The sequence below is a fragment of the Papaver somniferum genome, chromosome 7, assembly GCF_003573695.1.
Source record: "Papaver somniferum cultivar HN1 chromosome 7, ASM357369v1, whole genome shotgun sequence".
NCBI classification, from domain to species: Eukaryota; Viridiplantae; Streptophyta; class Magnoliopsida; order Ranunculales; family Papaveraceae; genus Papaver; species Papaver somniferum.
Genome location: NC_039364.1, coordinates 212,479,145 through 212,551,233, shown reverse-complemented (window position 1 = coordinate 212,551,233; position 72,089 = coordinate 212,479,145). Strand labels below are relative to the sequence as shown.

Genomic DNA, 72,089 nt, shown 5'->3' with positions numbered 1-72,089 from the left:
ACAGAGGGAGAAAATGGCGCCCCTGGCTGAACTTGGTTAGCATTTGTACATCTAAGGTTCACTGCATTGTAAAGCATATCCTGTTAGATGTATTAATGCTAACCCAATTCGATCTAGGAAAACTAATACTATTATTCTTCAAGTAGAGGTAAGAATAGTCATGCCTTTTTGTATGTGGTAGCCATGGATGGAGGATCCTGATTCCTGAAGATGATGACATAAGATGAATTTGGACATTAGTCTTATAAAAGGTGACTTTTAATGAGGTCTGATACTATTGAGGATTTGGCCTGGACAATTGAGGTATATATATCATCTCTCTTAGCAAATTAAGGGGAATGTATATTTTCTGGATGTATACAATTCATTTCATTTTTTGGTATTGTCAATATGACTTGATTTGTGGTTTTGTGCAGTGGACATAATGAAGTCATTGAGAATATCAGTAAACAAACCGAAAGGTAGAATAGATTTTCCTATTCATATAAGCACACGACAGAAGTTAAGGGATTAAAGGCATTCGGTGGTCATGAAAGGCAGACTAACACAGTCCAATAGTTATGTGCCTGCTTTTACTCATGGGAAAGTAAGTAATCACTTTTTTTTCTTAATAAAATAACGATTTTGATTGTTTAGATAATAGTTACCTTTAGCAGCTCAATGCAGTTCTTGCGTAAGGAGAAGATCGAATAAAAAGAGATGCATCAGGGTAAGCCAAAACAACTATAAACTATAAAAACAAAGTTATGCTGCTCTTATTCTGAAGCATCCGATATTATAATTAATATATGTTGGGTGTTAACTCTTGCTCAATATGGAAAGAGTAATCCGTATATGCGGTTTTTTCATCATTAACCCAAGTTCCAAAATTATTGACGTGCAAGTGAATATTTGCTATCATGTTTTAAACTTTTTGAATATTTGCTATCATGTTTTAACATTTTGAATATGCTTCAATCGACAGGGTTACTTGAAGTTATCGACAGGGTTACTTGAAGTTAACTTGGAATTGTAATCTCCGTTCGCCTATGATGGATTCATGGGTGAAATTTGCAGGAGCATTCCATATGCTATAGCATTAAGGAGCATGTGCAGCAATGCTGAACCCCTTCGTTGGCAGAGCCGTTGGTCCGGACTTCTCCATTGAATTATCAGTGAGCTGAGTCTAGAGGCTAAAGTCGGGTTAGAAGGGGCACTTTTCCCCATCAGCTACTGATACTGGCAACAATATCTCTGAGGTGAGTTTTTCCTCTTTCTCTTCATGTTAATTGTGAACTTACATGATAAACCTTCCATTGAACTTACATAATAAACCTTTCATTGACAGTATATGTGTCTTTATGTGATTCTTTTGTAGCATCAATTGTATAAGAAATACAGATGAATTGCTGCCGTTCTTTAGCAGCGTCAAAAAATATGGGAAGTACCGAAAAAATACGTAGATGATTTGATTAACGTCACCAATAATGGAGATTGTCCTAATCTTTCTTAACCAGAAGTAATAATTTTTGGACATACGATTGAAGAGTATGAAAGTGCTCAAGGATGGTTACTACATTATTGGGCTTTCACAAGTAAATAAAGTTAATGAGGTAGTTGGAGTAGTTAGGAGCTTAATGTCTGAAAAATTGATCGCCAAAGAAATCATGCAAGTGAAAGTGAAGTAGCAAGTAGGATTGTTCATGTTCAGCCTGACGTTTCAGCATTACCCAAATTGGATATATGCTATTCTCAAACTTTCAATTGTTTGACAATTCAATTAAATTATTTTCTGCTTCATTTTATACATTCAATTTTTCTGTAGTATGATATGCTCATACATCGAGACAAAATTAAGTTATTCGGTTTGTTTCAGGGGAACTTGATAGGATGAGGTATTCTTGAATTTTGTAATGGAGGTCTGCCGGTGAGATTTGTATATTACTTCACAGAATCAGCAACGGAACTTGATTCACAGCATCAATGATGGAGACTGTCTAAGCTATTCCAGGATACTCTTCTTTCCTTTTAATCTAATTAAGCTCCTGCCTATTACAGATGAGTTATATTAATAGTACTTCATACAACTCTATGCCACTTTTGAGGATGATACAATCTATGCATACTTTTTTCACTGCGGTACTGTAGGCATGAATTTCGTTAAGGATTTTTACACAGATTTAATCTATGGCATCAGAAGGACGACGGGCTTTGTGGTTTGTCTATGTAATAAATTGAAGATACTGATTTTCTTATCCCACCAGGTTAAGGTTTAAGAGCAGCATTTTTCCCATAATTTCTTTTACAGTGTTTTTTTTTCTTTTCTTTTACAATATTAATAGGTCCATTCATGACAAGCTAAAACGTGGATGAGTCCAGGGGAAGTTATGACAACCTAAAATGCATATTCAAGCAGATGTGAAAGTGCAAGGCATTTTTCATCGCTCATGTCCCTTGCAGCCTTCCAGATCACAAACGTTCCGGTGGCAGCTAAAATAAAGTGATAAAGTGAGAGAGAATCAAAAGTCTGTGTTGGAGGTAAACTTTGTACAAGAGGATAAGTGGGAAGAAAGTAAAAGTGACAGAGGAAGTTGTGCTGGTAATAACTGGACCAGCAGGAGCTCCATCAGATTTGAATGATTCTAAAGTGGCAGTACTGAGGAGATAGAGCACAAGGGGGCACAGTAATTATAAAATTCAAGTTCGATTTTATATTAGAGAAATTTTTTTGTTAATTTTTAGATTTGATAAATGAGTTAAAGGCTAAAGCTTCTTATGCTATTTGAATTTATTGTGTAGTTGAGCATATAGAGATTTAGAAATTCAATCATAGATGTGGGCGAGGAATGTGATTGGGATTTGGTGGAGCACGAATATTTATCATGGATTGGATTGTATTATAGCTAATATATTGGCGAATTGGCGAGTCTTGAGAAAGACAAATGATTTATTTCTTAGTCCATATTTCATGTATTTCATCTCCTATCTATGCAACTTTTAATTTATTGATCAAAAAAATAAAAAATGTTGTCGGTTGGATATTTTTGTTGTTATGCATCTGTGTCTATGGTATCATCCGGTTTAGCAGCATTTTCCTTTGCATATTTTGTTCTGAACATTCTTATACCCTTTCTCATTGTCAAATACTGTAACATAATAGACAATTCTTTTTTACCTTGGCTGATTTGCAGATGCAGTTTTCTAGGACGGGTTCACTCTACAATTTCCGTTAAAGCGTTCACTCTAAACTTCATTCATATAGAGTTTTTAAGAGTTTCAAGTGCATGAATTCGTTGGATGTCATTGGCATGTAAAAGAGCTGACTGCCTGGCCTTGCCATTCAAATGTTACAAGTTCTTTTGGTAGTTATACGACTAAATTAGCTTTCGATGTTATAGAAGAACTCAAGAGACATGCAAGAAATATACGTTCATTCATTGCATTAACATTTACTTGGTATTCAACTAATTCATTAATTCTTCCATGTTTATGTTTCTTTCTTCGTACACACTATATATTTAGAAGAAGTTTAACACCCCCGCTGTATGAGTGGCTATTTCAACGTTCGATGTTGGTACATGGTAGTCACTTTACCTGCTTTTAGAACTTACCTAGGTATTTTTCTACACCTTAGATTTATCATAAAAAAAATTTCCGTATCGATTTCCCACATTACTAGGTGATTTTATATTGTAGGTGACAAAAGGGTTTGACTCATTATAAGCTATTAGTTGTAGCTCTTTGAAAGGGAAGGTGGTCTACTACTCTATAACTCATGGAGATATTATTTATCATCGTGAATTGATTCATTAATCGAATAAAGTTTGATGAAAGAAGAACCAAAACAAAGAGACGTAGAGAGAGACAACTCTCGCAGGACCCATTTCAGAAAACAACGTTGTTAGTAGACAGCCCCAGGGAGCCTAAAGTGTCACTCACCCCAATGTGATATGTGATTGCCGCTGCATTGGAGTTTCCAGTATTACACGATTCCATGGTTGCTCACGGTGGTTTAGTAGAGGAGCTCATGTAGAGTTTATATTATTTGTCCTTCTTTTCAATTTTTTTTTTAATGGTAATAGATTTTAGGAAAACGATCTAAGAATTTTTCCAAATCTCTAAGGCTGGGTGCTATGGCCATTCAAGATTCAAGATGGTGCCACGTCACTGTAAACCACCTCCCACCCCTGCGGTGGTTCAACATTCCCTCTAAAAGCGACTAATCATTGGGCGCTTCTGACAGAGCCAAATAATTGAGCGCTTGACCCAGTCAACTCGGTCAAAGTGCCAAATGTAGATGTATGAAAGAAATGATGTAATGTGATCTGATTTTATAAGAGGAGTAGTGGATATTAATATTAATAATAATGCGTTGATAAGGATAGTGACATTTCTATTTCCAACGGGTAATTCGTCCAAAAGGGTACCAAAACTAGGAAAGTATTCTTGCCACGCGAAGATAAATATTCCTTTACTGTGTAACCTGTTGAAACTTGATTATGCCTAGATACAGTAGAAAAGACAGTCATCGCTTGACAACGAGGTGATTAAACTTTTTATGAAGGATGAAGAGATCATGGAAGGAAAGACTAACAGTGATACTGAGAAAGAGCACGACATATTACGCAACAAAAGAAAGAGCAAACACTTCTTGCAGGACTTATGTGGGTCCTTAATCGAGTGCAAGATATTCAGATACTGAAGATGAATTAGAGAACTTCTTGCAGGATCTAAAGCAACAAAACAACAATGATTAAAACCAAATAATAAACTGAAATAAGATTGAAATGGTATTACATTTTTTAAGTTTTTGATGTTGCATGATCATGACCAGCTTAAGAACAACGTTAAGTGTCATTACAACAGTGAAATCGGACTATCATATGATAATAAGATGCTTGAGATTTATTTAAGGAATGAAGAGTTCATTGATGATAAGGATGATAAGCACGATAAAGCACTCAAGTAAATCAAGAAGGACGCAGTTGCATTTTTAGGAGATCGAGTCATTGAAAATGTGTGTAAACAACAAGCATGCATCGATCTTTTCCCACGTGTAAATATGAATAAAAAATTTACAGGTAGACATCAGTCCACGAAATAATGGAGAAGTGAAAAACAAAGCAGAAACATGAGCTAAGACAATTCAGACAACGTGTAGAATGGATATTCAAAACTGGCATAGACAAAATCTAGGCTAAAAAATGAATACAACTATGCAAGAATTACGGAATGCAAAAGAGAGAAGCTTGCAATTCATGCATGTGTCTAAGGCATAAATATTCACTTTTGCTAGGTTGCGTGGATACTTATACTAAGTGGATAGCATTCAAGTTTCACCGATGGTCACTTTAATTATCTTGGAATCAATAAATAGAAAAGCCACCAAGGAAAAAAAATTAAGAAACAATCATAAGTGATGCCTGAATATTGACAAAAACATATTAATGATATTTTTAAAATATTTTCACGGAACATGGCAAGTTAAAAACCCTGAATTATATACCAAAGACTTTGTGACGCATAACTCTAATAACAGGTTGAGCCGGGGCCGTAAGGGTCATTTCCTAACATAACATAGCATACCATATGCCTGCTCAGTTCTAAACTCAGGTGCATACTTCTGTTATTCTTGCATCCCCTTCATGGCCTCGCTGCTACAACGGCCGCGACATAACATAACTGCATTTAGTTAGTGTGCTTTTGTTTAATATTGTTGCCTTCGAGGCTTTTTAGATTAGACAACTACATACTAACCCAATTTCGTTATGATTTTATGAGTATTTCGCATTGCCATAATAATCCAAGCTTCCACGTGAATCTGAAAGACGAAATATTTTCCTGGATGCGATTACACTATCGTGGTTTGCAGAAAGAGCATGTATATGCAAAGGTCAGGCCACTGCGTAAAAGAGTAAAATTATAAATTGCATGATGATTCTTAGTACTTGATATTATATTGACTTTTTATGCTTTTGCTTGATGTCTCAATGATCTGTGGCTGCAGTTGCAATTTATAATTTATACTTGGTAGGGGTTTGGTATATTTCTTATATCCTACTTCGATGCAATCAGTGTTTATTCATCTTCTTCATTCAGTTTTTTTCTCTCTTATTGTTTCCCCATTATTTTGATGAAACCTTTACCCTTATAACTATGAATAGTTGTAGCAACTGCTTTATGTATCACAGTGGCACATTGTACCGAGCCTTGCTTATCAGTTTAGTAGTAGTGGTTACAGGCCAGGTTACTTGATTGTGTATTGGGGTGCATAATTTTAGTAATTTTGTAGGTTACCTGTCATGTGCTATGTTGTATGGATTGAAAAGAATATTCAAATGAGTAGAACATTTGTGACGTCTGTTAATGCCACTGCAACTGTTACCTATTGACAGTTATAGTAGCACAATTTACCACAGAACTTTATAGGTTTTTATTGCGTTCAAAATTATGGAAGAAAAAGGACCGTGGAAGAAAAGTTTCTTGAGTATTTCTAAAATGGTTTCTTCGAAGGGAGTATCAATCAAAAGCCTTAAGAACCATTTGTTTCCATGAAATTAGACCTTTATTCGTATGATGTTCCAAAAGGTTCGATTTAAACCTAGGGTGGGTAATTTTTATAATTTTCTTTGTTAATTTTATCGTGTTTACTGTTTTCAGAATTTCAAGATTACTCAACATGGTTATTTGTATAATTGCATTATGTCATTTTTATGGGATTGTTAGATCTTAAGGGTGGATGACATTATACTTTCAAAAACTATTTGTAGAACTTCCATCCTGCTAATCATTGTTAGTATCTCACTGTTAGAACATAATAATAAATGGGATAATTTCAATGGTGCTTTGTACATAGAATTCTTTTACATTAAAGGAAAAATACTTAATAACGAGTTTTATTTACACGCAATTTGTGGGTTGATTGTGAAGAAATTTTATATAACTATTCATTATTCAATCTGTGTGTCATAGTGAACTCATTTACAGTAGCAAGAAAATTATTTCAAGAACCACAAGGGCATGTTATGGTAAAAAATGGAACATTTGGAGAAGCAGTTAGTTTTTGATTAATTTGATCAGTCTTTTATGACTACTTTAAAAGGTATTAACCAAAAATTAAAGTTTGATAAGAAAAAGTTAAACATACCTAAATGTGTGCCGCTTCGAATAAATGGCAAAAGGTTGAACATTCACCCGCGAGGTGATGATACAGGGCTTGGTTGAGTACAAAAAGTGGTATTATAGTGCATGCAACAGATGTTGTAAAAAGGTTGAGTACAACGAAGATGAGGAACCTTGGTATAACAAGTGCAAAAATAATTTTGAAGAGGATAGTAAAAATGAATAATGTTTATATATATATATATATATATATATATAAATGGATGGAAAATACATCAAGACTTACTAATGACTTAGAATATATATAGGTACAAATTGAATTTGACTGTAAAAGATGACAAAGATATTGCAGTACTCACAATGATGGGAAAGACAACAAAAAAGTTGATGAAATGAACTACGAAAGAACATGTAGATAACCTGGAAAAATGCAATGGGGTAACGACATATTAATATGGAAAATTAACTCGATAGATGTACTGTGAACACATGCTCACCACATTATTTATTTCCAAATCCAGATTAACAAGGAAGAAGAGGCACACGGGTGGTTCAACCTAATCAAGGACCACACCTCTGTTTTCAAATTCGTAATATATAAGTACAATATAATTAACCAGTCTGAAAATTTTACGGTCCAAAAAGTGTTCAAGTCATAAGGAGAGTCAGAGGATCAGGATGCGCATACATAATACCATGTAGCTTTGCAAGCGTTTGTTACTAAAACACTTTTTTTTTTCAAATATGAAAGATCTATTTCTCTGTAGGGACCCCTCTTACATGTAAAGTTCGCTTTCTTTATAGGGTTCACGACACGAAAGGAATGTTACACATACTACCAAAGATAATGACAAGGAGACATCTAAGAGGGGTAGAAAATGTGCATTAAGTAATGACAAAGAAGCAATCAAGCAAAACAACCAAAACACACCAGCCAAAAATACTCGGCACATACTGAAAAAGAAAGTAAACTCTGATGATGAAGAGTAGGCGGCCAATAAATTTTTGAAAACTAATCTGAAAAAATAATGGATTGGTTTAGATATAGCTATTTCTTATAAAAGTATTACTCTTAGAAGATTCTATTAATCTTTCCAGTACTAGCTTCTACATTAAGATAACAGTTGCACTGTTTTAGAGTTGTTTAAAAATTAGGATGTTTTGGGTTATTGTTATATTGGAAAACTCAATAGATTGTAAATCTATGTTTCTCTTTTTTAAGGATTATTGATGTTATTCCCCGGGACCCTGAAGTGCAGTATTTACAATAATGATGTTTATGGAAAATCATGCATTTTTTTTTTGTTTTTTGGGTGTTGCTTATTACAAATTGCTGGGACAATCAGTTTCTTGACAATTTAGGATAGGAAAATATTCAAATGCCTACCACAGTGTTCGTAGTTCGAACAGATCTTAGACCACACTGTGGTAGAGTCTTTTGCTTAACAACTACGTCACACTAGTTCAGGTGTGATCCCAAAACTTTGTTTGGATACTCCATCTTATATCACATATAATATAAGGTAGGGTTGCAAAGTTAATATCTCAAATTGTTGGCGAACTTGAGATGTAGCAAGATATTCATTTCAATTTGCATGAGTAAGATCAAGTTACAGAGTCAATACTTCCAATAATAAATCATACTTACTGAGGTGGAAAAGCAATTTTCACAATAATCGGGTATAGTTTCTCAAGATGCTAGGAAATAGAAGATATGTGGTTGCATTAACCTAAATTCAACCAGGAACATGTGGAAAATCAACAACGAAATAGAGAATAGATGTTTGCAGCGCCAGTACCTATCACATATCTGTGATACTTATTTTATTTTTAAGTTCCAACACTTCCAGAACACAAAAATTGCATAATAAAGGTAAGGAGCTAATTAACAAGCAACACAACTTGATCAATTCAAATCTTATTTTTACCCAAAGACACAATTGAATTCCATCTAAAGTTGTTAATTAGGTCACTATTTATATTAATCTCAAGAGTTGCAACACAATATCTTGGTTTCGATGAACAATTGTTTCAGGAATTTGTCGAGTAACTGTTTACCGTCTGACTTTGTGATTGAAATTTGTTAAATTTCGATGATTAAAATCAAGTTACAAGGTTAGTACTTCCTGGTGCAAAATATGTTGAGGTGAAAAAGCAACGTTCACAACAATACACGTACATAACTAAAATATATCTACGGTTTTGTTGAGTTGGTGGCTAAAATATTAACGTTAAAGACCAACCGGACACACTAAATCCAAAATACCTTAAAAAATCAAACAAATTATACAGTTTCCTATAACTAAAGGATTTCCAAAATTAGTTTGAATCTCGTATATTCTCAAGCATACGAAGCACAACGCGATATCAAAAATAGGCTATATAAACCAACAGAATAACAAGGTTTATTGTTACATAAACTTGGAAAATAATAGAGTTTTGTATTACAATAGATGATATTGAGAATATAATAATAGATATGATTTTGGAGCAAGAGAAAAATATCTCCTCACGACAAAGCAGTTCAAGAGATGAAGAACATAACGTTATCAATGAACCAATATTAGGTACTGTAGATGGGGAAAAAAGATTTGCTGGTTTTTAAGGAATTGAGGAGACGACCGTACGGAGGAGACTCCTCGAACAGAGTGAAATGTTAAACCTCACACAGATGCACCGCTGCAAAGGGGGTGCTTTAGATTCGAGAGATCAATATGTAGTACTCCGGCCTAAATCAAGACAATGACCGTTCCAGAGTAAATTCGGTCACAAGAGAGGATGGGTTGATCTGTAGGAGGGAAGCAGGGAAATGTGTGGAATCAATGGTACTCAAAGATGGTGGGTGTATGAATTCTGAATATGATAAGCTCTGAATGATTGAAATTGCTCAATTAATAGTAGTTGCTCAATTGATGAGTTGATGATCTCGTGTTGTCGATGAGACGTGAGATTGATGATACTGTTGATGTTGATGATTCAATCATGATTCAGAGACTTATTTATATTGCTGGAATTTTAGACACCATGATCCCATGAAGTGTGACAGTTGATGGAATCAAGGAGTGGGGAAGTGGAGATCGTTTTTGAAATCAGTTGCTCAACGTGTGGAGACTTGGTCGATTTTCCACCCACTACCTCGTGAATTCCTTCAACTGATTGCACGACTTGCTCACATTTCATCGTGTATTTGAACACACGTGCCGTAGACCGCCAGACCAAAACTCTAAGTGATATCCCCCCAAGTGACACGATTGACATCTCGTGGTTTGTTAGTCAATTGATGACTTCGTTGTTTGATCGGACGATGAGTCCATGTAGTTGCTGAGTGTCGAACATGATGTTCTGAAACTCATGAATTAAACATGTCATGAGACAGAGGTATAATTCTTACGATGAAGTGAGCAAGTATTGCTCATTCGATGGATCGTTGAATATTGATTGTTGAACCAATATTCCTTGGTTTGAGCAAATATTTATCAACTGAGCAAGTGTTGTTCATCTTATGGGTTATTGGCAGCGTACCGAAAATATTAATTAGAATACTGGTCGTTGAACCGAGCATAATTAATAAAATTAATGACCACGAGGCCGTCGTAAAATTATTAAGGTTGGAATCTGGAATGTTGATCCTTGGATTCAGAAACCCTAATTTGATCAATTGATGATCAATTCATGGTTCGTCAGAAGTTTAACCATAGGACGAAGGAAGGAGCGACTATATGGGACCGTGGATCAACCATGTAGTGTCCATATGCTCACGTGAGCAAATACGAAGAACTCCTGAAGAGTTGACGATTTGTTGGTGGAAGAATGATTAAATGCTGGCTTAATCATTTATTCAAAATGCTCGTCTGAGCCTTAGGTGAGAAAACCTAATTAATTATGACGAGGCGAGGGACCGAACATGGAGTCATGAAACCGGCCTTGGTTTGTCACGTGACCGCCTGACGATCACTTCATGAAAATCCAAAGTGTTTGGAAGAGTTTTGGACCTAATACGAGCAATTGTGCAAATTAGGTCAAAACTGTGAAAATTGATGGGACCGGCTTCCGTGAGCCAAAGAGCCAATCTTGGTAGGTCAAGATAGCGTGCTCGTGTCCCCAAGGCGTCCACGTCTCAGTCCTGAGAATTTTGATATTTTCTGGCGTGCAATTGAGCATCCATTCGAGAAAATATGCCAAAATTAGGGTTTCGACGAAACTGAGGAAAACACCATGAGATGATGAAAAATAATTATAAAATAAGGAATGAAGAGGCGTGGGACTGCCTTGGTCAAGGTATGGTCGGCCGATCGTGACCACGGTCTCGTGGTGCCTTTTCCTTAATTTTATAATATTTTGATGATTTTATGAAAAAATCATGAATTTTGAGAAATTTGATGAATTTAGGGAGTTTCCATGAATTGAAGGAGTTTTCATGAGTTCATGGAAGAAAAATATTAAAATAATAAAAACACGGGCGTGTGGGACCATGGAGGCATGGCCGGCCGGCTATGGACCGGTCCCACGAGTTTTTCATAATTTTTTAATATTTTAGGTATTTTTGATGATTTGAGGGAATTTTTCCTAATTTGAGAGAAATACCATAAAATCAAGGAATTTGATGAATTCAAGGAAAAATAGGATAAATAATAATAAAATAATAAAGCAAAGGGCGTGTGGGACCGGCTAGGGTATGGCCGACCGGCTAGTGTCCCGGTCCCACAAGTTTTCATAATTTTATTTTATTATTATATGACGATTTGTGCAAAAAATACCATGAAATCAAGGAGTTTTTTCATGAAATTGGAGAAATAATAATAATAATAATAATAATAATAAAATAAGGAACCGTGGGGTGTGGGGCCGGCTGGGACCAAGGCATGGCGGGTTGGCCAATGGTCACGCCCCACACTCCTTTCTTTAATTTTATATTATTTTTTATGGATTTATGGAAGTACCAAGAAACCGGGGAGCTTCTTCGAGACGAAGGAGATTTGATCAGATGAGAGAATTTTCATCAAATCATGGAAAATAATAAAAATGTATTAAAAATATAAAACTGGCGTGGAACTGACCACGGCACGGTCGGTAGGTCGTGTGTCCGTGTTCCCAGCACCTTGGTCAATATTTTTAATTATTTATTATTTTCTTCCCTATTTTGCATAGGTTCATCGTTTCGTTGTATTTTGAAATACTCGTTCGTGCGGTGACTGTTAGTGTATCGTCGTTGAATACACCTTCACCATTTGAATCGGGGCTTACTTAGAGGTAGCTCAGACGCCCGGTTGTTGATTATTATTTACTAATTGTGGAATTCAGTGGAGAATAATTCACAAAATTGAGTAATAAGATGTTTATTATTAATTCATAGGATCAGCTGAGGATTCGACTACGAATTCAGAATAATAAAGTGAGCATTACCATTCCATGGGATCGTAGATTCTACCATAGAATCGGAGTAATTAAGATTTATATATTACCATTTATGAGACCAGTTGTGGATTCGATCATGAAATCGGAGTAATGAGATAATATAGTTATTGCTATTCTATGAGATCAAGCCGTGGATTCGATCATAGAATCAGAACAATTGTTTATTTCCATTCTGTGGGACCAGTCGCAGATTCGACCATGGAATATGAGCAATTGTTATTTCCATTCCATGGGACCAGTCGTGGATTCGACCATGGAATAGGAGCAATTATTATTGCCATTCCATGGAACCAGTCGTGAATTCGACCATGGAATAAGAGCAATTGTAATTAGGAATAATTAACTTTGTGACTATATACTAGCAGAGCAAGCTGTCTAGGAGCATTAATTATCCCGATATGAGCTTGTCGGTAAGTCATATCCTTTATATAGTCAGGGTAAACTCGTTGTTTGTTTCTGAAGCCGTCCATCTAGGAGCAAGCTGTCTAGGATCCGTCCATCTCGTGATACTATATAGAAATAATCACTGAAAGTGTTCATTATTCATGAGATATGCCGTTGTCCAGTCGTGAGACTACATATCTACATGTACTCTGAGAGAAAGTACTCTCCGTTGAGAATTCGATGAGAGACCTGTGTCTCAATACTCACGTCTGATTGCTGGATCAGAGCTTCGTATAATTATGAGTTTACGATTTTATCCCTTGTCGAAAATCCACCATCTACATTAAGTCCTCTGCTTATTGAGGAAAGTTTTGTTCCTCAGTCAGCATTAAATGGTGATTTTCTGTCCATAAATAATAATACCAGTAATTGAACTTAGTCGTAAGTTGAGACGTTACCGGATTTAGAGAGAATGAGCAAACCACGACTTGATGAAGGCTTTAATGTCATGATTGGAGCGTCATTTGATGAGCATAAATTGGTGTTGAACCGCTGGTTTGGACGACGAGTCCGTGGTCGGTTAGGATTCGCGGGTCGGGCCCATGAAAACAAATCCTTGTATTATGAATAGACGCTCGTTCGTTCGTTAGTTTAAGGAACAAACAAAATAGACCTGAGTCTAATGATATAAAATTCATCTATGAGATTTCACGAAAACCGGAATTTTATATTTTAAATATGTGAGATTTCACAAAGTGGAATAAACTCTCGTTTCAAAGGTGAATGCTCGCGTGAAGGAGCAAAATATATATATTTTTCAAATTCACGTGAGTTCCACGTTAAAATATATTTTATAAAATCAATGTTTTGATTTTGAACAATTGTTGAAAGTAGACAACCATACATGGTGAAAGAATATCTATATGTGAGTTTTCACAATCGTAGAATGGACGTCTGTCCAGATTTTGAGAAACCAGTGAATGTTCACATTGTAAAATTTACGTGGGTTGTTCACGGTTTTGTGAAAATCTTGTCAGAATTTTGCTCGTCTTAGCAGGTTTGAAGGAACGAGCAAGATTTGAAGTATTAACTCATGTGCTATTAGTGGAATCGTAAACAGGTAAGAGTTGAAAGTTACCATTTTTGCAGACGCTAATGTGAGCATCTTTATTCCATGATTCGTTGTTTTGCTGAATCCTACGCTTTGTATAAATGATGCGCTGAATGTTATGCATCTGTCACAGCCACTTTGCAAGAATGACTGACTCCCATTATGACACTTTCAAAGACGATGTTTCCAGGGATGACATCTCCGCGGGTGTAACTTCAAGAAATGGTACTTCTGGGACCTCTGAGTGATGGTGAGAGATCCTTCATACTGAGTTGTACTCCTAGTTATTTCATCAATTATACCACAGTATGATCATGTAGTGAGGTTTCAGATCAATGTAGACTCCTTGGAAATGGAAGAAAGTCTTCTGGGCGGAGCACACAGAAGTAAGGACTACAGGATGTTAGCAAATGACGTGCAGTCCCCAGCCGTTTCTTTGGTGAGTTGTTAGAGCTCCTTGTGTCATGACTTTTTCCTGGCCGTGCAATTAAGATCACGAGACCAAGGTTTTGTTATTTCTTTTCAGACCTTTTCTCCATCGATTGACGGTCTTCAACTTGGTCCCAGGCGAACAACTCAGGAATCCAGTACTGATGAAGAAGTCGATGTAAATATCTCTTTCGTGCAGGTGAACGCGACATCTCCTTGAATGAAATAATAATATTTTTGTTGATGAATCCAGGAAGAAATCATTGTAGATAAGAATCATGTTGATGAAGCGCACTCTTCTTTGGGAGATGGGAATATGGAGAATTCCCGAAATCCCGAACCGAATGGAGATAGCGGTGTTGTCAACGGAGATTCTCGCATCGTCGAGCCTTCAAATGATTTAGAGACTCCCTTAGTAAGTATATATCCTGTAATTTCTTCAAAGAAGTATGATATCGCTGATTCTTGAATGAATGAATGAAAATCCATGTGAATTTATGGATAACTTTGCCGAAATACGTCACCGGAAAATTTCATACTTCAGATTTTACTAGAAACGTTGTAGAATCTTCGTCCGAAGTCGGATTTTCGCGGTTTGCATATGTATCTTCAAGCCCAGGAAATTTTCAAGCTTTTCCAAAGAATCTCTTTGAAGTTTGAGCATTTTTAGGGCCTGAAAAAGGCGAAATAGTGAACTTCCAGGAGACCTTCAGAACTTTTTCAGATGACATGTTGCTCCATGTTTTAGCCACATCTCTTTGCTCGTTCATCGGATTGTCATGAAATTTTGAGAAGTTGTAGATAAGATCTATACGAAGAGAATGGTATATAAACCATCTTCAGATTCCTCGAAGATTGCTCCCAGTTCGTCTTTTAGTACATGGCAGAGTACAGTTTCTTCAGACGAGGTTACCGTAAAACGTATTTTCATGACTTTCATGCTATTTGCTCGTGCCTTGAGTGTATAATGATTAATCTTGATAATATTGGATTTCTTGTATGATTTATTTTATGATCTCATTTGGTTTCAAGCTTAAATGACTCTAACCTCATGTAATCTTCGTATTATGTGCCAAATATCGAAGTTGAGGATATTGAAACCAATGAGGATAACTCAAAATGCCCTGGAGTTATTGATGAAGAGACAACCATCTCTGCACTTCAAGGCCATGAGAAGGTTGTCATTGAAGTCTTGGAAAATCAGATTGTTGCTGCTTCAGTGATAGAAGAAACCGAAACACCAGTAGAGAATACTGAAGAAACTGTTGCCCTGGAGGGCTGCTCCAGTAATTGAGAACCGTATAGTGGTGCATGAATATCCAAGTCCAGGAGTTGCTTTTTATCCTCCGTTCGATGCTTCACTTCCGTATCATGAACTAGTTGGCGGATTTAGCGTTCCCATTGGATATGCAGGCTTGTACGAGAAAACGTGGAAGATGTATGGGCACATCGTCGTTACCAAGGATCCGGAGCATAGTTATTTCTTGACGAGGCAAGTAGAAGGCATATTGCGTGTTATAAATGATATCCGCATCACAACTGGAAATACTGTCACCCGAGATGTACTCTTTGATCGGGAGTACAACTTGAAGAAAGCTGAAGAACTTGGCTTCAATTTGAAGTGGCTTCGTCAAAAGATTGATGCTATAAGGAAAACGGTGGAAGGTGACACTTCTTTCACCACCAGTGATGCCGTGTTGAAGAAGATGGATGAAGAAAAGAAGAAATCTTATTTTGCTGACTTTCTTTAGTTTTCTTTCCATCATGTCTTGAACCTTGGACTTCTGAGAGATGTGAGGTTTTGTTCTGGTCTTGATTTCTTGATCGGTTTTGGATTGTGAAATCGATCGTCTTGACAAGTGGACCGTCGGTCCCCAGTATTTTGTTAAGTCTCTCCCTTTCGTTTTCCCTTCTTCTGATGAGACCTAGATAGAAAAATTGATGTAAAGACCTAGGTGGTCGAAGTTGGAGGTACCTTGATGAAGGACTTAGCGAAGAGACCTGGTGGACACCGATCGACTGTGGAAGTCATGAATCCCGTCTAAGAATTGTTGCTTGCATGTTGTACGCTCTAGAAGTTGTAGGGACCTCATACAAGGTCGGAATTGGATGCTTGACCCCAACTTTCGAAGCTAAGAGGCTGAGTTATCACATGAGAAAATAATCACTCAATTTGGAGTTGTAGAGGTCATCCAACGAAGCGTGCGCATTTGCAATTTGTAACCCCGTACAAATTTTTTAGATTCCGTAGACCTGACGGTAAAAGGCCATATATTTCATCTCGTATGTCCGATTGATGCGCCCTTTTGGTATGTTGTAGAATAAACATAGAAGAACATCTTTTGTTGAGGAAGTATTGTCCCATTCCTCACCCATTGGTACGTTTCTGTAAACCCATGGCCCGGAGCATGTCGTATCTCATTTGTAGAGGCGATGAGAACATCTTGGAGGAGACTTTGGAATGTTCCCACCAATCGTGCCAGCTTTGGGAAGACTTTCATGTGAGCATGTTATCAGGTCTACACATCTTGATATGAATCATTAGTTCTTGGAGAAGTCCGCTTCATGTGTAACACTTAAGAGAATGATTAGTTGATGAATCCCTGAGGATGTTGCTCCTGAGACCGTTGTTGGTGCTGAGACCATGAATGATTACGCTCCAGAGATCCTTGTCGATGCTGAGATCATGGACGGTGTTCCTTTAGAGATTATTTGATGCTGATGCCATGGTTGGAATTGCTCCAAAGACCGAAAAAGGCTAGATTCATGATTATAGATATAATCTTTGCTCCTCCATCCAGTGAGCCTTTTACATTCACGAACTAGTTGATGAGTTGAGCGTCCGTAAGATGAAGGTGTACTGAGAGTTCAACCTGAATGCTCTTGAAAGCATAACTTTACCACGAACTGGCTTTGTCAGTGAGTCGACATTGTTGCGGTAGACGGCATCAAGAGTTTTCATACTAGATGTGATTGGTGAAGAGAGAAAGTTCCTCAATCATGCAGGGGCTTGTGATGTAGCGAAAACCTGTTGATGAAGTTTCACGAAATCACCTCAGGTTTCCCAGTGTATATTGAGGAGTTGGTGTCATCCATGTATGAATGATGTTGCATATGCTTCAGAAGTCTTATCATGGGATAATGAAGACTTATCGTTTAGTTACACTTCGATGTGCTGGTGTTGAATCAATGTGTCATCGTCGAGATATTTGTGCTGAAGTTGTACTCTTTGATTGGGAGTACAATTTGATGGCTTCTTAGATGCTTGAGCGTTGAAGCGTATATTACTTAAGCATCGAATGTTTGATCATCTCGTCCCTGGAGTATCTTCCATTGATTCATCATCCCTTTCGTTGCGGTAGTGGGATTCGACACTTGTGCAGACATCAGAGCTTTCTGATTTTGTGGAACACATGGACTTGCAGGAGAAACACCCAAAGTGTTCTTTGCCATGTTTGGACATCATCTCGGTAATGAATTTTTCAGTGCTTGATTCGGAGGAGTGTCATATTCAACCACTTGGTAAAATACCAATGTGGTGATGCTACCATTCATAACGTCTTGCAGAGTTGCTAGCAGAATTGAGTCCCCATGCTAGGATAGCATGTGAGGAAATAAATGACATAGACGTGGGATGAGACTTTCCTGAGTGCGGAACCCCTTGATGGATGTATATGCATCTTTTGCAGGTTCTTTCTTCAACCTCGTCAAAGTTTGAAATTCCTCCAAGTACTCTGATGATGGAATGTCCGCCAAATCTTCTGGATCAGAACTTTCTTCGTTGGAGAGACGTGTAACCAAAGGCGCTTTGTAAGTACCCATCTTTTCAGCGTGGATCCACGCTCGTCTGAAGGACATGTCATATCCCGGATCTTCCTGATTATATGAAACTTGGTTTCTGTCCAGTGTTGAACTTATGTTCACTTTGAGAGTGATGTAGCCATAAGTATTCCAAGCGCTCCTTTAAGGTCTCTGATTGAGATGGGAGCATGAGTAGCTTCTTGTCGACTGATGCCTGCGGCTCTGAGGTTTTCAATGGAATGATGTTGATGGCGGTGCCGGCATCGATCAACGTTCTTCCAAATTTGTTTCTTCGACTGTGGAAAGCAATCCCCAGTCATACATCTCTTGGTTTGTGGCTGGAGGCTCAAGAAGTATTTCCGGAATGGACTTCTTGAAACGATGTGGTTCAGTGCTGTGAACATGTCTCTCTTTTGTGCCTTCGACAGATAGAGCAATTCACGTTCGACCAAGGATTGAACTGCCTCTTTGATAGGTTGTTCAGAGAGTGTAAATGTTATGATTGGGAGAGGATTCTAGTGTACTCCTCCAGTGCCCAGTTGAAGCTATTGTGGATCAACCTTCTCTTTGGTGACGTGCTTCAAAATATTGCAGTTACTTGTCGACTGATTGATAAATCTATGAAGGTGAAAGTACCTTGGATTCTTCATGTTGGCTCTCTATGATGAGCAACAGTTTGATTGCACCGTCTTGAACCCGGACTTCCAGTAACTCGATCACTCCCTCATGAGAAGTTTGAGTCTGTCCGATCATTTTCCCGTTCGTTGATGCTAGGTCGAGGTTTGTGCAAGATTGGTTAACCTTTTGTGATGCTTTTGTAGGAAGAGGTGTTGGATGTCGCATGTTTGAGCAGAAGCTTTCATTTTTCTTCCTTGAGCAACAACGTTCATGGAAGGTTGGACATCGTATTTTTTGTTGATCAGGCGTCGGCTGCTCTGAGGTTCCTCGAACTTGTAGACTTTGCTCAGTAAAGCAGGTGTAGTAGTCTCTGATCGTTTTGGCTGCTTCATGAAGTTCTGAGAAAGTGTGGAACCGGAGGTTTTCCAGCAAGTCTCTGTAGACCGGGATCATTTTGTTGACGCACAAGTCTACAAGTTGTTGCTATGTGACGTTTGGGTCGTGGAAGTCCAAGGCTTGAATTCTGAACCTTTTCACATAATCATCAGGATATTCGATGCTCCTTCGAAACATCCTTCCTAGATCAGAGAGAGTGACTTGCTCTGACACGAAGAAGTATTTTCTGTAGAAAGCATTAATCATCTCTCCCCAATCGGTGATACTTCCCGGTGCGATGTTGTTGTACCAGGTGTATGCTCTGCCTGTCAGAAACTTTGAAAATTCCTTCAGACGGACGACATGGTTGTGCTCGTGTTCGCCCAATATAAATATGTTCCCGAGCATTCCTTGTTCCGTCATACAAAGTGAAGGTTGGAGAGGTATAACCTTTTGGAAGAGGAATCTTTGTGTAGCAGCAGGGTACGGAGGATGGTGACGATGGACATGTGGGGTTTTGTCTTTTCCATGATTCTCCAGAAGGCGTTCCAAATCCTCCCGAGTGATGAAGTTTGATGAATCCTTCGCCGATGGATCGTCTGCAGCTTTGCGGACTTCATCATCATCTACTGTATGAATCAGAATTACCTCCGGATCAGCGTCTGAGGATTTTTCCTTCTCTTTTCCTTTTCCTTGGGTCTTCCTTGTATCAGTGAGAGATTTCTGTTGATTAAATAGCTCCTTCTGTGATGTAGCCATATCGGTTTGATTCTGTGCAAGAGTCTCTTGCATTTTGATGAGATCAACAATGGTAGGTGGTGGATTTCCTCTGACTTCCTCAGGGTGTCGGCCGAACAAAGGATGACCCTCCGCGTTGACGTGAGGAGGATTAACGTCACCACCGTCAGTGTTAGAGGCAGGAATCGTTTCCGGGATATCCTCGTTGTCGTTGTTGCTGTTGTTGCTAGGGCTAGCACCATTTGTATTAGAACCTGTAACTAATCCGGACCTAAGACCAGCCATTTTGTGAAATCGCGAGATTGCAACCGAGAGAATGATCTCCCACTGTGGTCGCCAATCTGTAGATGGGGAAAAACGATTTGCTGGTTTTTAAGGAATTGAGGAGAAGACCATACGGAGGAGACTCCTCGAACCGAGCGAAATGTTAAACCTCACACAGATGCACCGCTGCAAAGGGGGTGCTTTAGATTCGAGAGATCAATATGTAGTACTCCGGCCTAAATCAAGACAATGACCGCTCCAGAGTAAATTCGGTCACAAGAGAGGATGGGTTGATCTGTAGGAGGGAAGTTTGGAAATGTGTGGAATCAATGGTAATCAAAGATGGTGGGTGTATGAATTCTGAATATGATAAGCTCTGAATGATTGAAATTGCTCAATTGAGAGTAGTTGCTCAATTCATGAGTTGATGATCTCGTGTTGTCGATGAGACGTGAGATTGATGATATTGTTGATGCTGATGATTCAATCATGATTCAGACACTTATTTATATTGCTGGAATTTTAGACACCATGATCCCATGAAGTGTGACAATTGATGGAATCAAGGAGTGGGGAAGTGGAGATCGTGTTTGAAACCAGTTGCTCAACGTGTGGAGACTTGGTCGATTTTCCACCCACTACCTCGTGAATTCCTTCAACTGATTGCACGACTTGCTCACATTTCATCGTGTGTTTGAACACACGTGCCGTAGACCGCCAGACCAAAACCCTAAGTGATATTCCCCAAGTGACACGATTGACGTCTCGTGGTTTGTTAGTCAATTGATGACTTCGTGGTTTGATGGGACGATGAGTCCATGTAGTTGCTGAGTGTCGAACATGATGTTCTGAAACTCATGAATTGAACATGTCATGGAACAGAGGTATAATTCTTACGATGAAGTGAGCAAGTATTGCTCATTCGATGGATTGTTGAATATTGATTGTTGAACCAATATTCCTTGGTTTGAGCAAATATTTATCATCTGAGCAAGTGTTGCTCATGTGATGAATTGTTGAATATTTGATCGTCTGAGCATGTGTTGCTCATCTGATGGATTATTGGTAGCGCACCAAAAATATTAATTAGAATACTGGTCGTTGAACCGAGCATAATTAATAAAATTAATGACCACGAGGTCGTCGTAAAATTATTAAGGTTGGAATCTGGAATGATGATCCTTGGATTCAGAAACCCTAATTTGATCAATTGATGATCAATTCATGGTTCGTCAGAAGTTTAACCATAGGACTTAGGAGGGAGCGACTATATGGGACCGTGGATCAACCATGTAGTGTCCATATGCTCACGTGAGCAAATACGAAGAACTCCTGAAGAGTTGACGATTTGTTGGTGGAAGAATGATTAAATGCTGGCTTAATCATTTATTCAAAAATGCTCGTCTGAGCCTTAGGTGAGAAAACCTAATTAATTATGATGAGGCGAGGGACCGACCATGGAGTCATGAAACCGGCCCTGGGTTGTCACGTGACCGCCTGACGATCACTTCATGAAAATCCAAAGTGTTTGGAAGAGTTTTGGACCTGATACGAGCAATTGTGCAAATTAGGTCAAAACTGTGAAAATTGATGGGACCGGCTTCCGTGATCCAAAGAGCCAATCTTGGTCGGTCAAGATAGAGTGCTCGTGTCCCTAAGGTGTCCGCGTCTCAGTCCTGAGAATTTTAATATTTTCTGGCGTGCAATTGAGCATCCATTCGAGAAAATATGCCAAAATTAGGGTTTCGACGAAACTGAGGAAAACACCATGAGATGATGAAAAATAATTATAAAATAAGGAATGAGGAGGCGTGGGACTGCCGTGGTCAAGGCATGGTCGGCCGGTCGTGACCACGGTCCCGTGGTGCCTTTTTCTTAATTTTATAATATTTTGATGATTTTATGAAAAATTCATAAATTTTGAGAAATTTGATGAATTTAGGGAGTTTCCATGAATTGAAGGAGTTTTCATGAGTTCATGGAAGAAAAATATTAAAATAATAAAAACACGGGCGTGTGGGACCATGGAGGCATGGCCGGCCGGCTATGGACCGGTCCCACGAGTTTTTCATCATTTTTTAATATTTTTAGGTATTTTTTTTGATGATTTGAGGGAATTTTTCCTAATTTGAGAGAAATACCATAAAATCAAGGAATTTGATGAATTCAAGGAAAAATAGGATAAATAATAATAAAATAATAAAGCAAAGGGCGTGTGGGACCGGCTAGGGCATGGCCGGCCGGCTAGTGGCCCGGTCCCACAAGTTTTAATTATTTTATTTTATTATTATATGACGATTTGTGCAAAAAATACCATGAAATCAAGGAGTTTTTTCATGAAATTAGAGAAATAATAATAATAATAAAATAATAAGGAACCGTGGGGTATGGGGACGGCTGGGACCAAGGCATGGCCGGTTGGCCAATGGTCACGCCCCACACTCCTTTCCTTAATTTTATATTATTTGTTATGGATTTATGGAGGTACCAAGAAACCGAGGAGCTTCCTCGAGACGAAGGAGGTTTGATCAGATGAGAGAATTTTCATCAAATCATGGAAAATAATAAAAATGTATTAAAAATATAAAACTGGCGTGGAACTGACCACGGCACGGTCGGTAGGTCGTGTGTCCGTGTTCCCAGCACCTTGATCAATATTTTTAATTATTTATTATTTTCTTCCCTATTTTGCATAGTTTCATCGTTTCGTTGTATTTTGAAATACTCGTTCGTGCGGTGACTGTTAGTGTATCGTCGTTGAATACACTTTCACCATTTGAATCGGGGCTTACTTAGAGGTAGCTCAGATGCCCGGTTGTTCATTATTTATTACTAATTGTGGAATTCAGTGGAGAATAATTCACAAAACTGAGTAATAAGATGTTTATTATTAATTCATAGGATCAGCTGAGGATTCGACTAAGAATTCAGAATAATAAAGTGAGCATTACCATTCCATGGGATCGTGGATTCGACCATAGAATCAGATTAATTAAGATTTATCTATTACCATTTATGAGACCAGTTGTGGATTCGATCATGAAATCGGAGTAATGAGATAATATAGTTATTGCTATTCTATGAGATCAAGCCGTGGATTCGATCATAGAATCAGAACAATTGTTTATTGCCATTCTGTGGGACCAGTCGCAGATTCGACCATGGAATAGGAGCAATTGTTATTGCCATTTCATGGGACCAGTCGTGGATTCGACCATGGAATAGGATCAATTGTTATTGCCATTCCATGGGACCAGTCGTGGATTCGACCATGGAATAGGAGCAATTGTTATTTCCATTCCATGGGACCAGTCGTGGATTCGACCATGGAATAGGAGAAATTGTAATTAGGAATAATTAACCTTGTGGCTCTATACTAGCAGAGCAAGCTGTCTAGGAGCATTAATTATCCAGATATGAGCTTGTCGGTAAGTAATATCATTTATATAGTCAGGGTAAACTCGTTGTTTTTTCCTGAAGACGTTATCGCTCTATACTAGCAGAGCAAGATGTCTAGGAGCCGTCCATCTCGTGATACTATATAGAAATAATCACTGAAAGTGTTCATTATTCATGAGATATGCCGTTGTCCAGTCGTGAGACTAAATATCTACATGTACTCTGAGAGAAAGTACTCTCCGTTGAGAATTCGATGAGAGACCCGTGTCTCAATACTCACGTCTGATTGCTGGATCAGAGCTTCGTATAATTATGAGTTTACGATTTTAGCCCTTGTCGAAAATCCACCATCTATAGGTACAACACAATAAAATAAAACCCTACATATGGCACCCTTATTTCCTTAATGGAATCAATGGAATCCGATGATAAATATGAGTTGGAACGGTATATACATGGAGAACAGTATCAGTACGAGATCACGTTATAACAATATTATCCGATCGAGTCTTACGAATCTAAAAAATATTGGATTAAAAATCATTACAATATGATCATATATATGTACATGTAAAAAAGAAGACAAAAAAACAAGCTAACAAAGTATAGACAATATCAAAAATTATACAAAGACTGGAAAGACATCACGTTTAGCCAATTTTTAGAAATGGATGACATTCACGAACTCAACAATGCAAGAAAAAAATTCTACAACTCATCTGTTGTCATGTGACAGTAAAATCATGAAGCTTATTTACTTGAGAAAACGTTCAGAGAAGATTCGAAGTCTAATGAGGGGCCGAATACAAGAGAACTACAATGACATCTTTGCAACGATAAACAAATAAAAAATAATGTTTTCCATATATTATTTTGAGGACGAGAATACTAAAAGAAATTAACGAAGAAGTGATTTCATTCCTATGAAAACAAGTAACATAACAGATATATAGAGAACATGATAATATGAGTCTTTTCCCAAACCATCAAATACCCTAAAAAATCAACGTTCACAATAATACACATACACAACACAAATATAATTACAGGTTTCTCGAGTTGGTTGTTAAAATGTCAACGTTTAAGACCAACCAGACACACTAAATACAGAATACCTAAAAAACTACAAGAACGTAGCAAACAATCTACACAATTTCCTAAATTAGTTACAATTATGTATATACTCAAGCATACGAATCACAAGCCTGCATAAAAAATAGGCTATATAAACCAACAAAATAACATGGTCATTGTTACATAAACCCGGAAAATAAAATAGTTTTCGTGTTGAAATAGATGAAATGTGAGAACAATAATAGATATGATTTTGGAGAAAGAAAAAAATATCGCTCCACAACAAGATAGTTCAGACTTCGGATCAAAATATTCCAATAGATGAAGAAATATCGTTATGCATCAACCAATGTTAGGTACTACACAACAAAAAAGAAACTACAAGTGGCACCCTTATTTCCTTAATAGAAAACTGATATACTCCGATGGAAATATAAGTTGGTCCAACATATACATGGAGACAAATATCTATAGGAGATCACGATTTCACAGTATTATCCGATTGAGTTTTATGAATCTTGAAAATACTAGATTAAATATTATTACAATAAGATCATACATATGTACAACGAAAAGAGCAGATAATTACAAAGTTTAGACAATATAAAAAATTAGACAAAGACTAGAATGACATCACGTTTAACCAATTTTTAGAAGCGGATGATATTGAGGAAATCAACAATGCAAGAAAATATTATATAACTCTATTATTTCATGTGACAATAAAATGCTTGAAGATTATTTACTGGAGAAAACTTTCAGAAAAGATTCAAAGTCTAATGAGGACCGAATGCAAAAGAACTACGGAGACATCTTTGCAACGTTAAAAAAATAGACAATTTTTGTTTTCTAGATTTGTTTTGAAGAAGAAATTACTAAAATAAATAAACGGAGAAGTAATTTCATTCCTTGGAAAATAAGTAACAAAACAGATATATACAGAGCATGAACACATGGCACAAATATACTTACAGGTTTATTGAGTTGGTTGCTAAAATATTAAGGTTTAGGACTGAGCACACTAAGTCCAAAACACCTCAAAAATACAAAATATATCAAACAATCCACACAGTTTCCTAAAAATAAACGATTCCGAAATTAGTTAGGATTTCGTATATACTAAGCATAAGAATCACAAGCCTGCATCTAAAATAGGCTATTCAAACCAATAGAATAACAAGGTTTTACTATTAAATAAACCCAGAAAAGAACAGAGTTTTTGCATTACAATAGATGAAGTTTGAGATCAATAAACGATATGATTTTGGAGAATAATAGAAAGAGAAAAATATCTCTCCACAACAAGATTTCAAACTTCGGATCAAAATAGTTCAATAGATGAAGAACATATCCTTATCAATAAACCAATGTTATGTACGACAAAACATAAGAAACTCTACAGACCGGTTCCGTATTTCCTTAATAGAAAACAAATAGATTCCAAAAAAACATATGAGTTGGGGCGACATATACATGGAGAACAATACCAGTACGGGATTACGTTTCATAGTATTATCCTATTGAGTTTTATGAATCTAAAAAAGATTGGGTTACCTATAATTACAATAGGATCATATATATGTACATCGAAAATAAGGACAAAAACACGAGATAGCAAAGTTTAAACAATATAAAAAAATTAGACAAAGATTGGAATGACATCACGTTTATAATTAGCCAATTTTTTGAATTAGATGACACTGACGAAATCAACAATGCAGGAAAAAAATCTACAACTCATCTATCGTCATATGGCAGTAAAATTCTACAACTCATCTATTGTATGTGAAGCATTGTACTGGGGAAAATTTTCAGAGAAAATTCAGAGTCTAATGAGGGGACGGATGCAAAACAACTACTAAGAAATCTGCAACTTAAGAAAATAGGAAATTTTTGTTTTCCGGAGTTTTTTTTTTAAAGAAATAGATGGAGAAGTGATTTGATATTTCAAAAAACAAGTAACAGAACAAATATATAGAGGGCATGATATGAAGATTTTTTTCCAAACCATGCATCTAAAGAACATATCGTAGAATTTGGAAAATATTATTACAAGGATGAAGGAAAAGTAAAAAAAAAAAAGAGACAAGAATGTTAACATTCACCCACAACAAAAATATAGTGTAAACATGGATAGAATTTTGGATCAAGAAAGAACGAAAATACACAAAAAAGGTCTTATAGTATATAAAACTGAAAAAATAATATGGAAGTCGAGCGTCATTCAAATACATATAGGCTAAACGATTGGCAGAATTCAAATAGGATTAAAAGGTTATGTGATACTACATTTTACAATAATAAGTATGATTGTTTTCATATCGTTTTTTAATCAACATATATTACTGCTTTCTTATTTCGGTTGACGTAATATATGTACTAATGAAGAGTACATTAGGTATCAATATGTGAATATCTGGGGCTTTTAATCATAATTTTTGTTTGGAATTATTGAGTTACTCTGTTATGAGGGTTACCTTTTTTCGTTCCCAATTTTGTTAATGGATTCTTCGAATTTTTATATACTCAATGAGTGTTTTTGTTGGTTAGTTTCCCGTATGTTTTCGTATCGTTTTCTTAACATCAAGTCTTTTAACACCTGTTTGGTTGTGTTGGTTGAACGAATATGATTTATTTTTCAAAATCATTTCAAAATGAAGTGTTAACGTATACCAACCTTTTTTTCTTCCTTGAAGCATATTTACTAATCTTTGGGTGATAAGCAGAAACAATAGTACATTGTTTTTTCCTATCGGTATGTATTTTATGAAATAATTTTCATAAAATATATAGACCACATCATTATGGTCTTATAACATGCATTTTCATGATTGGGGAACATCATAAATTTATAAAGAGTGGTATCTTCAGTGAGTTAAAAATAACATGTGAAGATAATGGACAGTCTAAGTAATTTCGTCCTCTATTAAAAATTGACAGTTGGTTATTAATTGGAATATTGTTTAAGTTCCAAATTTAGCATGTTGATATACCAACTACTTTTATCTAATCTGGGAGCTTAGACGTATTGATGCATGAGTGTCACGTTGCTATAATCCCTGCACTAGCCAGATTAGGCTCACAGTCACATGTTAAGTAAATCACATTTATTTAGCTAAAAAAACTAACATATTGTATTTCCCACGTAAAACACCATCAATTTAATTTTTCATGGAGTTGACCCAATTTGAGCACTTCTGTTTTGTATCATTCTCTGAGTATGTTTAAATATGTTTTGTAGAGAAAAAAGGTCACCCCTTTTGTTGTTCTCTCATTGTTATTCACGTTATTACTAAGCTAAACTAATTTATAGTTAACAACATATGGATCCATCTGTTCTTTTGATTCTCTATTTCGTTGTACAATAACGATGATTGGTTTTGAAACTAATAAGGGATGAAATTAAATATTCATTATTTTGGATACATTAACTAGGTTGTAATATTTTTTAATTATATCGTTACAAAGAAATAAAGTACGTACACTTAAGTATCACTTTTTATGAAACGGGCGAAAGTATCACTTTTCCCGAAACGGAGCGAAAGTATAACTTTTTCCGAAACGGAGCGAAAGTATCACTTTCCCCGAAACGGAGCAGTATCACTTTTCCCGAAACAGAGTGAAAGTATCACTTTTCCTGAAACGGGATGTGAAAGTATCACTTTTTTTGAAACGGAAAATTAGTCGATCCATAAACCAAAATATGGTTGCATGATGTGTTATGCATCCTTTGTGGTGGTTTGAATTTTCGAGAATTGTGCCTAAAATGAAAGTATCATTTTTCTTGAAACGGATGGAATACATCGTTTTGTTAGTTGCAACGGAAAATTAGTTGATGCATAAACCAAAATTTTGCTACATAAAGTATTATGTATCCTTTGTGGTGGTTTGTATAATGGATATACATTTATTTTCTAAAATTGTGCCTAAAATGATAAATATCTCCGAATTTTTCGTAAAAATTCTAAATTTGATATTGTTGTTTGTACTCATTGTGTAGATTTTCTTTATAACCTTTCCAACGAGATAAAATTTGTAAAATTCAAGGCACGGATTTTTAGGTATGTTATATTAAAGTTTGCTTTCCAATTATACCCCTGAAAAGATAGGATACATAAGGAGTTATGGTAATTGGACTAAAAGGGAGGGACATTTTTGGTTTTTCGGCGCTAACCATTTCCAATCTTTTTGTGTCAATTGATGACTTAGATTTTACAAAAAAGTGGCCATATAAAGGTCCTCCCTCGGTTGGCCCAATTATAAAAAATTGGTAGATAATATATATATATATATAGTTCACTATCGAGAAGCATTGAAGATCCTCAATGATATTCCAAAAGTATCAATTTTTAGATTGATCATAGGTCTTCATATCAATAAATATTATAATTTTTTATAACTATTGTTATGTTAATTACTTATATTTTAGTAATGTAAGTTTTAAAACTAAGTTATATTGTTTATGTTCGACATTTATCCGCTTCCGTTTATAATTTTTTTAAATACGCAAATCTATTTGCATCCAATCCGCTCATCCGCTCACCCACTAGTGTCACATCCGGCGGATAATGGATTGAACACGGATGAAAATCTCAAATATTCTATTTAGATAGATTGGACAGGGGTGATATCAAATCCGCATCCACTCATCCGTTTCTCAACCCTAGCTTTCTTTAAGATGACAAAGAGGTTTCGCTACGTGAAAGAAAATACACTGGCAGGCCCACTTATCAAACTTGTATGGTCACAATTTTATTTATTCTGCGATAAGGTGGATTGTTGTGGTCTCTACCTCCAGCTTGATGATGTGTGGTAGCGGTGCATGAGACTGGTGTCGTAGGATGTATGGCGGTGTGTGTATGTGTGTTTATTATGGTCTAGTCATTTATATTTAAGCGAAATCTTTTCGTTTATAAGAATGTCATGAAGCTATTAGCCATTAATTAGAATCAAATAATGAAATTCATGAGTCGTGACAACACTCCAAGCAACACTAATAAGTTTAATAAAGATTTGAGGATGGCAAACAGACACTGCTGATATTTGATAGTTTGATAATACATAAATGTATGTTGAAAGAGTACATGTGATGTATTGTAGAAAGTGGTAAAAAGTGATTCGATTCTCAGACTTGTAAAGATTTTGATTTTAACTGAATTTCTAATTCTAAACAAAGAAAATTCATTTGAAAGTTCTTATCAAGATTGTAAAAAATACTGGGACTCGGGATTCCACCATTGACCAATAAAGTGATTCAATCTATTTAATATTCATGCAATTCTTTACGTTTAACGTGTTTCTAATATGTTGCAATGGTAGGTTTTCAGAATAACAATTGTAATTCGCAAGCATAGAACATAAACTATCTTAGGCTAGGCATGCTCTATCAAATTAAAGAATTCACAATTGCTTAATAAAAATACTTAAATCAATTTTTTATCAAAGCAAATAATCATAAAAGAAATTGCAAAAATCAATTAAAGTAGAAAAATAACACTTTTCATGAAACAATGGTGTCCTCCGTCGCCTCAACAAAGGGGTTTAGCTAATCATGCGCTCAAAATAATTGTTTATAGCTCAAAGTGTACAAGGAGGTGAAAATTTCTGATTTTTGTTAAAGAGAGAGCAAAAAGGGATCCGAGGAGAGCAAAAATCGTAGTAGACTCACTGCTTTGAACCGATTCAATATAATCCTCTAAATTGGACCAACAAACCCTTACTACATACACCCATGACCTACCCAAAATTTACACCCAATTTCACCACCGCCGTCAACAGGCAACACCATCCCCATGACCCAATGTTAAATCTTTGCGCCTCAACTCCTTCCATTTGAGGTCGTTCGTTTTTTTGTGCTCCTTCTCCATTTTCTTTTGATTACGACCATTTACGAACTTTTTATTCATAAAATCCATGAAACCCCAATGGACCGGAGAAGGAAGCGAAAAGCCAAAGTTATCATTATAACGTAGACAATAAAGTTGAAGTTATATTGATTATAGAAGAAGATGAAATTGAAGGGGAAGATGAACCTGTACGTATAGGTTAATACGTGTACTGGATTTTAAAGATTATAGATTGATTTTGGGTTCTCATACTTATTCGTCCTGCTTCGAACATTAACGTAGCAACCTTCGGTTTTATAAATTCGTAAAATTATAAGATACGGGTTTTGATTAAAATAAATTAAAAATAAAGATCGAAGTTAATATTCACGTGAAATAATGGATTTTTTTTTACTGTTGTGCAATTTAAGTTTGGAAACGAAGAATCTCTGGTTTTGTAACTCGTTTCTAAGAACGGTTCGATGATTTGGTTCAGAACATCTGTTGATGGTGGTGGTGGATAATAGGGGTTTATTGGCCCTAATTAGAGAATTATGTTGAATCGGTTCAAATTAGTGATTCAGCTACGATTTTTTGCTCTCCTCGGATCCGTTTTTGCTCTCCCTTTAACAAAAATCAAATTTCCAACTCAGGAAATCTGCAACGCTTTACGTGACGTTACAGAAGAATGTTACAAAGAAAACCTTAATAAGTTTTGCAAACCGAATATAAGTGTTGCGAATTTGAATTGAGCCGTCATAATTTTCTGACGACTGTAGCATAACAGTTCATTGGAGTCAAATGTTCTTCATGTTCAACGCAGCAGCAACAGAGAGAGTGATCCTGGAACTTGATTTTTCTAGATCTGTTCTCTTCTAAACTTCTCCCAACTCTCAATATACATTCTATGACTCCAAAGGACTCTATTTATACACCACATCATCATCAAATCTTCAAGTTTAATTCAGAATATTCTCATTCTCTTTCTCGGGAATAATTTCTTTTTTCTATCTCTCTTCCTTTAATTTTCACGCGTTATTATGATGCTAACACACTCCGAACACGTTGGTACACGTCCCAGAAGCAGTTAACCACTCAGCAGACTCACACAATCTTCCCGGAATTAGCTCAAAAAAATCCCAAGAATATTTCCGTGAAAATACTTTCCATGCTTTCTTCAATCCAATGATCTAGCCAGATCTAACAACCATACCTTCCATGTTTGGATCGAAACACCTGACTTTGTTGTATAAATACATGATTGTATATATAAATATAATGTGTGTATACATGTCCGCGTCCTAGTTTTTTTGAGAATTTTATAGTGTCCGCGTCCTGTCGTGTCCGCGTCTACGCGTTCGCGCCTGTGCAAACCAGATCCGCGTCAATAATAAAAATAAGGATTATTGTTATAGGGAAAGCCAAATTATTTAGGGGGAAAGCTGATTTTGGTCATAATCTCGTGACTTTTGATTAATGTGGGGGGGAATATAAAAGTTGTCTTCTTCTTCTTCTTCCATTTTTCACGTTTATGGATCACTAAGATGAATTTTCATCTCATGTCTCTCGTGTTTCATGAATGCATTTTGATAAGTGTAAGACCGATATGATATTTAGGCGTTCACCATCGAAAAAACAACCTCAATTCGGAATCTTACCTGAAAGTGTGACTGAAATGTGGGTTTCTTCCAAAAGTGTGACCAATTTGAAAACTCTTCTAAAAGTGTGACCATGACCGGTCAACCGACATATATGCCCTAGTCTTTTACGCAAATACCTGATTTTGTCCTGTCCGTACGTTTAATATCTACACATCCGATTTTTTTATTATTACTTTTTCTTTTTCGATTAGAATAGAGAAAATTACCACGTTTTTTTGTAACTATGACTAGGTATCACCGGGGCCTTACGGCCCCGGCTCAACCTCCCGTGATAGCTTTCAGTTTACATACATTAAAACAAACTCTATTCTAATCGAAAGAGAAAATAAGAAACTTGTGATGTTGTTATAATTTGGTGTCAAGTGTAATACATTAAAACATGCTACATCTTAGTTAATGTATCGAAATACTTTAAAAGATAAGCAAGCAATTTAGTTACTCAGTCACCTTTTAGCGCTTTTATTCCTAGATTTCATTCTTTTCCTAGTGAAATACCTTATTTTCTTTTCTTAATATAGGGGTTTTTCCTATTTTCTTAAACGATGTACATGTTTTTAATACATTAGTGATCGTCCAGAGGAATGTATACATTTTAGGTTATTAGTAGACAACTCAATTTTTTTGTCGTAGGGTGTTCCTGCAAAAAATCGTAAAATAAACTGATGATGCTGAAATGAAATGACTAAAAAATAGAGACAACACAGAAATTTTATAACTATCTTACTTTGATTTAACATAAGTACTCAATTGTAATTCAACATGAAAAAAAAAATTCTAGTAACCTACAGTTGACACTGGTTTTCTTCCAACTCTTCCTACTTGAAGTAACTTATCGTGCACAATTTCCTTCTATCTCTGCTTGCATTCAAGTTCAATACCAATTTAAACCCGAGAATCACCTTTTCTTTGGCGTTGTACTGCATCCATATGTTATTCAAACTTTAAATATGCATGAGGCAGTGCATACAATATCCAACTATAATCCAATATATACATGTTGCAGAATCAAAATAAAAAAGACTATATAGATATGATAAGAGATACAGTTACATACTTTGTTTCTAGAAAATCGAATAAAGGAACCTTTGCTGAGAAGTCAGGTTGTTACTACCATTGAGGATCTGTCAACAGTATCCATTACAGAAGAAATACCGGAAAGTGTTGAACATTATTTTTGGTAAGTTTCATACTTAATTACATTAGTAGGTAAGGCTATTTGGTGAGGGAGGAGGATTGCATCATCATAAGTGAAGCGAATCCTTGATTAAAGTAGATCAATCTAAAACCATCTTATATATATAGCAATGATGACTATCATAACACATGGTATATACAACCTATCAATATAAACGAAGTGTAACGATTGAGTAATCCATGATGACATAAACCAAAAATAATAAAAGATGATTTAAGATTTGTAATAAAACGAAGTTAAGAAATGGTGGATGTGTATATAGAAACATTAGTATACTATAGATATCTCAAGCTTTGTTCCAAACAAAGAGCTTAACATTATGTAGTTATGAAATGAACTAATCATATCATGTGACACATCTCACAACGTAATTATGATACAAAAAAAAATATCAAGTGTTGATTTGTTCTTGCAAATGATAAAAGAGGGGTGCAGAGAAAAGGAAGATAGTAAGAAAATGTATACCCGATTTTCAAGCTGTCGGTGATCTCGCAGAGGATTTGTGTTATATACAAAGCAAGATGGAGGTTTTCAGATCTCTTGTACTCCATCCAAGACATTTTCAATCAAATATAGTAGAAAGAAAAATAGCAATTGCATGAGTACCATAATACGAATTATATGCCTACATTGTTCTATAAAGTGTTTTTCATAAAATTGTACCTTGATGCTATTTAGTGTTCCAGCTACCAGTAACAAAACTAAATGGGAGAAACTTATTTCTTTGGAAAGAAATCTAGTTTCTTTCGTGGCTTTTGAATGCTATACTTGATGAGTGAATCTCTGAATAGCTAAAATAAAAGAACACCATTAGGCTCAGCTACCAAAGATAAGCCCATCAGCATCAGCAAGATTGTTAGGAGTAATAATAAGCACGTCAGTCCTTGGCGACCACCCATCTTTCCAAGAGAACCTCTTCTGGTACCTGTTACATAGATGAAAACTATTCAACAACACTATCAAGATTTTTACAAATGTGTTCTGCTACTTGTTTCCCTAGGGATGAAATCATTTCTCCATCCATTTTTATATAGCTGCAAACATTTCTTTGTAATTATTTTCATCTGGCGTTTCATTAGATTTTGAATCTTCTTCGAAATTTTTTCCCAGTAAATAAGGTTCAAGCATTTTACTGTCACTTGACAATAGATGAGTTGTAGAATTTTTTTCTGCATTATTGATTTCGTCGGTATGATCGAATTTTAAATTTCAGCTAATGACATTCTAGTCTTTGCTTAGTTTTTGATATTTTCTAAACTTTGTGAGCTCGTATTTTTATCGTTTCTTTTCGTTGTATACATATGTACGATCCTTTTATAATGACTAATATATTAATTTTTATAAACATGAAACTCAATCAGATATTACTGCGAAAACGTGATATCGTATTGAATATCCCTGTATATATCGTTCCAACTCATATTTTTCATGATCAGAATCCATAGGTTTTCTATTAAGGAAATACGGGCGTCATGTATAGGTTTCTTTTGTTGTGACATGTAACATTGTTTGATTGATAACGCTATGTTCTTTATTTATTGAACTATTTTGATCTGAAGTTTGAACTATCTTATTGTGGAGAGATATTTTTCTATTTCTATTTTTCTCTAAAACCATATCTTTTATTGTTCTCAAACTTCATCTATTATAATACGAAAACTCTGTTATTTTTCTGGTTTATATAACAACAAAACTTTTTATTTTGTTGGTTTATATAGCCTATTTTTGATAGCGACTTGTGAAATCTTCTTCTTAATCTCAAAATAGAAAAATACTCATTCAAGCTACCAAAAGCATGAAGACCATTTAGAAAAATATAAGTTAATTAAGCTTTGGTATATTGTTCTGCATCCAATTCTCAATGGTTTGTGTAAGGTTTCCAACCATTTTTCAATAAGGAAAATAAAATAAAATAATGTATAGTTGAGTACGTATAGGGGCACTCATAAATGCAAGTTAACTTGTTTCCTATGTTTAGTTTTAAGTATTACTGGGGAGCTAATTCATGGTTAATCTTTTCAGCTTGCAAACTCATAGGGCTAGCCATTCCAACATAAACTTACTTAAATTCGTCTTGGTGTATCTCCTTTTTCATGCTTATGCAATCATGAATAGTGCCCAATTAAGCTCATTTTTACATTTAAAAAAATAGTTTGGACATATTAAGAAATAGAAACTAACTATCATGTTTTTTTTTCTTCCTCATTCTTGATCTCGTCTTTCGTTGGTTGATTTTAGGAAGCATCCCCAAATTAATTCCACATATAAATTTCATTGTGCATTTTCATTACATGACTAAGTAAGTCTTCGAGATAATCAATTCCGGTTTATGCACAACTTTTTTAGCCTTCTCCAACTTAGTTTATGCATAAGTGATATCACGTTTCTTGATTTTGTATGCATTTTTAGTTGTTTACATTACGAAAACCCTTTCTTCGTGGACCCCCCAATACTTTCATGCAGGTTGAACATGTGATGACCGTATCTAGGAATTTCTTCTCTGATCTTAAGTAAACCTCGTTTTCTTCTATGTTAGCACTTGATTTTCAAAAACTCTTATTTACATACTTGAATAAGTGTTGTGCAACCATGTTTAATGTGCATAAAATAAAAAATTGGTTGGAAAAAAAGATAAAATTGAGTCTAGCGGAAGTAAAAAAAACACTAAATACATTTACATAACGAAGAATGAAGGTATCTTATAAATATATCCGAAAGACATTATATTCAACCCAGCTCAACCTCCCAATATCTTTGTATTTTTCTTTTTATTTATTCAATATTATTCAATTATGTATTAATTTCTAAAATTCAATCTAGTGAAAACCAAGTATATTATATATCCCATAAAAAAAAGTATATTTTATATATATTCAAATAAAAATTCAACTCATGAATAACAAAAAATGTATCACTATATACAACCCCGCTCAATCTCATGTTACCTTTTATTTATATATTCAAGTTATTAAATCATGTCAAGTATGCTACTTACATTCAAATAAAGATTGAACTCAAGGATAATGAGACTTATGGTAACAAAAAATGTATCCAACTACAAATTTGATTACATACAACTCAGTCTAAGATCTTATCTTTGCATGTTATCTTTTATTTATGGCAAGTAAAATCCCACCAGGACCATGACTAAGTGTGTTTGCTTACTAAAAGAACTCAACTTAGTTGATGAATGATTGTCCAAAATTACCTCAGAAAAGAAATAACACCCAACAATCTGACTGGTATAACTAAGATAATGGAAATCATCGAGTAGAATGTGATTTAGAATGTAAGATTATTAAGAGAAGACGAAATTTTCTGATATAAAGCCAAGACGAAATTTTCTGATATAAAAGCCAAAACCATATAAGATTGTTTATCTAGCAAACCTTTTGATGATGAGAAGAATATTGCAACTGATTGAAGTACTTAAAAGACAATTAATGTACCAACTCAATCAACGCCTGCCTACACCTTTGGACTCCCAGCAATCTTGGTGGCAATTTCTAACCTTAATTTCACATTTTAAGTAATCAAGAATTCTAAGAAGCATATAACGGTTTAAGCTTAGAGAAATCATCAGTTTTTGTAGGTTAAAAGTATACATAGAAATTTAAGATTCTTATTCACCAAATGTATTTAGCCTATTTTGATTTTTTATGCACACTCAGTCCTACGCCATCGTAGATTCCTAGGTTAAAAGTATACATAGAACAACACTTGGTCCAGTGGTAATTTACAACTCCCTGAGGTAATTTAAATTTACAGTCCGAAGGCCTTGGTTTCTCCCCCGAAAGGTCGAGCTTGGCAAACAGAAAGATCTAATATCATGGATCAACTATCTTCATCTCTTATTTGGAAGATTCTTGGGGATGACATCTTGATGCCCGTCTCCCTGCACATGGAATCATCCAAGATTAACCCACAAATTGTTGCACAAAACAATTGTAATTCTCAGCACACTGTTACCTGATAGTTATCCGGTTTTGACTGGTGTCCTTGGTGCTTTCATGCTGTTACTCCAACTTTGATTGTTGGTTTCCTCTTCCTTCCTCTCTTAACTTTTTCCTCTTTCTCCTTGATAGGTGGCACAACATTTTCTGCGTCTGGATCCTGTGGACATGACGAAATCCGTATCATACCGTACCTAATTAATGTTGTATTTTGTTATCTGCAACCGCATCGGAATCTTTCGATTCAAAATTATCTGACTTCGAAAAATTTTAGAACTGTGAATTTGCCAGATTGGTTGGTTATATTGCACTCCCTAATGACCAATTTGAAAATAAGAGTTTCATCTTGATCTTGTTAAATCAACTTTCTGCCTGCTCTGCTTAGTTGACCTCCAATTAGACAATATAACTTGGTGAACATGATTCCACCGTAGAACATCCATTCAATCATAACAATTATCCATGTTAACTTGTGCATACCTCGTTGCAGTGTACCTTGTAATTAACATGTTCATCAGCAGTGCATCTAATCTACTTTCCGCCGTTTTTTTCCGCAGTCTCTCCCATCACAGTAAATACAGCAGTTGATGTGGCATCCCTTGCGGCTAGGTTTAATTTGTGGATTACAATTGCCATTGCACTTCTTCAAAATCTTTTTTGCACTTGCTGCAGGAAGACTCATCATCATAATCAACTTTTTTAGTGCATTTCTTATGTACCATGTGGAACCACTATCCACCCTCCATCAAGCCCAGGATCGTTTCTAAGTAGGTGAACGTCTTGTCCAGTTATATATTGCAACGGTTAGTAGAATACCTGCAATTCCAATGGCTATCCCTTCAAAAACTGAATGAAACCAAAGTGCACCTATCAGAATTAAATGAAGAACTCTGTAACAAAACTTCATCTGGTTGAATATGCGCTGACGGCAGAATCGTGCTTCTTCAAGAACAAAACCTCAAGAGTATATCCAAGAGTTTATTATTCATCCATATGTTATGTTGGAGTCCCACTCCGAGAGAACAAAACCTCAAGAGTATAGCCAAGAGTTTATTATTCATCCAAATCTTATGTTGGAGTCCCACTCCGATAGAATCAAATAACGAAACCATTGGCAGTATACAGCGCTGCCTACTCACATATAATGCCATCTGTAGGAGTCGACCACAACTACATGGTTGAGAACCATGTTCTCTTCCGTTTGAGCTAAGACAACAGATACCATTTCATAAAATACTAAGGGTTGTGGTGTTCTCCAGAATACATCTGAACCCCTACAAAATTCCAAATAATGAAGAAAAGAAAAACATAAGAAATCAAATTCAGAGAGAAACATAAAAAAATTGAAAATTAAAAGAGAAGTGCATTTTGGTTTCTTGCACAGTGCGCCGCCCACATTTCAGAGACATATTCAATGCGTTTGGAGAAAGTTATTAAAACCATCATACAAACGCAACAAACTATTTATATCTATTTTCTTTTGGTATCAAGTTATAATTAAGAACGTTTCCCTTTTGGATCTAGGCAGCAAAGAAGGCAATATAGCTGGTTAATGTTATTATAGCAAGGGTCTGTCAATTCAATCACCAGATTGTAAAACAACTTAAAATAGTTTTTTAAAAAATTGATATTCAAATCTTTGAAACAAAAACATAATCAGCTTAACAACTTACTTAAATTCCAAGAGAAGAATCCAATCGAATACGAATATGTTTGGAGGAAAAATCACTTCGTCCATCGCCCATAAATCAGCTGTGAGACGTCCCAAATAAGCTACAGCAGGTGCTGAGATATATACCCAATCAAGTTTAGTATGAAGAGATGATTATAGCTTTTCAACAATGAATTGGAAATCAGAGCAGTTGAAAAACTTTAATTTCACATAACATAAATCACCAAATTCAGCAATCTCGTACAATAGATAAGTCTGCGCCATACACCCAATTAGAGATTGTTGCAATATACACAGTTACATAAACAATAATACAAATCTAAATTTGAAAAATCAAACAGAATTTAAAAAAAAACATAGAACCCTTTAGTGTTTAAAGTGCTCTGAAAGATGAGGAAAAGGATCCAGAAACTATGTAAAAAAACAAACTTGCATCGAACAGCCACAAATAACAAAGAATATGACCCACTCCATATTTAAAGGTTATGTAGTTTGAAAGCAGATGAAGATTTGAATAAGTTGAGTGGCCAGATTTAAAGGTTTTTCTTGCCATCAGAATTACCTCTAAGTGTTTGCCAAAAAAAAATTGTTTAGGATCCAGCTGCTACCTGTTCTTCTTCATAAGGCTTCAAGGCCTTGTGTAAATCTTCTAGGTGTGATCACATATAGCATATTTGGATGGTGGGAAGGGAATCCCAATCCCAGGAACCATATTCTCTAGAGAGGGTCCTAAACCCACCACCACCCATGTGTTTTGAATTCCCTTACTTTCTGGTAATCATATTCCTAACTACCATCTATGCCTTTTCGCCAAGCATGTTATACGCTTTTTCACCAAGCACGAACCTGAAATCGGAAAACGCCGTATATAATATATAGATATATCCTATTCAGCGATAGCGAGATAAAAGAAAATGAAAAATCAAGTAACTTAGCTAAAAGTGATCAAGGGCATTGTACAGTTCAGTGGTTCATTGATTTTTCGCATATTCACTGATTGTTGCATACACTTCGTAGGTCAGCATTTGTAAGGCAAAGTGTGATATCTCCAACGAATCTGCTCTGTACCACTCAGTAGTTATCTGCCACATCTTAACAATAACATCAACAACAACATAATGAAGGAGATCGGTGACTTAAAGAGTATGTAAATGACTATTTGTCCAATATTTGTGGAATTCATGCTTACCACATCTCATATAAGGTTGACTTCTTAGAAATGTAGGAGACAGATGATTTTTGGACACGCTGTTCCATCATAAGTAGATGGAACAAAGGTGCGTATTCTGCTTACAGATGCAACATAACCTTTTCAGTAACAATAAGTACCACATATATATATAGTTTAGGAGAAGATATCTAATTATGTCAACATCGAAGAAGCTTACACTGCAGTTTTAATGAGTCCTGCTTATTACCTAGTCAGTGCAGTTTTAATGAGACTTGTTTATTGCCTAGCCAGATAGGTCTAGATTAGCTTTCTGGTTTACAATACTCTGTGTATCCATGTCGTCATCATCATCAGATGGTCCACAAAATTCTTCTAGATAGTACGACGTAAAATTTTAAGCATGAATGGATATGTATACAACAGCAGATACATACAGTTAATGCCAAATGTGTAGGTCGACGAATATAAGAAAGTAAAAAGGCAAAGAATGGTTCAGTAATGAGGTTACGTTGGAATGGACATTGAACCAAAAGTGTCAACTGTTGAATCTGCAGGCTCCATCCAAGCCAATGTTGGTAATTACATTGCCGGATGCGATTACTGGATTCCTTGTTATATTATTCTTAGGTCGGTCTGTGAAGAGGAGAGAGTCCACAAAGATAATTTGTTCAGGTTCTTAACGGACTTTTGGAGACAGCGCTCTTGCACAAATTCATTGAATATCATTTTAGGGTAGGGAACCTGTAATAGAAACAAATCAATTATTAGCTTCCTTCACAGGGAAGATGTCCCATGGGAAGGAGACCTCTTGATACAGGCAAACGTTCTGTATCGTTCTGCCTGTTTTAGTGGTTTTTTAATTAATCTATCAATTCGTGCACCATACTTGGTATGGTATGCTTGTCTTTGGTATTTCGTTTAGTTCCACGAAGTTATACTGTCACATTTTCAATGTGAAATACTGACTAAAGAGATAGAAAAACCCATTAGGTTTCACTTCCATGCGACCCCAAAGACAATGATATTGAAACTCTTCAGCTATGCCATGTAAATTGGTGCCTTGTTATTCAACTTCTTTACTTGGATTCTATACTAAATACTTAAAAGAAGAAACCACGATAACTTTTATTGGTTTTGGTACCAAAAATGTTACTTCGAAGCCAGAGTGTGATTATGGTCCTAAATGTTCTAACAGTGTTGAATTGGGTTCGTGTTTGCTAGCATTAGCAGAAGGGGTAGCCGTCACAGAATTCTGGTAACCTATCCATTTACAAATATCATGAAAACAAAGACCACCAAATGTTCTGACAGTTCAAGCAACTACGAATTCTCTTCCAAAATATTCAATTTATTTGAACAGTAGATCCTAATAAATGACATACGAAAATAAACGATCCAAGATACCTAGGCAGTTGACTCAAAGTCTAATGATATTTTTAGTATATCGAAGAAAAAAATGAGGCAGTTGGTTACTAATCTAAATCTTGTGGTGGTTTTTGTTCGAGTCCCATACAGCTGCATAGTTCCCAACGTGTATAGGAAGAATTGAGAATCGAGTACACGGAAAAATAAACACAGCTTCAAACCATATAAATGCCAATACAATACAATTATTGTAATACCTGCTTGTCATTATTCCAGTACTGCAATTCACTCATAAGCTAATTGAGAAACCCAAAAGAGACAAAATCTTCATTGAATTCCTACGGAATAAAAGAAAACAAAAACACTTCAGTAGTAGAAAACATGGAGAAGTTTGACAGACAAAAATAGATATACATTCTTGTAGTTAATTTTATGCTTTAACAGTTAAATATGCACTAACAAAGAGAGATTTAAGAGTTCAGAAGTTCAAGAATGATATTAAACTTAGTAGTTGAAAAAGGGGAATCTTAATACTTCAAGGGTTTCCCTTGTCGGACATAACAAAGGTCCAAGTTAATGTGTATCTAGAAAAATACGTATCTGGAAGAATATCATAGTGGAGTATCATAATATTTTGGATATTAGGTTAATCGGGATATGTTACACAATTCTAAATGTACAAAACAAAAACAACCATTGTATTATAACTCCATTTCTGAGTTATAAAGGATATTCAAGGATATTCAAAATCAAAATTTCACAATTACCTGAAGAGGGTGGTTCAAGAATTTAAAACTTTGTTGCCGAGTAACCTAATCCAAAACTTTTTGCGAGATGGAGAGAGAGCTCCTATTCATGTTCTCTAACCAAGGTAGTGAAGAAAACAACATCAAAAACTAAAAACCCTAACCAAACCACACTAGAAAAATAATCAAAAGGCCTAATCAAATACAAATCTGAGAAGAGTTACGCGAGAAAGCTGCTAGAATCTAGATAAGATAAAGAAGATAATCTTCCCATTAATCTATCAATCTACAAACCAAAAAAATTACTAAAGCTAATAAATTTCACTAACTAATCGTTTTACTTTGGCCTGGTTTAAAATCTGAATAAAAATCAACAAACCTTAATGAAAAACGTCAGGGAAGCAAGGAAGAATCAAAATAAAAGAGACAGACAATCAAAAAAACAAGGTTCCTGCGTAAAAGCAAAAATTGATCGGAGAGGAACAGGTGAAAATTCTTCGGAACATCGTTCTTGTATCAAAAAAAAATAGACAGGTGAAAAGGATATTTTACGCGTTGAATTCAAACAGCCAGGAACCATAGGGATATATCGACAACCCAGAGCGTCACCTGCCTCCTATTCGGTTCACCCACAACCCTCTCTTTATGTCTCTCTGGTTTAGGTTCTCCATTGATCAATTTATGAAATAAAACACTAATAATTCTAATAAAAAAACCCTAGTTAAACCCATTTTCTTCGTCAGCATCAATCAAACAAAAACTCTAACTAAATCCAGAAAAATAAAATAGATTACCAAAAATAAACAAAAATCCTAATCCAAACTTACAAACCACTTCATGACGCTAAATTTCGGTTTGGAATTGAGGTATTGCGATTGATGCAATCAATTACTCGAAATAATCAGATGACAGACTTACAAACAAAAAAAAGATAAATTACAAAGTTTTTGACACACCTGACACAATATAATCAACACCGGGCTTCCATTGATAGCTTCTGATGAGTCAAATCCAATCATTACATCACAAAATCACTCAACAAGGTGAATCGAGAGGGAGAAAACAATTTTCTTGGGTTTTGCATAAGAGGTACCAGTGGCGAGGAAGGAAATATTAGCTATATGGCGCAAATAATTTTATTCGTTTTCACCTACTCGAATAATAACAATGCCATATGTGGGAGTCGAACCCACAACTACATGATCGAGAACCATGTGCTCTGCCATTTGAGCAAAGACAGCAAATATAGTGACACTTAAGCGCAAATTATTCATAGACATAAAGGGATAGTAAGAAGAGAGGTTACCTTCAGCTTACTCAGTAAACCTAAGCAGTCATCTACAGAAACGAAGTCTTGAGCAGCATTTCACTTTCGGCAAGTAGAGATTAGAGCTCCTGAAAGTTGATTAAACCCCCACTTAGGAACCTTGTTTTGCCAGGCAAATGTCAACAATTTAGACCCCTGTAAGTTCCAAGTAAGTAGCAAAATCTCAACAAAAGGTATTTTCTTATCATTAAACCAAAACAAAAAGAGAATAATATATGTTGAACTACCATCGTTTTAGACAGCTAATCTGAGTGTAAAGACAGGAGTAGGCTATAAAATACTCACCAAAGTGACACAACATTGATTCCCTGGCATGTCTAGATAATCAGGCTCAGAAAAACAAAACAAACCAAAAAATTTAATTAATAAGATAAGTTTGGTCGAGCTAACCAACTCAAGTGCAACCTAATTTACCCAAGCTCCTTGTTGCTGTCAAACAATAATCAGAAGGAGACTTCCAAGGCATAAAAGTAGCATCTCCAACATATTTCACAGAGCTCAATGGTGTTATCCTGTCTCATGGTGATATTATGATTGGGCCTTCCTCAATGATATTTCGAGCACAAAATAAATTGAATACAGAAATATTAGGATTACCTAAAACATCAACGTGTTATCCCAACAGCTTTGCTTCAATGGAATTACTCAGGGAAAGTTCATTAACCTATCAATGGAATGGTAAGCTCGGGAACTCAAAGATATAATCGAGAAAAGGGTTTGCATGCAGTTTTAGAAGAGATAATTCAGAAGAACGGTGGCAGTGAGAAAAGATATAGCATGTTTCTTTTTTTCGTCTAAGGAAACACGGTCAAATCGGGAACCCAGGGCATCCAATGTTCAAAAATATACCTCGCCCAAATCGACGGCCCCAAATTACTCTCGCTGCCAGTCTTTCCAGGACACAGGATCGCCCAATCCGACGATCATCCTTGTCCCAGAGACAACCACCACATTAAGTTGCATGCAATAACCAACATAAAATTTAGACAAAAACATGAAAACAATGTTTGAATATTTTCAAGAGGCACAAAATTAGCGAAGCATTTCTAAAATAGACGAAAACATTAATTGGATTCCTAAAACAGCGCCACACTTTCATTAGAAGGACCAAGGAAGTGCAAAGAGACATATGTGCAACATTTGTGTACATTAGTAAAGACATAAACTAAATCTATATGTATGGATTGACATTAGCAACTAAAGACAAATAGTTGTGGCATTAAGACGTTCAATAGGATACTTGTGACAGTTGCAAACCAAATTATAACACATTAAGCCTTCACAACCTGATAAGTTACATACGATGTTGAGTTCAATAAGTCTCACACCACCCTGAAAGTTCTTTTCATTTCAAATTCTGTCACGGGAGATAATTCAGATGTTATAGTCCCTGCAAAAGCGAACTCGATATCAGTTTTTTACCAAAGAAAATTGTAGGCACATCCATGTTTCTCTTCACTAATGTCTTCCATTTAGTAACTTCTTTCATTGTACTTTAGCTGCTTAGCATAGGCGGCAGTCCTGTCTATCCTATCCTGATAGACACATTTTTGTGTCTACGTTGTCCTTAATTTCATGTATTGTTGGTACTCGATTTTTGTACTTATTATGGTATTTTATGTGTTTATAGGTATTTTTGGAAATAAACATTCTTGGAAAAATCGGCTCGAAAAGTCGTCTAAAGCATCGGAAGGAACGTGTTATTCGCACTCTACTTTTGGATAAGGGGCGCCCAAATGATAAGGCGTACCCAAAGGATATTTGCACCCAAACAGCTAATCAGAGACACCCCTCATGGCATCTGCTATTCGCACCCCAGGACCGGATAGGGGGCACCCATCTTCTTCTTCACGGGAAAGATATTTGGCAGGAAAAGAATCTCAATTGTGTGAGATTTTGGTCATGATATTATGGGGATATTTGTGTCTTTAAGACATGATTATCTTCTTACCATGACAGTAAGATTTTGTACGTGTCTTGAATGGAAGGAAATCGTATACTTTTGGATATTTTCGAAAACAGGGAAGGAATTATTCACGGAATTAATTGAAGATATTCTCTTCATTATTTGGCTCAATTAAATGAGAAGATTTGGATATACCATACAACTCAGAAGACGTGTGAAAATGGAGAGGAAATATCCCCGTGAAATACTTTCATTAACTGCAAAGATCTTTTGGAGTAATTGAGATGATTGTCGACCTAAGATTGGCTTCACAGTATAAATAAGAGTGTCTTGGGTATCAGTGAGGGGATGGAGAGTTTGGGGATCGTTTAGAGCAAACCCGGTTTAATCATTATTTTCTCGCATTTCATCACTTGTAAACACTTTTGAGCAATGAAAAATTATTCTGAGTGTGTTTCCAATATGCGGAGCTAGACCCCAATCCTTGGGGCTATGGAGGAAGCCGTTGTTTCGGTAAAAGTGATACATTTCTATTTTTAATTAATTATAACAACTCTATTATGATTTTTGCTTTGAATTAAAACTTGATTATATGATTTTAATTAGTTAGGTGTATTTTCTCTTGATAGAATATGTTTACTTTAGGGTTTTGATATTTTATGCTTGGATTAACATCTATTCTTTTGAAAATCTACATGTCTAGGCAATACTATTAGAATCAATTTGAATGTTGAGTTGCATAATTATTGTTTTATTAAATCACTAATATTGACCAATGGTGGAATCCTAGCCCCGGTCTCTCCATAATTTTTACAACACTTTTTAATTGAGTTTGTTATTTTTATTTATAAAAATTAAGTCTAAAAAAATCTTCCTTCACAAGTCTCAACGAACCTTTTACTACAACATCATTGAAAATAACCATCAATTTTTGGCGCCGCCGACGCGGACTTGTCTTTAGGCTAGAGTTTTTAGATTTTTTTTCTTTTTTAAGTTTTTATTTGTTTTATTTTATTTGTTCTTCTTTACGTTTTTGGGTTTTTGTCTTTTCCTTACAGAATTTGGAATTGGAGCGAAAGAATATTTTGCCAAAGCTTTTGGTGAATACTTAAAGACTTTGAGTAAAAGGCAAAGCGAAAGAAGAAGATTTTTTTTTATTTAATAAAAAAAGAGAGGAAAAAAAGAGAGACATTTTTATTTTTTTAGATATTTTTTTTTTAGACTTTTCTTTTTCTTTTGCACTTTATTTTTTTTGGACTTTGGACATTCTTTTTTTTTTTAAACCCTACGGAAGGGTAGTATTAAATGTTAAACTGTTTGCAGAGAAGGACGCGATTGCGATATTGCCTCGGCCCCTCGGGTTCGTACATGACATAGGAGTCGTGGCCCGAGTCGACTTCAGCGGTTCATCCCCCGTCTGGAACGGGAGGTAAGTTTGTCGAAACACTCGCGAATCCCCTGTCAGCGAGTTACTGTCTTCCTTCGTGTGAATATATGTCGAGGAACTGAATGCGGCTGCTTTAATTTCCTAGTAAGGGCAAGGACTGGCCATACAAGATAAGGGTTCGGATTTCATCACCGTTCTCTTCTTGCCCGCCTTAGGAAAACGATACCAAACGCGAACCTAAGCTTAAAATACTGACTAGAACGAGACCTATAGGGTAACGAGCTTAATAGGAAAGTCGTTCGAAAAATATTGGTTACCCTTTTAAGCATACTTTGAAGTTCATGATGGTTTCTGTGAGTTGAATGCGTGACTGCGCCGCCTTGTAATGCGGTGAGGCCTTGGGTATCAAAGCTCCGCGCAGCTTCCCTCGCCTCCGTTCAACTTACTTTTACTCGGATTGATTCCAGAAGGGTTTGCTTAAATTGTAACGAATTCCCTTTCGAAGGATTAGAAGTTGGTCTAGAAACAATCTAAGTGGAGCCATCATGCTTTTTGTTTGCTAGAAATCAGTAGGTTTGTTGTGGTGAAGTCAGCCTTGTTTGTGTTTGCATAGAACTTCCCTTCCTTTTAGGACTTTTCTTTTTCTTTTGTTTTTCTAGTGTATGCCCGAGGTTATTAGAGAGCGGGCTTGGAAAAGAAACACTCTAGGTCGTTTGATTAGTGATAAACCTAGTAGTTCTTCTTGTGAAGGCGGGGAGCTCGAAGACTCTTCTTTTGAGAGCCCCGTTTTTGGAAACTTCAGTTTTGAGAATCTGTCTCTCTGTGAAGAAAGTACCCCTAGTACTTCAGCTGTGCCAGCGATGACAACTTTGTAAGATTACATGTTCTCAACTAGGACCAACCGAGCTTCGTGCATTAAATTGCCAGCCAATACAACTAATTTCGAGATAAAACCTAGTATTCTTCAGATGATCCCTATATTCTTAGGAAAAGATGATGAGAACCCTTATTTTCATATTGGGAACTTTGAGGAAATTTGTGGGACAGTTAGAATAAAATACCTTACTGATGAAGTTTTGAAACTTAAGATGTTCCCCTTTTCCTTGAGAGATAAAGCCAAGACCTGGCTGAAAAACCTACCATCTGAATCCATTGAAACATGGCAGGAACTTATTGCTGCTTTCTATATGAAATTCTACCCTAAGCATAAAACTACAACTGTTAGGCAGAAAATTAGTGCTAGTGTGCAACAAGAGGGAGAGTCTCTCTATAGGTTTTTAGAGAGATTCAATGATCTCCTATCCCGGTGTCCTCACCATGGATTTGATAAGATGAAACTTGTAAAGATTATTTATAATGGTTTAGACTATTCTACCAAAGCCATGGTCGAGTCTATGTGCGCTGGTGAGTTCACTAATAAAAATGCTGATGATGCTTTTACCTTCTTAGGAGCTATTGCTGAAAAATCCCAACAGTGGGAGTCTTGTGTTGAACCCCCTAAAAGACTCTTGGTCAATAGAAGTAGCACCAATGTGGTAGATACAAGCTTCGGATCAGATGTTAAGTTTTCTGCTTTGTCTAGAAGGTTAGAAGCTTTGGAATTGAATCAGCCTGAACATAGGTCTTTTGTTGAAACTGATGATAGGGTTAGAGACTCTCAAGTCTCTAGTTGTGGAGTAGAACCCAACAACTCGTTTTGGGAAGGTCATGTTAGTGAAGAGCAAGCCCATGCTGTCTATAACAATGTTAGGTTCGAGAACCGTCAGAAGTTTGACCCATACTCAGAGACCTACAACCCTGGTTGGAGAAACCATCCTAATTTTTCGTGGTCCAAGGGCCAGAATTAAGGTCAGCCTAGTAATACTCAGCCTCCCCCAGGTTTTGGTTATACTCAGAACCCTTCAGGTCAAACCCAGTTTCAGAACACTTCTGAGAAAAAGATCTCTACCTTAGAAGAAGCTCTTACTATGTTAGTAAAGAACCATGATATGTTATCATCTAACCACCTTAGCTTTCAACAAGAAACCATGCAGAACCATAAGGATATTTCCCAGACTCTTGCTAAATTAGAACTTCAAGTCGGCCAAATAGCTAAGTATTTAAGTGAGAGAGAAGAAGGTAAGTTTCCTAGTCAAACTCAAGCCGATCCTAGGGGGGTCCATCAAATATCTTTAGTTGGTGAGGAATCATCAAACCATGTGAACTCGATAAAAACCCTCATGAGCGGTAAAACAGTAGACAATAAGGTAGCCATGCCTAGTGAACATACTGTAGTTCCACCCTCTACTTCCCAAGAGGAACCCATAACTGAGAAAACTGAAACAATTTCTAAGGAGTCCCAAGAAATTCCTGATAGGACTATCTTTGTGCCTAGAGCCCCATATCCTCAGTTGTTAACCCCAACAAAGAAGGAGTCAACTTTCAACGAGATAATGGAAATATTTAAGCAGGTGAACATCAACATTCCTTTATTAGAAGCAATTAGGCAGATGCCTGCTTATGCCAAGTTCCTTAAAGATCTTTGTACAAGAAAGCGTAAGCTTAATGTTCATAAGAAAGCCTTTTTAGCTGGTCAAGTAAGTTCAATTCTTATAAACCAAACACCCCCTAAGTATAAGGACCCTGGATGCCCTACCATATCTTGTGCAATTGGTAACCACACTGTCGATAAGGCATTACTTGACTTAGGAGCTAGTGTTAACTTACTTCTGTATCATGTATACACCCAGCTAGGTCTTGGTAAGTTGAAACCGACCAAAATGACACTACAATTAGTTGATAGGTCTGTCAAAGTCTCTCGTGGTGTCATAGAGGATGTTCTGATTGAGGTTGATAAGTTTATTTATCCAGTGGATTTTGTTGTTTTAGACACCCAGCCCATTCAGGACCCAAGTGCTCAAATCCCGGTGATTTTAGTTCGCCCATTTTTAGCCACAGCTAACGCTGTCATCAACTGTAGAACCGGACTTATGAACATATCCTTTGGTAATATGACCACTGAACAAAACGTCTTTAATGTTACTAGACAACCTTCTGAGAATGATGAATTAGAAGAAGTGAATATGATTAGCACTTTAGTTCAGGATAATTGGCATGATACTCTATTGGGAGATTCTTTAGATGAATTTGAGGAAACCATTCTCTTAGACCAGATATGTGATCAATCTTTAGAAGAAGCCCTTGAGTATTTTAAAGACTCTACGGACCCTGAAATTCAGGCAATAGTGTTAGGTCTTTCTGAGAGTAATGATAACCATAAGATTGGGGGTGGAGAATTGGAATAATCTCTTGAGTATTTTAAGGACTCTGAAGATCCGGAAATTCAAGCAATAGTTAGAGGTTTGTCTGTGAGTAGTGAAAACCCTAAGTTTGGGGGTGGTGATGGTTCTTATGATTGTCATGTATCCCTAATTAGAGTCCCTAACTTGGGACTCGATCTTTGTGCATCTGAGATATCACTTGAGTCTATTCAGACTCCGCAACCCGATCCACTTGATACTGTCCAGGAGGTAACTCAGGTAATAGAGACCCGTTTTTCAGATGAATCTATTTATCAAGATACACATAAGAAGCTCAATTATGCTACCCAGATAAACCCAGTTGTCTTGACAGAAACCTTAGACGAGGATGTGCTCCTTCTTTTCATTTTTCTGAACCAATGTTGTTGTCTCATATTTGTGTTAGCTCTATTTGGTCTTGTGGACCCACAATTGTTTCGACTATTGGTATACGACTTTGGGAGGTGGAAATCCTTTTTGAGGTATTTGATGTCTAGCTAGAGACTTTAAATTTAGCATTTACTGGGAGGCACCCGCGCTCATGCGACACGGTAATATCCTTCCTCGTTTCTTTTCCTCAAGTGGTAACAGTTTCTCCTTGTTCATGCTTTTAATTTCATTTTTAGAACATTGAGGACAATGTTAGATTTAAGTTTGGGGGTGGGGAAGAAACTTTTTGTTAGCTGCAATAAATAAACTCCAGAGCCTAGAAATTTATGTTTATTAAGGATGGCACTAACCAATCTAAGTGGATGGAAGCATTTTGGTTGTAGGAGTTGAGGAACCAATCTGATTAGATGGAAACATCTAGAAGAGTCTATTCATAAAACACAGAGCTCAGGTGTTAGAAAAAAAGAAAACATGGTAGTTTCACCATATCCTCGTGATGGAAACATCGAAAGAATCCTGATCAGTTTTTTTTTTCTTTTTACCATTGCTAGGGTGAAATAGAGTGACTGAGATCAAAAAATAAATAATAATTGAGACAGACCACCATACCAACCTGAATAAATACAATAAAGTCGACCACTGGTACCCTTGTATATGCCCGAGTTGACTTAAGTTTAGGATATCGACCACTGGTTCCCTTGTATATGTCGGTTGTTGATATTAGTCCAGCCAGTATCTCATTCCATTAGGATAGGTTCACCTTAGTTAACATCTACGTTTTCTCTACATCCATCTTCTTAATCTATCCATGTGATTGGTTGAACTCGGTTTATGATGTCCAGAGACTATCTGAGTAGAGCTCTGTCACTTTATATGAATTTTAGTATGCTTGAGTGCAACCGTGTGTATAACAATTGGAATTTCTCATCAGGGTACTTTCCTCCTGTAGTCAATAAGTATGCAACCAAGGAGATTCTTTAGTGCCTTCCAAGGTAATGTGTAGATAGCTAGGGTCTGGAGTAAAGGTTTTGTGGGTACACCTCTGGTAAACCCTCGGAGACAACACTCCGCCGCTAGGGCCACCTAGCGGTTAACGGTTGCTGCACGTGCTAAGTGTAGTCATTTTATTTTCTAGATTAGTTTTGCTCGAGGACTAGCAAATAATAAGTTTGGGGGTATTTGATAGACACATTTTTGTGTCTACGTTGTCCTTAATTTCATGTATGTTGGTACTCTATTTTTGTACTTATTATGGTATTTTATGTGTTTATAGGTATTTTGGAAATAAAATTCTTGGAAAAATCGGCTCGAAAAGTCGTCTAAAGCACCGGAAGGAACGTGTTATTCGGACTCTCACTTTTGGATAAGGGACGCCCAAATGATAAGGGGTACCCAAAGGATATTTGCACCTAAGACAGCTAATTAGAGACACCCCTCATGGCATATGCTATTCGCACCCCAGGACGGATAGGGGGCCACCATTCTTCTTCACGGGAAAGATATTGGCGGGAAAAAAAAAGATCTCAACTGTGTGAGATTCTGGTCATGATATTATAGGGATATTTGTGTCTTTAAGACATGATTATATTCTTACCATGACAGTAAGATTTTGTACGTGTCTTGAATGGAAGGAAATCGTTACTTTTGGATATTTTCGAAAACAGGGAAGGTTATTCACGGAATTAATTGAAGATATTCTCTTCATTATTTGGCTCAATTAAATGAGAAGATTTGGATATACCATACAACGCAGAAGACGTGTGAAAATGGAGAGGAATATTTCCCGTGAAATACTTTCATTAACTGCAAAGATCTTTTGGAGTAATTGAGATGATTGTCGACCTAAGATGGCTTCACAGTATAAATAAGAATGTCTTGGGTATCAGTGAGGGGATGGAGTTTGGGGATCGTTTAGAGCAAACCCGTTTAATCATTATTTTCTCTCCCATTTCATCACTTGTAAAAACTTTTGAGCAATGAAAAATTATTCTGAGTGTGTTTCCAATATGCGGAGCTAGACCCAATCCTTAGGGCTATGGAGGAAGCTGTGTTTTCGGTAAAACTGATACTTTATTTTTTATTAATTATAACAACTCTATTATGATTTTTGCTTTGAATTAAAACTTGATTATATGATTTTAATTAGTTAGGTGTATTTTCTCTTGATAGAATATGTTTGCTTTAGGGTTTTGATATTCTATGCTTGGATTAACATCTATTCTTTTGAAAATCTACATGTCTAGGCAATACTATTAGAATCAATTTGAATGTTGAGTTGTATAATTATTGTTTTATTAAATTACTAATATCGATCAATGGTGAGATCCTAGCCCCGGTCTCTCCATAATTTTTACAACACTTTTTAATTGAGTTTGTTATTTTTATTTATAAAAATTAAGTCTAAAAAAATCTTCCTTCACAAGTCTCAACGAACCTTTTACTACAACATCATTGAAAATAACCATCATATCCCGATCACCTTTCACAAGAGGTTTACCAATATCCATTAATTAGAGTTGAATTGATGGCCATTAATTGGGTTTTTTGAGTTAATACATATTCAGCAAAAATTAGAAAAAAGCCATACTGAAATTAGCTTCCAAAGTATACGTACTTTCATATTTGAAATAAAGATATACTTAGAAATCAATACTTCGTGATCTATAAAAAATATTAGAGTTTGAGTTTATTTACCTTTATATTTTAAACTTCGCCACCGTTGTCATTGATGTGGCACTGATACATCTTTATCTTCTTCAAGTGATTGATTCTCTTGCTAAAGCCTGCAAAACCCTAGGATTTTTAGCCTTTGATCAATTAGATATACTAAATATACAACAAAACTGAATGAGAAATTCGAATTGAGAATCATAAAAGCTTACCCAGATAAAACCCTAGGATTTGCTTCTACTTTATATTTTATTATCTTCAACCGCAATTAATGATTCCAAAAACAATCACGAATAGCTACATCATGATCTCCACACCATTATCAACAATAGTACCTTCTTCAAACAAAAAAAATTATCAGAACACAAAATCAAGAAAACCGCCAAAACAAACTGATGGAATAAACTAAACGAATCTACCAGAATCATCGATTGTTGTTGTAGCCATGTTTTCAAAAAAGATAGCCCTACAATTTGAGTCTCTCTTCGTTTTTTCCGCCATAACTTTACGGCAAAAAGCATAATTTCTTTCCAAATTGATATAATTCATGAGAATAATTTAGTGATGTTGTTGCAGTACAAAAGAAAAAGCAACAATTTTAGGTTGATAGAGATCGAATTTCTTGTTATAGATTTACAACTTCTCTTTACGAAAAGAAACCTAAAGTATCAGCACTATCATCCCAATAGCTTTGCTTCAATGGAATTCCTCAAAGAAACAGTGTTGATGAAAAATTGCATGAGGTTTCAGAGAGAATTCATAAGAACGGAAGAGATGGCGGACGCAGAAGAACTTTTCCTTTTCCTCGATATGAAAAAAAAAAGACATTTCACTCTTAAGAACTGACTATTATGCATTCACTGCATAAGGGAAAACCTTGTATCCACTTATTGTGCATAACCTATGACAGTAAAATAGATGCAACAAACTTCATCGAAGGCAGACAGATTATCTGTTTAAATGACCCAAATAATATCAACTCTCCGAGGTATGAAATGAAAGTAAAGTCTTACAACTGTAGTAGGGAGACTTCCATGTTAAAACTTTAATAAGAACATGCAAACTTAAAGTAAAATGAAAATCAGTGATAATAAGAGAAAACTAACACCTTACCTAGACTGGTAGTTGGTAGCCATATATAGATGATTAATTTTCAAGATATTTAAAGCCAGACTGAACCTACAAAGAAAACAGTAACAGAGATGGGTGAGTCGCTGATACAATAGAAACAACAAATAACAAATGCACTCATCAAAAAAATATCAAAAGTCCAAGTTAATTACAGTACTTCAGAACAAAAGATGGAGAGCAAACTCGAAAACAAAGGGACAAAAAGTTAGGAGCCTAAAAACTTCTCAAACATTCATTCAATAAATCTATACAAAACAAAACAGACCCAAAAAAATCCTATACAGGACAAAACAGACCCAAAAAAGTTGCAAGCAACCAATCACGAAAAGAGTCAAAACCAATCTAAGCTGAGGATTGCAGCATCTACGTGTGTACTCAATATTTAGAGTTTGTAAGGAACTCTTTAGGCCGGACAAAAGAGATAGAATTATGAAAGCCACAAATAAGCTTTTACAATTAATCATACCAAATATAGATGTTATCCAAAGTGAGTATTCATCCAATCCAGAAATGATTCTTCTGAAGGAGCATCCAATTTCACTCCTCTAAACAGAACATCATGACAAACTCACAAATTCGCAGATCATTATGTCAACTTAAGACCTTTGGAATGGGAATATATTTCTATGAGAACACTCTCCTCTGTTAATATAATTCCTTAATTGACCCAACTATTCCGTATTCAAGTGATTCAGATACACGCCTAGAATGTTTGAATTTTTTGCGAAAACATAAGAAGCAAGTCCTAAATACATGCAGAAAAGCACAAAGAGAACACCATATTACCATGCTCATCCATAGATTATGTAAGAAAATGATACATGGTAGACAACTTGGGAATCATTGCAGAGAAGTTACAAAGAGAACTCCCCTCAACATTTCACTATTAGCAATTACATCATTAGGAAGAAAATGATTAGATGGATATTTACCTATATCTGTGTCATTCGCAGTGAAAACCGCCTCATCTTCCTGGCGAAAATACTTCTTGGTTGTGGAGGGTAGAAAGTATTGAGTATCAAGGAGATGTGCAAGTTGTGGCAAGACAACAAGGTATTAAAGACCCAATCAGGAGTGCTGAGCTTTAAAAAAAAATTAACTTCTTTGATATTCATTAACTCCAAAATTGCTTCACTACAAAATAAGGGTCGTGTGGGTACTTCGCGTGCAGTTATGAATAAAGATTTAAATTTTAGAACAATAAGCACGTAAACTTCTTCACACCTCACTACAATCACTGTCCGGGTTCAAAAATATACACACACAATTTAGAGATTATTAGAGATTATACAATATACACATGGTCAAGATTCATTAGCTGGTGGTAAGATAAATACTCATAGGGGATATCATTATAGAGGTAAGCAAATTCAATAATGCTTCACTTAAATTTATTGGATTTTCAATAATTTCATATAGGTTTATTCAAGTGAATCATCGTTGTTGAATACAAATATGCAGGTATAATATGGACTTAACTATCAACAACAACAAAAAAGAAGATATAAGATGGACCTGTAACATTAGGTTCAACTTTCAACAACATTCATAGATTCATTCTCAAGTGATGTGAGGGACAATCAATGTTTGGTAACACAAAGCCCCCAGAGTTGTACCATTAGTAATATAAATAAAACCCCAATTCATATTTCATATTAATAATTATTCAAAATCCATAATTAAAATTCAAGATTTAAAATCCCACAAATTTAGAAAGAATATGGAAGAAGAAATCAAAATACCTGATCGGCAAATCTCCATCACTCCCCCGCCTCATCTTATTCTTGATAATATTGACATTTAAAACCTAGGGTTCAAATTCCTTCCGTAACAAATTTTTAACGGCCAGAAGCCTAGAGCATAAAGAGCAAAAAGAATAACAGAGAAGAAAGAACTTATGATTTCTTTCTTCTGGAAGAGTAAAAGGATACATCCATCTTTACTCATCATCTCTTTGCTTCGAAGATATGAATTAAAACTCAACCTAATTTCTTTTAATAAATATGGGATTTTTTAGTGTCAAATTAACACCGAGACAAAAGGGGATAATTAGGGTCGGATATCAAAACACGATAGATGATTTTTTAGTGTAATGAAAGATAGCTTTCCTAAGTTAACTATGCGGATGAATACCCTTTCAAGGCTCCTCCAGATATTATACCAATTCAATAACATAAAGAGAGTTCAAAATATAAATTTAAGTTAATACCATCAAAAAAAAGGAACTGAAGGACCTTTTCATACTCTCTATAAATTTAATTGAAAACGGGAACTGAAAAACTATAATCAAGACAGTGATTGCTTAAAAGGTATTTCGTAGAAGCCTGAAATAATTGTACCTTGGATTTCTTCAAGGGAGTTGCATCATGGGAAAATATGCAGGAAGATCCATGATAGGAGAACAATTCACGCAGATATTAGACGACACTGAATAGAAGCATGTATGGAAAACCCCAAGATATAATCTTGGCCGAGAATCTATCGGACTTGACTTTACCCGGAAAAAAACCTGCAAGAAAAAACTGCAAAAACTTTAATCATTTCTCTTGCTAGTCAATTCTTTGAACATTTCAATCAAGCAGGGGCAATGTCAATGGATTAAAGAGAAAAATAAAATACATACAAAGGCGTCATCTAATAGTTTTATTTATTTTTCTTTTTTAAATGATATGTGGCATACCTATTACAGTAGAAAACCATATCAATGAACTGAAATTAATTCCAGTTATGGAATTAATCCATATCAAGGAATAATTCCATAACCGGCTATCTGTAACTCGATTAGTTTCATCATTGTATGCGGGTGTTTTGAAGCTCGCCATTTGAACATGTATTTCTGCAATATTTTATTCCAATAGTTTATTCAAATCCTAGTTGTTGCTAGTTTCTGCAAGAATTTAAAAAGAAAAAAGAAGCATCAAACAGATTAAGTTGTTATTCGTACTAATAAATATACTATGAGTGAAAAAAGTAAAATCAAAACAGTAAATTTCTATTTGAAAGGCGATGTTCACTGGAATTAGTATGAAAGCATATGGCAAAATATGATAACATCTAACACAATATCACACTATGGTCTCTGCTTCTATCAAGGTTAATGCGATGAGATCAGGCATAGTAATAGAGGAGAAGCAGCTTTATGATCTATACTGTCTCCCTTTAACTTTTTCCACGAAAACAATTATGACCATCCACCAAATCCCATGAAAAGTTCGAAGCAATTTATCAGTTTAAAGGAGCTTTATTTCGATCCAAAGACATGATTGACGAAGCAACTTTTGAAGCTAATCTGTACATTTTTCTTCTGTAGGGTTTAAGGTTTCCGCTCTAGTTTTTTTTTTTTTGTTGTAAGTACACTGAAAGAGTTGCAGAAGAAGTAGGGTTCTGGAAAGAATTTAGTGGAGGTAACGTTCTGCCGTACTTGTTAATGGATGCTATATCAGGTATCCACAACAGCGTCACAAGCATTAAATGCCATGTATGCCTGATAATTCAACAAACAATTACTCCTTAAATTACAATTCTATCAAATATGTAAAGTAGGAATGCATGGTAAAGTAGCAAAAGAAAACATATGGGCATTTGATATGAACCTCAAGGCCTAGACAATACGGTTGATATACCACTTGCAGTTGAGGAGAAAAATATCAATGATGAGAACTTCAAGTGTCATTTAAACTCCAATTGTAAATATGATTGTACTAAAACTAAAATCAGTTTGGTACTAATTGTGTTAAACCACCAAATATAAGTGTCATGACGTGGAGCGATTTCTACTGTGTTATGTAAATCCCTGACTGCTTGCTGTTTCAGCTAACAATTTTGTGCTATTGGGAGTGGTACCAACCTGTCCTTGAAGAAACAAAATTTTGACATTATCCTTCCCGCCGTGCATGGCGAACTCTGTGTCCAATGATGCTCCTTTAAAATCTACGAATTTCAATTTACATGCCTAAAAAGAGCACCCAAACAATTGCATTAGAGTTACATCAAAAAATACATTCTAAGAAGTACGACAAACTCATACATTTAAGAATTGCAGTACTAAAATATTTCCTTGTTCTTTTCCTGTAAAATTACAAACTCAGCAATTTAGCAAAAACCCACAGAAATTCTATTAAATTTAAGCAATACAGCATGAAAATCTTAAAGTCAGTGGAATATAGAACCGAAGGAAAGTGTCTTATGATTCTGAAGAAGTTGATTAGTCATCATCATAAGCATCTATAGCATAGGCTTCACCATCTAGAATTTTAGAGATAAGTAGAGGAAAAGAATGATGGTTAGACAAAACAATCTTTTTACCTAGTTCTAAAATCAATTTCACAAATCAGTTAAAAGAACAATACCTCATAAGATTCATTTGATGCATAAAGATTGGTTCAAACAACACTAATCTCGCTACAAACCAAACTCATTATCATGAAGCCATTGTACATCCAGGTCACTGCCGCAAACAACCACTAATCCAAATCAAAATAAACAACCACTAATCCAAATCAAAATTAACATAAAATATAAATCCGAGAAAATTGATGAACAAAGAATCAAGATTATTCAGATACCTCTCTACCAAATATTAATCCAAATCAATTATTTTATTTTGATGAATCCTACTCTTACCCTTTTATACACCAGCAAAATCAACAAAAAGTGGTAACCATGATCAAGATAAAGGACAACAATCACACATCATCATCTACTCATACCCATCTAAACTAAGAAGTTCAATTTACATGAAATTGATGAGTTAGAAAAACTAAAATTGAAAGAATGTGATGACTTTTTTAGCCAGACTCTTATTAGATTGAAGCAAAATAACACCCAATAAGCACCAAATAATTAGGTTAGGATTTGAACTTAATCATCTGTTTATTCCAGAATCAAAACAACAATGCATTATAACCCCCTAAAACAAAAATTAAAATCAATTAAAATTAAACAAAAAAATAAGATTAGAATTTCAGTTTGGGACTGTGAGGTAGTATCACTGATTTTCAAATTGAGACAAAAGTTCGAATTTGGTGAAACATGGAGATACTGAAAAAGGGTATCAACGATTTGAAGAAGGGTATCAATGATTTTTTAGCAGTAATTTAACACTGAAATAAAGGGTGAGAGATTTGGTTGAAAATTTACAGCCTGAAAGATGATTTTCCTCTCTGTTTCTTCCTCCGGTGGATGAGTCTCCACTATTGAGAATTTTATCCTGGCTTCGTAGAGGAGATGGATCCAAAGGGAGATGAAAGAGGCAGATCGATTCCTTTTATTGATCTGATGATGCTAGTAATAAGAACCAGTGCAACTATGCTAGTAATGTGCAATTAGGGTTTCCATTCGTAGATTTAAATGAAAGTAAAATAAGAACCACTGCAACTATGCGGATATGGGTGAAATATCTCGATTTTACACAATCTATCTGAAAAATTATTCAGAATATAGTGAAAGAACTTCGAATTTCGAAAGGTAAAAAGTATTCGACATCTGTGCTAAACATCGGAATGATTTCCATAAAACTGTGAGGTGATATATACGGTAACACTCGAGTTTCATAAGTGTGGCCCCCTTTCATTCACAACCGTCCAAGTCATAGCTCGATCAGGACGATAGAGACCGCCAGATGAGCCTCCCAGTTCAATCCAAATCAAAATAAACAACCACTAATCCAAATCAAAATTAATGTAAAATATAAATCTGAGAAAATTGATGAACAAAAAATCAAGATTATTCAGATACCTTGATAGACACATTTTTGTGTCTAATTTGATCTCAATATTATATATTGTTGGCACTCGATTTTGTACTAATTTTGTTATTTTATGTATTTGTAGGTATTTTTTTGGAAATAAATATTTTTGGAAAATTCGGCTCGAAAAGTTGATTTTGTCACCCGGAGGACAAGTGTTATTCGGACTCTCGCTTTTGGATAAGGGGTAACCTAATTACTAAGGGGCACCCCCCAGGTCACCCCAAGGCAGCTGCTATTCACACCCCGGTTCTGGTTAGGGGAAGGACATCTTCTTCCCAAATTCAAAAACCAAAAATTGGCGGGAAAAAAATATATCAACTGGCAGATGTTTGTTGGAATTTTTGAACGTGTTCTAGGGCGATTCAATGGCTGATTTTTGGTAGGAAGTTGTGTTATATCCTATCAAACACGTTTTGGGCTTTTGGTTCGATCAAATTTGGCCATAATTAGCTGGACAATTCACGGAAGCAAAACAGGGAAACACGGGTTGGACACGGGATTGGAGAAGATTTGAGCGTGTTCTGATCATGCATGAGGGCTCTAGCAACGTTGTGGGTCGTGTGTAAACACTTCTAGAGTGACCAGGATGGAAATCTATGCGTACCAGAGCAAGAATGGAAAGAAAATATTCCCAAGAATATTTTTCTTTACTGCCGAGTTAAAGAGAATTATATGGAGTGATGAGCGAGATTCGATGGGTCTGTTGGCTATAAATATGTTTCTATGGTTGCCTAGAAGGGTGGTCGAGAGTTTGGGGTCGAGAGGAGGAGTGTAGAATCCATAGGAATTGAGAGAAAAATTGACAGAGAAACTGCTGCTGCTGCTGCTCTGAAGAACAAGGAATCGGCCACGGTTTCTTCATCCGAATCGCAGCAGTTTCTTCATCTTCGCAACAGTTTCTTCAACCGATTTACAACAGCGTATTCAGCCACAGAACTTTATTTTCCGTCACCATTTGTTTCTCTGTAACAGTCCAACATCGTCTTCGCAACAGGAACTGCTGTTGCGATTTCTCTGTTGCATTGTTTACTCATTTGTAATCAACTTTGGAGCAATAATAATATATTTTGAGATGAATTACACCATGATGAGCTAAACCCAACATTGGGACAATGGAGGAGGCGATTTTCGTCATTCTGGTAAATTTAATTTATTCTTTTTATGACTTTTGCATTGATTTAAAATTGAAAAATGATTTTGATTAATTAGTTATCATTTTATTTGATGTTGCATGCTTGCTTAAATGTTTGATGTCCCATGCTTACGATTTATAACTAATATTCTGAGAATCTATATTGGCAAAATAAGAGTCCTTACATTTTATGTTTTGAGCGATAATTGTTAAGGATAAATAAAATGTACCATATGCATGAGAATTGGCCAAGTCCTTAGTCCCAGTAACTCTCTACCAATTTGTCAATATTTGTATATATATTTATTTTCTAAAAAAATTATCCTTCACAAGTCCGAGAGTTTGAACGATACCCCTTACCACTACCACTACAACCCACGAATAATCTTTAATCATACCTCTCTACCAAACATTAATCCAAATTAATTACTTTATTTTGATGAATCCTACTCTTACCCTTTTATCCACCTGCAAAATCAACAAAAAGTGGTAACCCTGATCAAGATAAAGGACAACAATCACACATCATCATCTACTTATACCCATCTAAACTAAGAAGTTCAATTTACATGAAATTGAGGAGTTAGAAAAACTAAAATTGAAAGAATGTGATGACTTTTTTAGCCAGACTCTTATTAGATTGAAGCAAAATAACACCCAATAAGCACCAAATAATTAGGTTAGGATTTGAACTTAATCATCTGTTTATTCCAGAATCAAAATAACAATGCATTATAACCCTCTAAAACAAAAATTAAAATCAATTAAAATTAAACAAAAAATAGGATTAGAATTTCAGTTTGGGACTGTGAGGTAGTATCACTGATTTTCAAATTGAGACAAAAGTTCGAATTTGGTGAAACATGGAGATACTGAAAAAGGGTATCAATGATTTTTTAGCAGTAATTCAACACCGAAATAAAGGGTGAGAGATTTGGTTGAAAATTTACAGCCTGAAAGATGATTTTCCCCTCTGTTTCTTTCTTCGGTGGATGAGTCTCCACTATTGAGAATTTTATCCTGGCTTCGTACAGGAGATGGATCCAAAGGGATATGAAAGAGGCAGATCGATTCGTTTTAATGATCTGATGATGCTAGTAATAAGAACCAGTGCAACTATGCTAGTAAGGTGCAATTAAGATTTCCATTAGTAGATTTAAATAAAAGTAAAATAAGAACCACTGCAACTATGCGGATATGGGTGAAAGATCTCGATTTTACATAATCAATCTGAAAAATTATTCAGAATATAGTGAAAGAACTTCGAATTCGAAAGGTAAAAAGTATTCGACATCTATGGTAAACATCGGAATGATTTTCATAAAACTGTGAGGTGATATATACGGTAAAACTCGAGTTTCATAAGTGTGGCCCCCTTTCATTCACATCCATCCAAGTCATAGCTCGATCAAGACGATAGGGACCGCCGGATGAGCCTCCCGGTTCAATCCTGTCCGTCTAATGACTCTCAAATCTCAAAGTCAAACAACACCTTTTTTTATTACAGTGATAATAATAATTATTATTATTTTTATTAAATATTACTTTTTATTTTTAAATATGAGACGAAACTCAATTTATATACTCAAATATATTAAATTATATGTTAAGTAAATATAATTTTAATGAAAAGCCATAATTAAGATTTTTTAATTAGAATAATAATAATACTAAAATAATATTATTAAGGTAATACTAAAAAACATATATGTATATTAATCATTAAAATAATATAATTGTTAGAAATCAAATATTGTTGAATTAAGAAAATAAAAATAAAAAACAAAATGCCAATATGGTCAACCGGAAGAGTTGAAAGGATGGAGTTTGAAATTCCATCGGGGGAGGTGTTATTTGATTTTCCACTATAATGTAGTTTCAACTACCTAGAATTGGAACTCACTCCATGCCAAACACTCAATATTCGAATTCCACCCTTGACTACATCAGTTGACCGAACTCCACCCTCAACTCCCTCCATGCCAAACGCACCGAGTTTTTGATCTGAAAAAGTTCAACTTTGATTGAATTTCGCTATTCAAATCTGCAGCCCTCCACGATATAGTATCTCCTCAATGCCCTGCATATCTGTAAAGAAAGCCGATGTCTCATTATGTAGGACAGTGCATGAATAAAAGTGAGTATTGAAGACCATTTTAGCAATGTCATCAAATGTTATTTACAACTCATTTACAAAAATAAAAATAAAAAAAATAACAAAAGCCAATTATTAACCTCTCCTCTCTCTTTGCTCCTGCGATAACCGAAAAAACCAAATCCAAACTTGCCGCCAGCTCAGATCTGCTCACATGGGAGGAAATTTGGGCCAATCACCACCAAAAGTCCTCCTATTTCCTCTCTAAATCATGCTTTGTCATCTTTGTATTCTTGTTAGATATGATAGATTTTTCGATTGGTATCTTATCCGTCATTTTCCTTTCTCTTTTATCGTTTCTTGTTAAGGGTTGGATTTATCTTTCCTAATCGAATTTCGGTAACAGATTTAGGTTTTAGTAATTGAGTTTGGGTTTTGCTTTAATTTTGAGTTTGTTCAAAAAGTTTAATAATTTTTCTCAAGATCTTGTTTTCCCTTTGGAGAAGAATCATCTTCATCAGCAGCAAGAACAACTTCAATCTTAGCAATAGAAACAAAGATGGCAACAAGACCAGGATCATATATAACTTCATCAAATTCAGATCTTACTAAGACTCGAATGCCGATTCAACCCAATTCAGACGTCTAAAGATCGATTTAGAACTCCATTGTTACTCAAGACATTGTTACATTGTTTCCAACTTTAGATACTGCTACTTTGTTTCATTAGGAAACTTTAGATTTTGCTACTTTGTTTCATTAGGAAACTCTTACTTTGATAACCTGAGGTCATGTAAGTTATGCTTACATGTTCTTGAAGATAGTGGTTGGATCTGATCCAGTCACTGCTTTGTGCAGTGATACACTTTAGTTTTGTTTCAAAACTAATTTGGCCCTTATGGAATTCTGATATGGAATTTATGTTTGTAATGTCAGGATTGTTAGTTAAGAATTGGTGGAGATATATTAGTTTGATTTTGAAAAATCTTTGTAATGTTTCCGATTTTCATTATCGGCTTTGTTAATACATTGTATGAGGTTCACCTCTTTTATCAAAAAAACCCATTTACAACAAGGAGACTCTTTGGGTGATAAGCTTGTACGACAATCTAATTCTTGTCCTTGGACCTTACATGGTTACCCCTTTATAGGTATCTTCAATGTCATTGATTATGTTGTTATTATTTTTATTTTTTGGACCCTCATTTTCACGATTTATAAAGGGAATACCATTATTAGCGTGGTGATATTAGTATATTTGTGAATTCATTAATCATATATTATTTAGAAAAATACGGTTCAGCCCAAAATCTCATCCAAATAGACTAGTTAGTCTTGACCCATTCAACTAGGTATAAATTAGTCCTTTATTTATTTGAAATATTGAAAGTACATAAATAACCTTCTTGATTTACATTTTAGTTCAAATGTTTACAGTTTAGCCTAGAGTGACTGATGAGTGCTAAAAAGTGCATATTTATATATATTTTTCTTGGCATTTAACTCATCTTTTGTGCTCTAATTCTCCATTTTAACCCATATTCTGTATTTTCATTGTTTTCAAGAATAAATATTTTTGTTAATTAATTTTGCATTTTTAGGTACCAAATAAAGTTTGGATGAATTGCGGAGCGGAAAAGAGCAGAAAAGTGATGGAAGCCAAGAGGAATCACACAAGGAAGCCGCGAAGAATGTTGTGCACAAGACCAAAAGGCTAGAAGTGGGCTTGAAGAGGAAGAATTGTTCTTAGAAAAGATATGGGTTTGGCATACCCAAGGCCCAAAACTCTCACCCAAATCCATTTCCTATATCCATACTCGTTTCTCTTTCTAGCCATCACATTGGATCATCTCAGCATCCTACGGTCGCAGCATAGTCAGTACATCAAAGTCTGAAGCTCCTGTCTAACACTACAACACCTAACTCCATCTTGAGCCGTCAGTTTCGTTGTACTTCCGCATCCAACGTTCGCTCCTCGCTTCCTTCTGTCTCGCCGTTAGATCGATCCATCATCTTCGCATCCAACGTCTCATCCTCGATGTTCATCAACAATTGCTAAACCCGCTCAACACCCGAGTACCAAATACCCTATACCCAAAACAAACGCACCCCAATCCATTTTCCATCGACTTCTTCTCTTTCTCCCTCACCCTCTGCAACACCACCATACCCTGCCGCACCACCATCATCACCACCACCTTCCTCAACTGCCAAAACCACCACCAAAAGCCATCATGGCTATTACCTAACGAAACCCCATCTATTTCCCCTTCTTTCTAGCCAGCTATCAAACCAATTTCTCTCTTAGGGTTTCAGAGACAGGAAAGAAGAGAAATTGATAAAATAGCTCGAGCTAGAGGAGCAGTTGGAACAGGAGATGGAGAAGGAAGAGCAGAGGAAGGATGGGTCGAAGACATGGGAACGAATCATCCCATCAAATTAGGTAAATCAGTAACCCTAATTTCTGCTGTTTTTGGGGATTTGGGGAAAACTTGTGTAGAACCCTAATTGAAGCTTGTAACTATAAATATGATGTGTGGGTGTGTGTTAGAAGAGATGCCTGGGCTAGCCAGTGCTTCACCCAAGAGGACTGGAATAGCCAGTGCCTCAAGGGTTAGTTCTTAGTTTAAATTGTTTTGTAAATTTCAGTTCATTTTAGAATTTAATTTCAGTTCAAGTTTAGTTCAATGTTTTAAACAATTTCAATTCCATTGTCATTTAATTTCATTATGTTCTAAATTAATCTGCTAGGGTTTAGATGAAACCCTTAATCACATGTTAAGATAATTCAAGTTCATATTATTGTTCTTATAATGCTTCATAACTTTAGGGATGCTAGTTAGCTACATTGATCAAATGAACCTGTGATAAGCTGTACCGTAAGAAGACAGTTTATGCTAGGGGGGAATTAGTGAAGTTGGTTGATAAGTTATCCATTTGAGATCCCACCATAGAATAAGAACTGTGCTTAATTGAGAAAGGAATGAGAGTTAGCTAATTGAACCAAATTAGCCTGTGATAGGTTGTGCTGTAAGAAGACAGCCTATGCTAGGGGTGAGTTAGGAAGATTAACTGATAAATCATTCTTTGTAGTTTTCTCTGGAAAGGAACAAGAACATAATTTGAATAAATATTGCCTTAGCATAGGATTAAGAAGGTGGATTCAAGACCCTAGTAGTGTTACCACAACTGTTTACTTTGATCTTCTTTGCTTCTTTTATTCAATGCACTCTTTCCATCACTGCCACTGTTTTACTTTGTTTCTTTGGCTCTTTACTTCACTCCCTTGCACTTAGAGAGTAGCTTAGGAGAATTTCAATATACACCCTAGTCCCTGTGGATTCGACCTGTATTTGCACACTCACTACAACAGACCCTGTGCACTTGCAGGTATCATTTCTGTGACTCTTTTAGAGAGCCACCAAGTTTTTGGCGCCGTTGCCGGGGACTGGTGCTGTGTAGTAAAAAAAAAAAATTGTGCTCTTGCTTTTCTGTTTTCAAACTTAGCTGTAACTTAGCTTGTTTAGTGTAACTTAGTATAACTGTTTTAGCTTCTTTAGCTGTAACTTAGCATGCAACTGTAGTTTTGCATCTCCTGCATGATCATCTGCATTTAGCTGTAATCATTGCATCTTCATCTTCATATTTGCATCATCTTGCATTTTTGCATCTTGCACTGCATATTCATTATTTCATTCTTCCCTTGCTTTTGCCTCACTTTTCTTCAAAGAGACTGATCATCTCTGTTGAGTGCAGGTACCATTGGGCTTGCCACCTTGCTGCTGGCCTGTTGCTGCCTGACTTGCTGTTGTTGCTGGCTGCATGGTGCTGCTGTTTTGCATATTGTTCTCACCCGCTGCTGCTGAGCGCTGTGTAGCCCTGCTGCTACTTGTTGTTGTTGTACTGCTGCCTGCTAGGATGCCCTGGTGCAGTTGGAGTGAACCTGGTACAGCTAGCCATTCTTGCTGGTGCTGCCTTCTCCAAGCTGCCTGGTGCTGTTGGGTTGACCCAACTGGGTTTCTGTTGTAAAGCCAAAGGAAAGCCAAAGCCCAACTGGGCCTCTCCAACAAAAGTTTAGGAAGATCCAAAGCCCAACTGGGCTTGTGCAACTTAAGAAAAGGGATAAAAGCCCAACTGGGCTTCCCTCCAAGAAGGTAAGCCTAAACCCAAACCCAAATTTTTTGGGCTTGTAATTTTTTTGGTTTGTATTGTTATTCTCTTTTGGGCTTGTAATTGTAATTATCTTTTTGGGCATGTAATAATTATTTTAATTTTATTTCTTTTATTTATTTTTTTTATTTGGGATTGTAATAATTTTAGTTTTATTTTTATTTTCTTTTTTTTGTGGGTTTGTAATAATTAGTTTTATTTTTATTTCTTTCTTTATTTGGGCTTGTAATTTAGTTGTTTGTTAGGCTTGTAGTTTCTTTTAAACTAAAATTGGGCTTCAAAACCCAACAAAAAAAAAAAAAAATTGCTCCTAATTTCAAAAACCAAATTTTTGCTCCCAAAATTAAAACCAAAATTGCTCCCAATTAAACCAAATTTTTATCATCTCCCTTTAAAAAAAAAAAAAAAATCAAATTATGGGCTTGCTTTTTTCTCAAAGTATGGGCCTTACTTTTTTGTGATTTGTGTGATTATTTCATAAAACAAAGACATGTCTGGATTTTGGTCTGCCTCTGGGAATAAATCTATTAGAGATGCTTACGGGCAAGATTCACCTTATGAGCCTCCCACAGACCATGATGTCAATAGTTATAGGGATTATAATTATGGACCTTTTCAAGGTCATGAGCCTCAATATGCAAACCCGTATAACTATTCACCCATGTATCAACCTAGCCAACCTAATATGCATGTTTGTACCTTTTGTGGTGGTTTAGACCACCCTGATGAATATTGCTATGTTTTGCATGAATTTAGGAAATCTAGGGGATACCATGAAAATCCAAATTATGAAATGCCCAAAATTGTGAGGCTGGTAGTCATTGGGACCATAATCAACCTTTCGAAGGTTGCGATCAATATTTTGTAAACCCTAATGACCATGCACACATGTACCATTCACCACAATTTGAACATGAAGAATTTTGTACTCCCATGAATTTAGACTCCACCGTAGAAGCTCTCAGACTCGGTGAGCAAAATTCTGTAGAACTATATCACGCATTCAGGCGAAGTTAGATCAGATTTTGCTTCAACTACAAAAGGAGGAAATTCATGAGGAAATGCATGTTGTCCCTAATGAAGTGTCCAGTCCCATTCATCTAAATGATATTGAATATGAACCTGATTTAGAGGAACATGAATCGACTAAGGACACCACCACTTTTAATGAGGACCAATATGCATGTTACCATGATGATGATTATGATGATAATGATATGTTAGAAGAACATGTTTTTGCTGAAAATATTGTGGAACCTTTTGGTTCAATAACATATGGCTTCTCAACCTCAACCTTCATGAATGTTGTTTCTTCTGATACTCATTGTAATTCATATGATTTTGATTCTAATATGGGGCTTGTACAATTCTTCTGTGAAGATGAACATGACATAGGAATAATTGAATCTTCTGTAGACACTAATTTTATTATGCATGAGGACAAATTTGATGTGTCTGATTCCTTGCCTAAGTCACAAAATGTTATTTCTTCCGGTGATGATTTGAGTACTTCGAACAATCATGATACTGATTTAGGTCTTGATGTTTTGTTCGATGAATGTGAGCATGTTTTACCTGTTTCTGATTTAGGGAAAGTATGTGTTGGTACTATTGATCGTACCCATGAAAATAATTTAGATGCACCCACTTTCTTACCTAAATCTCAAATTGAGATTATTCCACCCAACCTAGATTTGGTTTGCAACAAAAATTCTAAACCAACTTTTCTGAAAATTCCCAATCTAGGATTGGAACTGTGTGCATCTCAAGTCCTCTTGGACTATTTTGCTTCAAAATATAACACTTTTAAAGAGCCACAGTTGGAATGCATTTCTTTGCCCATCCCGAAAACAGTCCATTATGAGTTAGACCTTTTGAATCATGAACCCCTAAAATTAAAAGATTTTGTGCTTAAAAGTAAACCTGTTGAACAATTTAGGTTTAGGGGTGATTCATTCGGGTTTTCACTCTCACTCCCATTTAAGTCCAATTTTAGTGTTTTGAAACTTTCTATGTTTCAACACTTTGTCTTTTGGGTTGATCCTCAACTCTTTAGACTTTATGTATATAGTGAATTTTTTGTACATAATCCGGTAGGTAGTTTTTAGTTTCTTTTTCTTTATATCTTACTACCCCATGGCGATCGCGGCTGAATACGTTGGATTCTAACCATGAATAATGAAGTTCGTTTATTTCTTTCGTCAAATCGGGTATTCTCCTTCCTTTCTCTCAAAACTCAACATGTTTTTCCGATATGTCCAAGTTATGAATATGTTTATCTTTAGAAACATTGAGGACAATGTTTAGTTTAGGTTTAGGGGTGAAAAGTAGGTACCACGATATCATGCTATAATTGAAAACATAACTCCTTCTTTTTGAAAAAATTGAAAAATTGAAAAAAAAAAAAAATTAAAAAAAATCATAAAAATGGAGCTCATTTACCTTGAAATGTTGACTTTTGTGCATGTATGTAAACATAAGGATTCTTAGTCTAGATATTTAGGCACCATGATTCTAGCACAATTCACATGTGATAAGAAACTTGCACACGCACAATCTACCAATACATGTATAGCCTCGATCTTCAAGGTGTTTGATAGGAAGTTAGATTGCCAATCACTTTAGAATACTGAATGAGATTTGACTAGCTTGTTCTTTGGTTGGCTGGGATAGAAGTTGGAGGATACGTTAAGAAAAGCAACCATAGAATTTGACCGGATGCATTCGATAAGGGCCACCTCTTGCTAAGAGTCATGTAATTATGTTTTTCTTTTTGTTCATGTATCAAAAGTGTCACTATGTTGTAGAGATCAAAGTTATTTTGAATTCTTCAAAATAAAAATAAAAATAAATCAGAAAAATTCAGAAAAATCAAAAAAATATCAAAAAAAATAAATATCAAAAAAAATAAATAAAAAATATCAAGTATTTATTTATTCCATGTTTTGTCATGTTAAAGATAATAGTTCTCTCTTGTTCCAAAAATAAAAGAGAGTAATCAATGTAAATAAGAGTCATGTAAAGAGTCATCTTTTTGTTGTAAATAGTCTTGTAATAAGCAAGGAGGGTGTAGCCATCGATGTATAACGCGGGTAAACTGAAATATCACCAACTCATTGGGTGAACATTCACAATTCTCGTAAAGCCGGACAGCTAGCTTGGCTTAGAATTCGGTTCTTAGCCTAAAAACTATCTCTTGGTGATTAGTAGTCATAACTTCAGGTCATTCTAGAAACATGTGTAGATACACTTTACACTCTCATCACGTGTCTTTAGTTGTTATCAGTTCTAGGATTGTGCCTTTGATAGCTAGATTGACATCTCCATTTTGCTGTGAGCTTCTACTGTCTTGCACATGTCACATTTCATGGAATCTGAGCTTATATTTTGGCCTAGAACTTTGTAGGTACGTTCTAAGCAAACCTTCACGAGACTTCACTCGTCCACTAGGGACACTTAGTGGTTTAAAAGGCTTAGTGCATACGCTAAATGCATTCGAGAGACCAGCAACAGTGGTATAGTTAGGATTTCCTTAGTTTTGTTTTACTTGAGGACAAGTAAAATTCAGGTTTGGGGGTATTTGATGAGTGCTAAAAAGTGCATATTTATATATATTTTTCTTGGCATTTAACTCATCTTTTTTGCTCTAATTCTCCATTTTAACCCATATTCTGTATTTTCATTGTTTTCAAGAATAAATATTTTTGTTAATTAATTTTGCATTTTTAGGTACCAAATAAAGTTTGGATGAATTGCGGAGCGGAAAAGAGCAGAAAAGTGATGGAAGCCAAGAGGAATCACACAAGGAAGCCGCGAAGAATGTTGTGCACAAGACCAAAAGGCTAGAAGTGGGCTTGAAGAGGAAGAATTGTTCTTAGAAAAGATATGGGTTTGGCATACCCAAGGCCCAAAACTCTCACCCAAATCCATTTCCTATATCCATACTCGTTTCTCTTTCTAGCCATCACATTGGATCATCTCAGCATCCTACGGTCGCAGCATAGTCAGTACATCAAAGTCTGAAGCTCCTGTCTAACACTACAGCACCTAACTCCATCTTGAGCCGTCAATTTCGTTGTACTTCCGCATCCAACGGTCGCTCCTCGCTTCCTTCTGTCTCGCCGTTAGATCGATCCATCATCTTCGCATCCAACGTCTCATCCTCGTTGTTCATCAACAATTGCTAAACCCGCTCAACACCCGAGTACCAAATACCCTATACCCAAAACAAACGCACCCCAATCCATTTTCCATCGACTTCTTCTCTTTCTCCCTCACCCTCTGCAACACCACCATACCCTGCCGCACCACCATCATCACCACCACCTTCCTCAACTGCCACAACCACCACCAAAAGCCATCATGGCTATTACCTAACGAAACCCCATCTATTTCCCCTTCTTTTTAGCCAGCTATCATACCAATTTCTCGCCTAGGGTTTCAGAGACAGGAAAGAAGAGAAATTGATAAAATAGCTCGAGCTAGAGGAGCAGTTGGAACAGGAGATGGAGAAGGAATAGCAGAGGAAAGATGGGTCGAAGACATGGGAACGAATCA

General features: G+C 35.8%; 2 long non-coding RNA genes across 56 annotated transcripts in view; one reads left to right on the top strand and one right to left on the bottom strand.

Moving 5' to 3' along the window:
* Nucleotides 1-2,949, top strand: part of LOC113299503 — a 4,394-nt gene extending 1,445 nt beyond the window's left edge. The window contains exons 2-5 of one of the 6 annotated variants that reach the window (XR_003335071.1): nt 1-303; nt 417-586; nt 667-709; nt 965-2,949. The exon at nt 1-303 is cut by the window's left edge and continues 215 nt beyond it. This is a non-coding gene — a long non-coding RNA (uncharacterized LOC113299503). Of the gene's footprint in view, nt 304-416; nt 710-964 lie in introns of all 6 variants that reach the window. The other 5 variants (XR_003335072.1, XR_003335074.1, XR_003335073.1 and 2 more) reach the window with 5 other exon arrangements.
* Nucleotides 2,950-36,931: 33,982 nt separating this feature from the next.
* On the bottom strand, nt 36,932-62,249 carry LOC113299501. 50 transcript variants are annotated; one of them, XR_003335055.1, is made up of 18 exons: nt 59,526-59,890; nt 58,736-58,833; nt 58,234-58,338; nt 57,067-57,273; nt 55,319-56,908; nt 54,369-54,434; nt 53,468-53,590; nt 53,280-53,368; nt 43,910-45,014; nt 43,604-43,759; nt 43,254-43,516; nt 42,319-42,413; nt 41,809-41,889; nt 40,205-40,927; nt 39,976-40,097; nt 39,017-39,861; nt 37,360-38,617; nt 36,932-37,285 (listed from the first exon to the last, which is right to left on the bottom strand). It is a non-coding gene; the product is annotated as an uncharacterized LOC113299501 (long non-coding RNA). The 50 variants fall into 50 exon arrangements; XR_003335057.1 differs by having other exon boundaries at nt 39,017-40,106; nt 40,205-40,301; nt 40,434-40,927; XR_003335054.1 differs by having other exon boundaries at nt 39,017-40,097; nt 40,205-40,301; nt 40,434-40,927.
* Between the last annotated feature and the right edge of the window lie 9,840 nt (nt 62,250-72,089).